This window comes from Schistocerca piceifrons, chromosome 3 (genome assembly GCF_021461385.2).
Source record: "Schistocerca piceifrons isolate TAMUIC-IGC-003096 chromosome 3, iqSchPice1.1, whole genome shotgun sequence".
Lineage (NCBI taxonomy): Eukaryota > Metazoa > Arthropoda > Insecta > Orthoptera > Acrididae > Schistocerca > Schistocerca piceifrons.
The window spans coordinates 860846064-860918152 of record NC_060140.1 but is presented as its reverse complement, the minus strand read 5'-3'; the positions used below and the strand labels follow the sequence as shown (position 1 = coordinate 860918152).

General features: G+C 41.2%; 1 protein-coding gene across 1 annotated transcript; it reads left to right on the top strand.

Moving 5' to 3' along the window:
• The first annotated feature begins 15445 nt into the window (after positions 1 to 15445).
• LOC124788564 (partner of Y14 and mago) lies at positions 15446 to 51014 on the top strand. Its single transcript, XM_047255834.1, has 4 exons — positions 15446 to 15563; positions 15825 to 15921; positions 16019 to 16167; positions 49570 to 51014. The coding sequence occupies exons 1-4, from the start codon at positions 15524 to 15526 to the stop codon at positions 50010 to 50012; spliced, it is 729 nt and encodes a 242-aa protein (XP_047111790.1). The 5' UTR covers positions 15446 to 15523; the 3' UTR covers positions 50013 to 51014.
• Positions 51015 to 72089: the final 21075 nt, after the last annotated feature.

Genomic DNA, 72089 nt, shown 5'->3' with positions numbered 1-72089 from the left:
AGAACTCAGAACTACTTAAACCTAACTAACCTAAGGACATCACACACATCCACGACCGAGGCAGGATTCGAACCTGCGACCGTAGCGGTCGCGCGGCACCAGACTGTAGCACCTAGAACCGCTCGGCCACTACGCTTATTAGAAATCCGGACAGAGAAGACAGGGCGATATCAGAACGCAGTAATGCGGAAACTACAATGCAGAAATGATGTATGAGTTCGGTCGATCACGATACTGAGGAAAACGAAGAAGACTTCAATCTAGTGGCATTTTTAATAGGAATGGAGAAGAAACTAGATATACTAAAAGGTATGGAGGAAAAGATTAGTAGACTAGAAGGAATGGCGGAGAAAAATAATGAGTTAGTACGAGATAACAACGAGACGAGTACGGACATCGGAAATATTGGTGCTCAGGAAAAACAGTTGCGAGAGGAACTCAGGTCATGGGCAAATAAACTCCATGAAAACATAAAGATAGTAAACACCAAAGCAATGAAAGGTTTACAGATTGCACATGATGCTAAGAAGACGCCAGACGAATAGCAGCTGAAGCATCGAAAATGAGTAAACGCATAGGATTGCAAGATCGAGAGACGGTAATCAATTTGAGCAAGAAGGTCGAATGCGTGGAAAAGCGGCAAAATGGCGACTCAGCGGCCATGGACAAATTAGAATGTGAGCTGCGCAAATTAGGGACTGGTTCGGAGGTAACAACTGCAACTCCAGTGAGTGAAACTGAATAGGTCCGGACTCTCCTTTCGACCAAAGCGCAACAGGAAGCGATCAACACGTGCATGGAGAAGAAATTGGAGGAGGCGCAAAGGAAACAAATTCAAATGCGGCCAAGCGCGAACCCAACAGACCCAGAAACAAATTCAGTCGGGACGGCAACTGTATACCGTTAGCGGCAAGCAGAGGATATGATGAGATGAATGTCACATTTTCTCGAAGCCGAGGATGGAGCACAAATGAGGGGACGTCGAACGAGGACCTCCAAAGGTCAGATATTTTCCAAAGGACTGAAGTTGTCGATGAAACAACATTTGATTTTCAACACTTCTTACAAGTCCGAAAATTCGAAATTTTCTGAGATGAGGGTAATTTTACTCATCCCACAATGATATCACAATTTGAACGTTCTTTACCTCTAAATTGACCTTCAAAATACAAGCTGGACTTTATTTGCGGACACTCGCAAGGATCAGTTGTGGAGAAAATGCGCGGAATATCAGCAACGTGTAGAAATTACCAGGAGTTCAAGGACAGCTTCCTAAATATCTACTGGTCCAAGGAGACGCAAGAGCGTAATAAATAAGAGATGATTGTTGGCAAAGATTTCGAGAGTTCAGGCTACAAAAGCCCAGTTAAGTTCCTTGATGCAATGATTGACAAGAACCAGTATCTTGACATACCATGCTCTACTGGTGAAATTATTTGTCATTGTTACACCAAACTTCCGTCAGCATATCGACAAGTATTAGCTGGCAGGTGTAAAGCGGAACTCAGTACTTTTCGTAACACACCTTACGAGAGTACGCATTCAGAGCAGAAAATATCAGAAAATAAAGAGGAAAATGTGACAGATACGTCGCAGGCACTATGTCGCGTCCACAATATAACCATTACAATAATAGGAACGGAAATGCGCGGAATGGAGCGCCTTACAGAAACCATTCACGGTCGGGTAATCTCTGGAGTAATAAGGTTGAACATCGAAGAGACTGGAATGGAAACCGCAATAATTATGTACTACGCAACAGAGGCTGGAATGGACGGAGGAATGAAGGCTATGGACCACAAAACAATGGATGGCGAAGCCATGGCTCCAGTTTCAATGACAACAGAAGATGGACGCAATTGAACAACAGAGGAAACGGAAATGGAGCTCAGATCGAGGAAATTGAGATTCGTGGGCTGACCCAGGTCGAGGGGTGCGAGGAAATGCTAACCAGCGCCATTGACCTTCTGAACAAGCCACAGATAGTTTAAGGGTCGGTGACAGCCGAACATAAGCATTGTAGCATAAGTCTGTTTAGTTATCATAATTTTAAAAATAACATTCATTTCTTTAGATCTTTTTGTGATTCACCATTGTAATTAGCATAGGAACTTCTCCCATTACTGCTAGTCGTAAGAGTTGGCATTGTCAGAATTTAACTCTGCAAGTATTTCCTCATAACATGTAGCAAGTTTTTAGATGCTGAATAAATTACAATTGTTGAGAGTTCAATTTCAAGACAGAAACTTCGTTGTTTATTTGAGTCCTATTTCACGCAAGTTAATATGTTCTCATAGCAGTTTTGTAGTTTGCACGGTACAACAGAATCAGGTGTCACAACAACGATAAAATTTTATAACTTCGAGTCCGAAACAAGTGCACGAGTGTTGGGGACGGAATTCTTCTCACAACATCTTAGAGATCAGCTGCAATCATATTTCTTCTGTTTAGTGTGTGTGCATCGCAGTACACGCACTTGTACTATCCGGTATATAATTCGGAGTATTGTGTTCGAGAGGGGCGCCGTTGAGATTAGTTTACGAGATTCTTGGAGTTATTTTGCAGGATGGTTGGGTATGGTCCACGTAAAATGCGTGCTGACTTTCTTGTATGTTTAGCTGTGGTTTGTGACCAGTGCCCAGGGCAATGTGTCTTCGCTGTGGGCTGATTATCGTTATCGCCTGTGGCGCGATGTGTTTGTGGTGTGTTTTTTATCTCTGGATGTCACCTTTGGTGCGATGTCTCTCGCGAATTGGATATTTTACTACAGAGGAATAACCCTTATGAGTCATACAACCAAGATTTTTGAAAGAATTTTACTAAATCGAATAAGTGAAAAGATAGAAAAGGAGCTGAGTGAAAGACAGCATGGGTTTAGGAAAAGAAGAAGCACGATCGACCTGATATTTTCTATCCGTCAACTGATGGAAAAAAGTTGGGAGTATAACAAAAGGGTGATAATGGTTTTTATAGACATAGAAAAGGCATATGACTCAGATGACAGGGAAAGACTCTGGGAAGAAATGAAGAAGATAGATATAGAAGATGGATACATTGATGTTATAAAGACAATGTACAGAGGACACAATTGTAGAATTAGAACACCATTGGGGAACTCTGAATACTTCGAAATAAGACAAGGACTTAAGCAAGGAAGTATTCTATCTCCTGCACTTTTTAATGTTGTGATGGAGGGAATGAATAGGGCAGTTAAAGATATAGTAAAAGAAAAAGACAAAAAGATGATTTTTGCAGATGAAATGGTAATATGGGGTGATAAAGAGGTAGATGTACATTTACAGCTTGATGTGTGGAAGGAAATAATGAAAAGGTATGGATTAAAAATAAATAAAGATAAGAGTGAAGTAATGATATTTGGAAGAGAGGGATCAACGGGAATATTACCTCGAATGGAGAACCCCTCAAAGTGGTAGAAATTTTCACTCATTTAGGGAGTGAAATATCTAGGGATGGAAGAATAACTAACGAAATTAATAGGAGGTTACAGAAGGGAGACAATTTCTACCAAACAATAAAACACCTGATTTTGAAGTTTCAGAAAGAGCAAAACTCCTCATGTATAAGAATTATTACATCCCTATTTTCACCTATGGTGGAGAAACATGGACAATGACAGAAAGGGACTGGAGCAGACTGCAAGCAGGGGAAATGAAACTTCTCACAGCAGTTAAGGGAAAAACAAGAATGGACAGGGTAAGGAATGTAGAGATTAGAAAAGACCTTAAACAAGAAAGTATGAGAGAAGAAATTGAAAGAAAGAGATTAAGATGGTATGGGCATGTTAAGAGGATGCATGGGCAGAGACTCCCCAAAATTATGGAAGAACTAAAGATAGATGGGAAAAGACCTAGAGGGCGCCCAAGAACACAGTGTAAAATGGGAGTGAGAATATCTGTAGAAAGAAGAGGTGTGACCTGGCAGCAAGTGGAGGAAGAAAAGTGGTGGGAGGATCGTGCCAAATGGAGAGGACTCATCAGGACCCAGACCCGGCAGTAGCTGGAGCGGGATTTGGATATAGATAGATTCGAGTGGGGTTACACACATGAGCTATCGTGTCTAACGCAGTTGTGGTTCACTGTGGTTACTTGCTTGTGGCTTTCACATGTGCTTTCCCGCACTATTGTGTGATGATATTCGTGTGGGCGTTCACAAGTAATTCGCGAGCACCTGAGTGGTTGATCTCGAGTGATAGTTTGTACTATGTGGCGTGAGCATGGAATGTGCAAGTCACTTTGGTATGTTTTTGCAGAATGAGCGAGGCACACCATCAATTAGTGAGAAAGAGAAGGACGGAAGATACATAGCTTGGTAGTCAATTGGTGTTAATACCTTGTGCTTTTTTGTTTGTTTCAGGGGCTGGAGTGAAGAAAATTTGTACAACAACCCGAGAAAATTTTGTGTCTCTTCCAGAAAAGGAGAGCATTTCACGTTTTTCTTTAATCCTATTTAGGACAGCGAGCAGATTGGTGATGTTGGTAATCATCGAGATTCACGCGATACACCAGCGTTAGTGCCATCTTAGTGACAACAAAATGGGACTATATTAATTGCATATCTTTCACAGTAATTGGGCTGCATGAATAAGTAATAGACTTAGATGGAATGAGAATGACTGAAGTGAATGTGTAGTCTAAGCCGGCTTAGTATTTTGATTGCATGTAAGGGTGTGAGAAATTAACACTACACTATCATACAGTATAACACCTCACCACTACTTAAGATTATAAAGAAAATTAATCATTTAAAATTATTGCTGAAATAATATCAAATTATTTATGTTATAGAATAGGATTATACACTCCTGGAAATTGAAATAAGAACACCGTGAATTCATTGTCCCAGGAAGGGGAAACTTTATTGACACATTCCTGGGGTCAGATACATCACATGATCACACTGACAGAACCACAGGCACATAGACACAGGCAACAGAGCATGCACAATGTCGGCACTAGTACAGTGTATATCCACCTTTCGCAGGAATACAGGCTGCTATTCTCCCATGGAGACGATCGTAGAGATGCTGGATGTAGTCCTGTGGAACGGCTTGCCATGCCATTTCCACCTGGCGCCTCAGTTGGACCAGCGTTCGTGCTGGACGTGCAGACCGCGTGAGACGACGCTTCATCCAGTCCCAAACATGCTCAATGGGGGACAGATCCGGAGATCTTGCTGGCCAGGGTAGTTGACTTACACCTTCTAGAGCACGTTGGGTGGCACGGGATACATGCGGACGTGCATTGTCCTGTTGGAACAGTAAGTTCCCTTGCCGGTCTAGGAATGGTAGAACGATGGGTTCGATGACGGTTTGGATGTACCGTGCACTATTCAGTGTCCCCTCGACGATCACCAGTGGTGTACGGCCAGTGTAGGAGATCACTCCCCACACCATGATGCCGGGTGTTGGCCCTGTGTGCCTCGGTCGTATGCAGTCCTGATTGTGGCGCTCACCTGCACGGCGCCAAACACGCATACGACCATCATTGGCACCAAGGCAGAAGCGACTCTCATCGCTGAAGACGACACGTCTCCATTCGTCCCTCCATTCACGCCTGTCGCGACACCACTGGAGGCGGGCTGCACGATGTTGGGGCGTGAGCGGAAGACGGCCTAACGGTGTGCGGGACCGTAGCCCAGCTTCATGGAGACGGTTGCGAATGGTCCTCGCCGATACCCCAGGAGCAACAGTGTCCCTAATTTGCTGGGAAGTGGCGGTGCAGTCCCCTACGGCACTGGGTAGGATCCTACGGTCTTGGCGTGCATCCGTGCGTCGCTGCGGTCCGGTCCCAGGTCGACGGGCACGTGGACCTTCCGCCGACCACTGGCGACAACATCGATGTACTGTGGAGACCTCACGCCCCACGTGTTGAGCAATTCGGCGGTACGTCCACCCGGCCTCCCGCATGCCCACTGTACGCCCTCGCTCAAAGTCCGTCAACTGCACATACGGTTCACTTCCACGCTGTCGTGGCATGCTACCAGTGTTAAAGACTGCGATGGAGCTCCGTATGCCACGGAAAACTGGCTGACACTGACGGCGGCGGTGCACAAATGCTGCGCAGCTAGCGCCATTCGACGGCCAACACCGCGGTTCCTGGTGTGTCCGCTGTGCCGTGCGTGTGATCATTGCTTGTACAGCCCTCTCGCAGTGTCCGGAGCAAGTATGGTGGGTGTGACACACCAGTGTCAATGTGTTCTTTTTTCCATTTCCAGGAGTGTATTTTAGGAATTGTAAATCGTTTTATTCTTGGCATAATCTTTCATCATAATTCATTGTATTTATATTGTAAACACATTTGTAAAAACATGGCACTAAGTCTCCTGATAAGGATTGTGCAGACTATTTGCTGCTGAGCTGATGGGGACGTCTCAGACGTTTTGGGAGATGTTGCTGACAATGCAGTGGACGTAGCGGATGGACAGACGGGACACCACTCAGTCCAGATGGTCAAGGCCACACGCCAGCCCTGTGAGGAGAGGACCGCTGCAGGCGACAGCCAATGTAGTGACCGCAGGGCAGCTGGTTGACATGACATCAATGGCTGCGTGAATGAGGGCAAGAGTGGGCGAGCCCCTTCGGGCTTCCAGCTGTGAACAGAGGGTTGGTGTGGCCGACAACAAAGCACTTTCACTGCCACTGCCACTACAGGATCCCAAGGGACCTGCCCTTTAATGGAAGTCCGAGGCCCGCACCTGTGGGGTGCACTTGGGGACTGCTGAATGGAAGTATTATGTGTCTGGAGACATGGTCGGCAGTGACGGCGGGAGGTGGATCACTTCAAACCTGTGTCCATATGCTACACGGGTCTTCCCATGAATGCCTTTGACAGCGGCAATGCATTGCCGACAGCCATGTCATCCAAGAGGGTCAGTAAACGAGAAGCCAATGATTGCTGCCAGAGACAAGGTCCTGCCACAGAGCGGGGCTGCCTGTACTGTACATGCCAAGAAAAAACTGTAACCTACCCAGGCAAACTCATCCCACATAGCTGCCACATCCAACCTATTACCTGACATATGTAGTGTGGTGTTTTCGTGTGACAATTGTAAATTTAAAAAGAAAATTGGGCTTCCCGAGTACCTTTGAGAAGGGAGCTGTAGGAAGCATTGTTCTGATTATTGCTTTATGTGTGTTTTTCTTTTTTTACATGTCTGATATGTGCCTTGCTGTGTTCACCTTACACAATTACATGTACTCTCTATGTTTTATTATCAAGTTTTATTTTTCTTAATGGTCTCATGTATTACACTACTGGCCATTAAAATTGCTACACCACCAAGATGACGTGCTACAGACGTGAAATTTAACCGACAGGAAGAAGATGCTGTGATATGCAAATGATTAGCTCTTCAGAGCATTCACACAAGGTAGGCGCCGGCGGCGATACCTACAACGTGCTGACATGAGGAAAGTTTCCAACTGATTTCTCATACACAAACAGCAGTTGACCGGCGTTGTTGTGATGCCTCCTGTAAGGAGGAGAAATGCATACCATCACGTTTCCGACTTCGATAAAGGTCGGATTGTAGCCTATCGCGATTGTGGTTTATCGTATCGCGACATTGCTGCTCGCGTTGGTCGAGATCCAATGACTGTTAGCAGAATATGGAATCGGTGGGTTCAGGAAGGTAATACGGAACACTGTGCTGGATCCCAATGGCCTCATTTCACTAGCAGTCGAGATGACAGGCATCTTATCCGCATGGCTGTAACGGATCGTGCAGCCACGTCTCGATCCCTGAGTCAACAGATGGGAACGTTTGCAAGGCAACAACCATCTGCACGAACAGTTCGACGACGTTTGCAGCAGCATGGACTATCAACTCGGAGACCATAGCTGCAGTTACCCTTGACGTTGCATCACAGACAGGAGTGCCTGCGATGGTGTACTCAACGACGGACCTGGCGCACGAATGGCGAAACGTCATTTTTTCGGATGAATCCAGGTTCTTTTTACAGCATCATGATGGTTGCATCCGTGTTTGGCGACATCGCTGTCAATGCACATTGAAAGCACGTATTCATCATCGCCATACCTGCGTATCACTCGGCGTGATGATATGGGGTGCCATTGGTTACCTGTCTCAGTCACCTATCGTTCGCACTGACAGCACTTTGAACAGTGGACATTACATTTCAGATGTGTTACAACCCATAGCTCTACCCTTCATTCGATCCCTGCGACACTCTACATTTCAGCAGGATAATGCACGACCGCATGTTGCAGGTCCTGTACGGGCCTTTCTGGATACAGAAAATGTTCGACTGCTGCCCTGGCCAGCACATTCTCCAGATCTCTCACCAACTGAAAACGTCTTGTCAATGGTGGCAGAGCAACTGGCTCGTCACAATGCGCCAGTCACTATTCTTGATGAACTGTGGTATCGTGTTGAAGCTGCATGGGCAGCTGTACCTGTACACCCCATCCAAGCTCTGTTTCACTCAATGCCCAGGCGTGTCAAGGCCGTTATTACGTCCAGAGGTGGTTGTTATGGGTACTGACTTCTCAGGATCTATGCACCCAAATTGCGTGAAAATGTAATCACATGTCAGTTCTAGTACAATATATTTGTCCAATGAATACCCGTTTATCATCTGCATTTCTTCTTGGTGCAGCATTTTTAATGACCAGTAGTGTATTTTGGCGTTTAGTGTAAAGATTCACTTGTTTTATGACAATCATATGTTGTTTTGTTGCGTTGTCACTTATATTTTTTCATTTAAGTGACAGTCTTACACATTTTTAGAGTAATAAGTTAGACAGAAGACTTGCAAAATTTAACCTAATAATAGTTTCTTTTTTGCATAAATGTGAGAGTGTATTTAATCAATGTTCTGTCAAGGAATGAAGGCAACCATGTGTATTATGTTCAGGTTAGGGAATAACCTCCTCTGGCCCCAATTTCAGGATGAATGTGTAGTAGATAAATGTCTGCATGGCCCTGTAACTGTTTAGTAACTGTTATTTAAATCTTGGTCTTCAAGGCTATGACGCCACGGTACGCCCACCACATTTTTTTCCTCGTTTAATTTTGTGGGCACGCAGCACAGAGGGTACGGATGACCCCTGGTTGAATGTGGTTAAGACGGGGTATAACACTATGCTGGGATTTATGGTGTACAAAGACTGATCTATGTTTATGACTTTGATAATGACCCAACTTAAGTGTCACAATTTAGTCTGATGTGTGTCACACTGACCTTTTAAAGTGTGACAATCCCCATGAATAAATTTGAGGGGAACAGGGAGGTTGTGAGAGACTGCAGGGCACTCTCACTTCTGATTCGGTGTTATGCCGCTTCATGTTCTTACAGAATATGATCTTTGCTGCGATCTGACTTCATACATTATGACGAAATGGTAGGCAGTAATTGATGGTCTTGTTTGCGTGCTCTAGAGAAGGAATGACGGTAAGCTTTACCTGCATTCAAAGGAATAGGGTGCTGATTTAAACGACTGCAGTAAAAGCTGCGGCGATGGTGGACCCAATAAAACGCGATTTAGTGCGGAACGTTTGGAAACATTTCCAGACGGACGAGTGTGATCGTCTCATTGTGAAGACACATTTAGTTGGCGCTGGACAGGAGGCAGCCGCGTCCAGGTATACAGACTAGCGCCGAGAATTCGCCGCTACACTGGCCAGCACATTGTATACCGCCAAAAAAGCAGATGATGGGCCCATGTTAGGGAGGAAGCTGACAAAAGAACTGTGAACTTTCTGTGAATTTCCGTGGGACAGGGGGACTGACGCCCAGACGTCCAGACTCTGTTTCAAAACATATTTGTGAAAGCACGAGGCTTTTAGCGAGTTTATGGCCATTCTTCGGAAACTTTGAAATGGACGATACAGGGGAGATAACAGGCTGTGTATGGAGGGCTGTGCTTCCATCCTGACCATGTTGATAGCAAAAGACACGGCAAAGACGTGGGAAATAGTCTGTGAAGCTGAATCTTCCTTCCTTTTTCTTGCAATTAACTTTAAAGTCTCTGATTGGTCAAATCGGTGTTTGCAGAGCAAAGGCCGCTCTCCCAGCTAAGAATGCCAGGCTTCAGCTCGTGATTGGCTTGTTCGAAAGTGGGGGGGAGTCTAAAGCGTAAATGTGCTTTTGGTACCGAGTTGAGCAGGAAGTGAGCTGAAAGGAAGAAGTCTCTCTTGCACTGGCGCTTCGCTAGTAAAGAACTCCAGGTCTCTACCTAAATGGTGAGACTTGCGCCCTTTGCTAGTGTGCCACTTAGAGCCGGTGCCTGTCACCTTCTGAGCCGTCAGAGGTACTGCTTATATCATCACGCTCACAACGAGTGAAGTGTGGGTGTACTTATTTGTCTTTAGTCGGCCGTCTAAACATTTGACACATTCCATCACGCACAGTCGTGGCACGGAGTCAAAGTGGTTTGTCAGACCAGCAAACGGGTCCACCTGCACACTGGAATCCATCGGGGTTTCAGAGGCTCATAGGAAAGTACCTGCATTCCGAATTAACAGAACGCGAGACCACGTACTTAAATTTTTCGGGAACGCATCATTAATAACAGATTGCCACTGTCCACAACTTCAGGCACTAACACCAGCAGGAGAGCAAAGTATTCGCTGCTGCTGTTTCTCAGCACCCTGTTCTTTCGAACCACATTTTTCTTTTTTGAATAGTAGAGTATAGATGCTTGGTGGTGGTGTAGTTTTGTACCATAACCCGGATTCATGTGTATGAAGTCAGACAGACCGATTAGTGTTCTGGTTAGTGTCGTGTGTCGATCCCCAGGTGATCACTTTGTACACCATAGACCCCATGTTAGTGAAAAAGTTTGTTAAATAAAAAATGTTTGTGTAATTTTTCTTCCATCATTTTTGTTACCTTGTAAAGCTAAGAAACAATAAATCTATAGTGATTTAGATCGCAACTTCTCCCTGAGTTTTGATTAACAGTTCCTTCCCATTTTATTATTACAGTCTAGATTAGAAACATGAGTAGAAGCTTTTCATTTGGTGTCCCCTCCCAGGATCTCTTACTTTATTAACGATAATCTTTCAACGTTTTTCCCAGAAAATTAAATGAAAACTTCTTTCAATGAAGACACAAAGGAGTACATGTCTGAAAGAACGTACACCACATACATATAATTTATTTGAAATTGGTAATTAGTTCTATATATACCTTATCAACAAACTAAGGTAGAACACATTATATTTAATTTGGTGCTACATAAGATTTGAACCTCTACCCAACACCAATGAATAGCCAAGCAGAACTAAATAAATAGTAAGTAGAGTAGCTGTTGAGCTCAACAACAGTTACAATTATAGTTATTTTAAAGTCATTTTGTATTAAAACTGGTGTGGTGTGTATCTGTAAAAGGAATCATGCTCTTCTGGGATACATTATTCTTAATGTCTTTAAATTTTAAAGTGATAATATTTATAAGTGTTGTTGTATTGAATTTTTCTTTTAAATTTTGAAACTGCAACCCCAACTTCACTTCCATCAAGGTATGAACAAAAGTGAAGCAAATTTATAAAAAATGGACTCTATAAAGTTTTTGGATCATTATAAAGATAAAATTATTTTATTTATTTATCCTTAGAACTTTGCCAATTTATTTATTACTATTTATTACAAGTTTTGTGTCTTTCAGACCCCATGCCTGGACAGACAGCACCAAGATAAAATAATACTACAACAATAAAATGAATTCTGTTTGATATTACTATGATATTAATATGGATACAGTACCATAAAACGTATTGTAGTTAAGAACTAGGTTACAATATGCTTTACAATAATAACATAACCATAAAATCAATACAGGAACATAGTGTAATTAATTCATTACAATAGTTTTGGACATCTCAGATACATTACACAAAAAATATATCTCTGTATAATATATATACAAAGTGGGATATGATATGGTGAGGATAGAGCTGGGTATGGCTGTATTAATGAAAGCATCTAAACATTTTCTTTAGCAAATTAGGGCAAAATGGATACTTAGATCAGGATGACTAAATAGACTAGAACCTTGTTCCTCCTGAATGTGAGTCCAATGCAACACTGACTTAGCCACTACACTCGTTACAGTACATGATTAAGACTTAGAGACATGGTCCATAAGGAGATCACAATATGCAAAAGAAGTATAAGCAATGACATAACCATAACAAGGGACTTCGTTATATTGCGCTTCAAACAAGATGTGAAAACGTTATTTAACACAGCTAAAGAAAAATATACCACCATGTACCAACACTACAGCCATCACAACTAACCTTGCAACTGACCCCTTCTCTGAGGATGTGTACTTCACTGCATCTGCATTGGAGAAATCAGGAAATGATCAGCACAACCATTATCATACAAACATGACATAGGTGGCCTTTTGTGATGCTGTCAATAAGTAGCTCTAGAGAGAAAACTGGATATTTTTAAATGGCTTTTCGCAGCGTGCTTGGCGTATTTTGAAGCATCTTGCAGACTTCTGAATTATTTCTGTCTTTTGTATCTGAGAGCACTTATTAAAATATATGACAGTTCAGTGGCCATAAAACTACAAACATCAAAAAAGTTTTGCATCACCCCATTTCCCAGAACTCCTGAAGATCCTTTGAACTGTTCAGAGATGTCACTAAACCCGCCCAGAGATGTAAACAACCATGCATGAGCAGCGCCTGTTAGATGGATGGCGTCCAACAGCCGATCAGTTCCAGTCATTCCAGCAGGAAGGAGGTACACGACTAGTGTTGTCGGTAGTTCAGTCATGCCTAGACAGTCAATGCCGCGGTTAGATCGTGTCTGAATTGTTACCTTGTGCCAAGAAGGGCTCTCAACAAGGGAAGTGTCCATGCGTCGCGGAGTGAACCAAAGTGATGTTGTTCAGACATGGAGGAGATACAGAGAGACAGGAACTGTCGATGACATGCCTCGCTCAGTCCGCCCAAGGGCTACTACTGCAATGGATGACTGCTACCTACGGATTATGGCTTGGAGGAACCCTGACAGCAACGCCACCATGTTGAATAATGATTTTCGTGCAGCCACTGGACGACGTGTTACGACTTAAACTGTGTGCAGTAGGCTGGCATGATGCACAACTTCACTCCCGACATCCATGGCGAGGTCCATCTTTGTAACCACGACACCATGCAGCGCGGTACAGATGGGCCCAACAACATGCCGAATGGACTGCTCATGAGGCAACCCACTCAGGCTGGTTACCTTAGGCTGCACCTACATTGTAACCGGAAGTCGTCTGATCCGAACCTGTCCAGTGAAGGGCGATAAACGTGCCCTGGCGTCGTCCGACGTGAATGCCTACACTGGGTCCGCTCCGATAATGGCCCGCAACTGACGCACGTGGGACGCTGGCGGCCAGCTGCCCTCACATAAACAATGGAAGAAATTACACTGAGCGTCAGCCCAGTGTACTGTCGTCATTCATGAGTTTCCGCACTGGACTCAGTTACACGCTGTATGTCAGCAGTTGCATTTGTTGAGACGCTATCATGAGTGATCTGGATGATGATTTTTTTTTGTTTGGGTGTTGCTAGACAAGAAGGTTCGTCTTAAAAGACGTAGGAAAAGTAGTTGGGTGCATCGTCTTAATGAAGACAGATCTGCAGGAGAATTCTTTAGAACTTGCCAGACACTGGCAGACTAACGTTGTCAATTTATTTTTATAGATATTGGAGGTTATGGAAAAGAGAATGATGGAGGAACATTTTCCGCTAATACTTTGTCTGCAATCTTGGAGAACTGTCATGCACCGCAACCTTTGCCTGTCAAAGGAATTACTACAGATATGTCGTTTGTCTTGCTTGGAGATGATACATATCCTTTAAAAACTTATCTCATGAAACCTTATTCCAAACGACATCTCTCACACGAAGAAAAACTTTTCAATTACAGGCTATCGAGGGCTAGAAGATGTGTGGAGTGTGCCTTCGGTGTCTTGACTGCCAAGTGGTGGTTACTGGGAAAATGTATTGAAACAGAACCTGGCAAAGCGAAGAGGATAGTGAAATATATCTGCTTATGGCACAACATAATTACTGACTGTGAAAGTGGTGACTTCTTCAACTCTGCAAATTTAGAAGAAGACATAAGTACATCACCCTGTCAACAAAGTGGTTCATCAAGAACGTTCAACACACCGTGACAACAGGCTCAAATTATCAGAGACAAATTCAAGTCATGCTTCAATGGAATTGGCGTCGTTCCGTGGCAAAACGAACGCATCGAGTAGCATTTTAGCTATTAAAAACTTATTTATTTCTGATAGTTTGATAAAAAATTATATGTTGCAAGTGTATCACTGAAATTACTACTGATTTGTAGTAACATTTAGTAATTTGAAAGCAAGCATCAAAACTTTTACAACAGAATTTAGATATTTACCTTTGACTGATAGTTGCCCCCCAGTAGATTCCCACAGTTCTCGCTTATATCCCAGTTATGACAGCCTTTAATCCGCTGATCTCACAAGCGAGGCTCATTCAACACGAAATGAATTAGGAATTCCTTGTCGATCATACCGTTCATGGTGCACCGCCGAACTGCACTGCCGGACTGGAAACAAACATGTTTGTTCGTCCAATCCGGCAGTCCGGTGCCGGACGACGTCGTACTGCGCTTCTCCGTCCAATGTAGGCACGTGCATTAGCCACCTGGTGTTTATTCCTTACTCCGGCGTTAGCCGGTGACTGACAGGATCGAAACGGACGACTTACGGATGTAATACAGGTGCAGCCTTAGACACACTGTCCAGCGAGTGCAACAAGGTTGAGGTTCACTGCTGTTTAGAGGTGGCATTATGTGGGGCCTACGTACGCCGCTGGTGGTCATCGAAGGCTGTACGATACGTGAATGCCATTCTCCGACCGATAGTGCAACCACTTCGGCTGCATATTGGTGAGGCATTCGTCTTCCTGGACGCCCATCCTGTGAATGACTTCCTTCAGGATAACGACATCGCTCTACTAGAAAGGCCAGCATGTTCTCCACACATGAACCTCATCGAACATGCCTGGGGTAGATTGAAAAGGGGTGTTTATGGACGACGAGGGATCTACGCCGAATTGTCGTTGAGGAGTGGGACAATCTGGACCAACAGTGCCTTGATGAAGTTGTGGCCATAGTATGCCACGACGAATACAGGCATGCATCAATGCAAGGGGACGTGCTACTGGGTATTAGAGGTACCTGTGTATACAGCGATCTGGTCCACCTCCTCTGAGGGTCTCGCTGTATGGTGGCACAACATGCAATGTTAGGTTTTCATAAGCAATAAAAAGGTCGAAAATGATGTTTATGTTGATATCAATTCCAATTTGCTGTACAAATTCCGGAACTCTCGGAACCGATGTGATGCAAAACTGTTTTTGACGTGTGTATGTCTTCGTTAACGACTTTCGCGCAATCAGTTTGCGGTCGATACTTGTCATGTAGTATACAACAAATTAGTTGAAGCGTCGGTTGCTAGATGGCTCTGCAGATGCGGTAGCATTTTAAATGGCGCTGAGTCCACCAACATACGTGAAAGATGAGCAAGGTAGAGAGAAATATTTTTGGTTGTGGATTTATATATTCGACGATAAAGATGTGTGTACTTCGTTGAAATAGTAAATGATTGAGTGAAAGAATAAGCGAATAATTACTTGTGGGCTTGTGTGTGAGGTTACCCGGATAAGTGCTGTGTTGTGTGTGTTTACATTTTCGTACTTAATAAGTCATAGAGAAAATAACACATAAGTAAATCTCATTCCCGTTCATGATGTTATCGTTTATTGTTTTATATTATTTAAATGTTCAGGGGCGACGTTTATTGCCGCTAGCCAAAGGCCAGATGGCACATGGAGAAAGCAGAGAAGAGTGAGGGATGGCTATGTACCACAGGAAGAAGTTCCAATGTATGTATAACAACGTATGAGCATACTAATGGAAAAAACGTACGATCGTTGTACAACGCTGTTTTTTTACATGTATACAAAAAAACAATGTTTGTAGATATGAGAGCAAGGGCCGGTTGTTCGCAAAATCAAAACCCAAATATCCCGTTGGCATGTCAGAAGAATTTGTCAATGCGCACAAAGGCAAAAAGGAAAATTTTGAGAAGTCACCCTTTTCTGGTATAATGGTGGAGGAACCTAGTGAAGGTATGTTCATTTCAAATATGGACATTTTTATTTGCAGGTACATTGTATGTAGTTAAGCCTTCAGCAATACCCTTGTATATATAATTTAGTTTAAAAGTATTTAATCTTGTCGACATATACAGAATTGCCCAGATTCCTTTAATATGTTGGCTGTGTTGCTCCTCGCCATGCAGGTCACTGAATAAGCCGCATCTCTATTGTTTTCACTTTTCGTGTATTCACTTATCTTCTTCATGCTGTTTTTATGTTTAATGTTTTAGTTCACCATCCTTTTTGTGTTACCATGTTTCGTACTTCGTTGTTTGATATTTCTTTTGCAGCTTTTGGAGACTGTCTTATCAGAAATTATATGCTAAACACCTCACCTGTCGTGGATTATCATTAGTCCTGTAAACATGTGGACAATTTGTCCATCAAAGATGTTATTGAATTTGAATATTACATTTACATCTGTGCTATGAGAGATACATTTCCTGCCCCCCCCCCCCCTCCCTCCCCACCCCCTCGTCATACTACATATGAAGGTTCATTCTAGTTTCTTTCATGGATGGAGTATAGGTAGAATATCTGCATTTACACTTCTGTACAATTTGCTATTTGCCTAATTCTTGATATGTGGAAGGCTGTAAAATATTCTAATTTTGGGTGAGCTGAACCTGCTGGTACCAGATGTTGGCTTTGTCCTGTGGCATAATGGTGTTCTGGCATGTGACACAGGCAGACAGAAAGAGAACAGACACTGACCTTTTCTTTTAAGTGCACATTGTAGTGACTAATCTCTAGTGTAGATCGAAGTACAGAGTATTATTTGTGCTAGCATACTGATCTGTAGCAATGTCTGAGATCTAGGTTAGGTTGAAAGATGAGTTTTGGTGAGTTTTTGAAGTGCTATTGAAAGTTTCTGTTAATCTGTTATTTCTGTCCTTAAAGGCGGTTGAAGTTAAGTAGGCCCTCTTATGTAGGTTTTCAGAATTTACTTTGCAGATTTAGTCTCTATGACAAAAAGTACATTAAATATGGAAAAGTGAGTTAAATATGTCATGAACATAAAATCATGCTATGCTAAAGAACATTCTGTTACAGCCACCTTATTTAGCATTTGTATTTGTTGATTTCACCAACTCACTACCAAATTGTCACCTTCCAATTACACCGTGGCCTATCGTCTAGCTCCATAAGAGAGAGGTAGTGTCTTTCTTCTAGTGCTTGTCAGTTAAAAATTTTTGACATTTCTTCTAGTCTAGCATGTGACCGATCACATGACCTTTTGGATTTTCTGATGTCCCCCGTTAGTCTGATCTGATGTGGGTCTCAAACACATGTGTAGATTAGGGTATGGACTGTACAAGTATTTTGTATGCAGTTGCTATTGTAAAAAGACACACTTATACAGTATTCTGCAAATCGTTATTAGTCTCCGTTTACTTTACGTAAAACTAAATGTATGTTCTCATACCATTTGACAACTCTGTGTATTTTTACTCCTAGATACTTGTATGACATTATTGACTCTGCTTATGGCTCACTAATCTTATAGCCAAAGAATACCATATATACATGTGTCATGAAGTGCACAGTCTAGCATAACTTTTCACTGAGGGTTAATTGTCAGTCTCTGCAACATGTTGATATCTTTTCCAGATCTACATGTGGCTATATGTAGTTTCAAGTTTTACAGAATTGAGTTCACAATAAAGTGCATCACTTGTGGTAAAAATCTGAGGTTGCCGCTGAGTCATTAAAATGTAACATGAACAACAACAGCTGTACTACTAACCATCAGGGCCTCAAAGCTGAAACCCCACCTTCCCTGATCGTGCCTACTGAGCTATCCAGGCGTGCCTAGCAACATGCCTTCACAGCTTTACTACATCTGGTACCTCTCTCCTACTTTCCAAACTTTTCATTTGCCAGGAAGTTCAGAAGTGGCACACACTTCACTATAGAATGAAAGATTTGTTCTCAGAACATGCCCCTTGGCGTTGGTTGAGTCACTGCAGTCCTCTGTGGGGTGGAAGATTGTTTCTGGAGTGCTGTTAGTCCCCTGGGACACACCAGGTTTTGCTCTAATGTCTACAGATCACTTTCCATCCAAAATTTGACTTGCCTGTTGGGGAATTTTTGATGGATTGCAAACATGCTGACATATCCCATACGAATGTATTTTCTTTAGACCTGCCCAATGTGGTACTAATAAGAAGCTTGTTGAATGACTGGAAACAGCAAGAAAAGCATATTTCTTTTATCTGTTCCTTAATTTACTGCCCCCCCCCCCCCCCCTGGGAAACTTCTGGCGTCTCTACTGAGATAGAATTTGAGTATGACAGTGAAGTTACTTGGTCACTTATAATAGGTCTAGGTGAAATCAATTTAATTGTTGGATGTTTTTACCAGCCAACCAGTTCCACTGTCATGGCTTTAGTCATTGACAGGAAGTCAGGTTAACGGAAACGTCCGATTCCACCCGTCTGCGTTGTCGCCAATGACAGAAACGACCATTCACGACAACTCCCATATCGCGACTATGGCGTCATTATGTAAACATGACAACACAAAAATAGATCGAAAACCCTCACACACGTATTCCTCCAAAAATATAATGAAACTAATGGGACAAGCGGGGGTTTTTGGGTGGGGGCAAACTAAAAATAAACACAGCAACTAGTTGGATAACCCACAGGCAGTGAAATATTTTGTACTTCTTAACTACAAACAGGTCTGTCCTAATCAATGGCATTGTTATAGACGCGGAGATTGGTGACAAAGATGCCATCACAGTGATTTTGGGTTCTAAAGTTAATAAAACAACCAAAAAGGCCAAGAGTATTTCTGCTAGAAAGAGCAGTTAGACAGTTTGAATAATGAATTGACATCATTTTTGTTTCAGTACAGTGAATGCAGAAAAATTATAAACAAAGTTTAAACAGACTACGTTGGAGAAGTATGTGCTGAGGAAGTGAATTAAGGACAGGAAAAATGCTCTGTGGTTTAATGACAACATTTGAAAAATGCTGATGAAGCAAAGGCTGTTTGTATTCTCAATTCAAATGTGAATGCACAAATGATGACAGGCAAAAGTTAACAGAAATTCCTGAGTCTGTAAAAAGATTGATGCACGAAGCTGACGACGACTACCACTGTCATACCTTACCAATAGATCTTGGCAAGAACCTGAGAATATTCCAGTCCTTCGTAAAATCATTAAGTGGGTCTAAGGTTTCTATCCAGTCACTTGTTGACCAGTGTGGTGTAGATAACAAAAGTAAAGCCAAAATTTTAAATTTTGAATTGAAGAAATGGTTCACGCAGGAGAATCATACAAACATACAATCATTTGACCATCACACACACTCTTGTATGGAGGATATAGAAATAAGCATTCCTGTTGTAGAGAAACAGCTGAAGTGGTTGAAAGCAAATTAGTCAGCAAGTCCTGATGTAATCCTATTTTAGTTGTACAAAGAGTACTCTAAAGTATTGGGCCCATACCTAGCTTGCATTCATTGCAAATCTCTCAACTGGCGCAAAGTCTCAAGCAATTGGAAAACAGCGCAGGTAATTCCTGTGTATAAAAAGAGTGATAGAATGTAAGTACATAATTAGAGACCAGTATATTTAATATTCGTTTGCTGCAGAATCCTTGAACATATTTCCGGTTAAAATATAATGACTTTCCTTGGGAGGGAAAGGCTTCTGCCCACAAATCAACACTGTTTCAAAAAGAACACTCGTACGAAACTCAGTGTGTCCTTTTCTCCCGTCAGGCCCTGCGAACCATGGATGCAGAGCAACAGGTGGCTCCTATGTACAGCATTTGACGCAATGCCACACTGTGGACTGTTAATGAAGGTACAAGCATACAAAATAGGTTCCCAGGTACATGAGTAACTTGAAGTCTTCTTACGTAATGGAACCTAGTATGTTGTCCTCAATGACAAGAGTATCGTCAGGAGTTCCCTTGGAAGTGTGACAGGACTGCTGTTATATTTTATATACGTAAGTGATCTGACGGACAGAGTAAGAAGCAGTCTGTGGCTGTTTGCTGATGATGCTGTGAAGTATGGACAGGTGTCATCACTGAGTGACAGTAGGAGGATGACTCTGGCATTATTTCTAATTGGTGTAATGAATGGCAGTTAGCTCTAAATGTAAAAAAAAAAAATTCTAAGTTAATGCAGATGAGTACTAAAAATGAATCCATAGTGTTTGAATATGGTATTTGTAGTGTGCCACTTGACTCAGTCACATCTATTAAATATCTAGGTATAACATTATAAAGCAGTATGAAATGGAATGTGCATGTAAGGATTGTAGTAGAGAAAACAAATGGACAACTTCGATTTATTGGGAGAATTTTAGGAAAGGGTGATTCATCTGTATAGGACACTAGTGTAACTCATTGTTGAGTACTGTTCCAGTGTTCGAGATCTGCACAAAGTTGGATTAAAGGACGACATTGAAGCAATTCAGACTTACTTTACTTTTTCGTGTCCGGAGATTTGTTTCAAAGCCTTTCAGCCCAATGTCGGGCCAAGTCCAATGTTTATCTCTTCTCAGGCCGTAGTTTGTCAAGGGTACACCTTGTGGGGCAGATGGAACACTGTAGAAGGTGTTCCATATCCTGAACTTCAACACAATCGCATTTGTTGTCTCCTTCATCCTTGAAGCCCCATTTGACTAGGTTTGCTTTAACTGGTGCTAGCCTGTTCTGATGCGGTTCAGTGTTCTCCAAATCTTCCAGCTTGATGTATTGCCGCTGGGTGTTTCTCGTGAGGTAGGGTAGTCCTTTGGAGGCTCGTTCAATTCACTAGTGAGAAATCTCTTACGGGATTGAAGTCTGCTACGTCCACATGAAGAACCATGCAGCGGGTGGCACTCGTCGAAAATCTGTTAAAATTTTACTGTATGTTCGGGCGCAATTCTTCGGGGTTCAGGAGATGAGAATCCAGCTGCTTTGTATATTTTCCCAAGTGGAGTGGGTTTCATGCATCCTGTTGTTAGCCTGCATGTTTCATTAAGGACTGTAGTGACTTTTTTGGCATGTGTGGATCGGGACCACACAGGGCATGCATATTCTGATGTGGATAAGCAAAGTGCTTGAGCAGTTGTTCGTAATACAGTCGGACTAGCTCCCCATTTACTATTCGTCAGTTTTCTTGAAATATTGTTCCTGGCAGCAACTTTTTGGCAGGTTTTTCCACAGTGATATCTGTACGTCAGTGATCTATCCAGCACGACACCAAGGTATGTTGGATTGTCCGTATGGTCCAGTTTGTTGCCATTCCAGGTGATGTTCAGCTTCCTGTTTGCCTGTTTTGTGTGTAGGTGGAAAGCGCTAACCTGTGTCTTAGATGGATTTGGTTTGAGGAAGTTCTCTTTATAGTATTCAGACATTACCTGCAGCGAGCTTTCTAATTTCCCTTCTACTTCCTCGAAGCTATTTCCTTGCGCTGTAATGGCCAGATCATCAGCATACAAGAAATGGGTAGTACGTTCCGGTGTTGGTTGATCATAGGTGTATAGGTTAAATAGTAGGGGGGACAGCACACTGCCCTGGGCGAGACCGTTCTTTTGTCGACGCCATCGGTCTTTTTTTTTTTTTTTTTTTTTTTTCCCCCCAGCATTACATAGAACTGTCTGTTTTGCAGCAGAGATTCAGTGATTTTTGTGAACTGATGATCCTTAAATTTACAGTACAGTTTTTCCATGAGCTTTCTGTGGTTGACGGTGTCGTAAACAGAGCTTAAGTCCACCAATGCTACACCTGTTATTTGTTTGTTTTCAAACCCTTCCTCTATGTGTTATGTGAGTGCTAGGATTTGACTGGTACATGATTTCCCGGGTCTGAATCCAGCCTGTTGGGGAATAAGCTTTTGGTCTGCGATATTTGCTATGCGGTTTAGGATTATTCGTTCGTACAGTTTGTACAGATGGCACAGGAGTGTTATTGGGCAATAGTTCTTCGGTTTACCTGCGTCTTTCCCAGGTTTAGTAGCGCCACAACCTTTGATTTACTCCACATCTTTGGGATCTTACACGTTTTTTAAGCAATGATTAAAGAGCTGCAGGATCCATTGCTTGGGACTAGGTCCGAGCTGTTTGATCTGTTCCACGCATATATCGTCGACTCCCGCTGCTTTCCCATTTTTCATTGAGTTCATTCCATGATTAAGATCTTTCATGGTAAATGGTATTTCGAACATGCTTGACTCTTGACTCTGAATTCTGCTGATTTTTATTTTCTGACATTTCTTGTTGGGTTTTCCATTTAGTAGGAGCTGATGGGCAATTTCATTGGGTGTTACTGAAGAGCATTGTTTAGCTGTCCTGAAGTCACAATTAAGTTTTTTTATTAAGTTCCAAGCGACTTTGCTACTGTGGGTCATATCCATTCTTTCCAGTTTCAACCCATTTCCTTTGTCTTGATTCACTAATCATTTCCATTAGTGTTTCTCCACATTGGACTACTTCTTCACTAAAGGGGTCCTGTTCATAAAGCCTTTCGTACTCCCTCGGGATGTTCTTTGATTCGTCAGAGAGACCTGGGATGAAATGCTCTCTGCAGCCTCGGGATAAGTGTCTTCGAGAAATCTTTTGGAGGGTCTCTACAAAAGTTTGATAATTTTCTGGAATTAGGTATAGATTTTTTATTTCTGCATCCAGTTCCACAGCATATTCTGTCCATTTAGCTTTTTTAAAGTTGAAGCGTCTGCGGAATGGTATTTTCGTTGTTCTCAAAGCAGCGTATATTTGGATTCCGATAGGTCGTTGTTGTGTTTTAGGAAGATGTGCGTATGCAGTTTTTAAGTATCGGTCTTCCACGTTTGCGCTTACAAAACAAATATCAGGGTTGTATTTGCGCTTCCAGATTTTGCTGCTGAACGAGCATGGTAGCTTGGGATCAGGAATAAGTTACTTACTTCCGCCCACTGCTCTAATTTATGTTCGTTGTCGTCTGTATGTTTGTAGCCCCATGATGTGCTGTGGCAGTCAAAGTCTCCTAAGATGAACTGTGTTTTCTGGTTGTTGAAGTTTGGCGGCAAGTTCTCTCCGGGCGGCTTGTATACTGACGTTACAGTGAAGGTGCTACACTCAACAGTCAGTAATTCTATGTTATTGTATGTAGTTCTGTTAGTTGATATTATGGCCATCTCAGGTTTTGTGAAGACAGCGCTGCCATATTTAGGATGTGGATTTTCTATGGCTAATTTCATTCCTTCTGTTTCTGGTCTTATTGCCCCTTCTTTCTTGTTTGTTTCTTGTATACAAAGTATGTCCCATTTGTGTGTGCAGCAAAGTTGTGATATGATTTGTTGTTTGTTTTTGGTGATACCCTCTATGTTTAGGCTTGCCATCGTCAGAGTTGGCTCTGAGAAGAGCCCATTCTTTTTGCTTTTCCGATGTTGGAAGGATTGGTCGTTGTCTTTTATTGCAACGTTTCCGGGGGACGCCAGCATTATCTGACAGATGCTTCTCGGTCTCTTATCTCAGATAGTGCATGCGTGGAGGCTCCTTCCTTGTCCCCCAGCAACGGGCTGTTAGAGTAGTTACCATTAGTTCTGAACAACATGCAAGTATTATGGAAATGCTTCAGGAACTCAAATGGGACTCACTGGAGGAAAGGCGACATTCTTTTCAAAGAGCACTCACTACTTAAGAAAATTTAGGGAACCAGCATTTGAGGCTGACTGCAAAGTGATTCTACTGTTATCAACGTACATTTTGTGTAAGGACTACGAGGATGCGATGAGAGAGATTGGGCTCGTACAGAGGCATATAGATAGTCATTTTTGTCTCACTCTGTTTGCGAGTGAAACAGAAAAGGAAATTACTGGTAGTGACACAGGGTACCCTCCACCATGCACTTAGATGCAACACAGACATGATTTCAAGGTGGTGTCAAGTAACCTCAAATGTTTCCGTGGTGCAAAAATGTGATCATCAATACAGATTGTACAGATTCGTAATAACTATTTAAGCTAACATGACGCTTGCAGGAAAGTGGGGTTTCAGTCAAACTAAAATCTAACATAACAACCGCTAAATCACATGAACAGTAAAATATACAATTTGCAACAGCACAGTAAGCAAGAAAACAGTTTCCAAAAAGCAAAAGGTGGACAATGAAAGCTAACAAACTGTAAGTGGTAATGAAAACATCAATTGAGTTATATATGTCAATCTGAAAGACATATCATACAAAACAGTCACAAAGCAAGACAATACATATAGGAAAAAATTGCAAAAACAAACAAAAGGAATTATCCACAACTGCCACTTGCCCACAGTACCACAAAACCAAAACTGCATCATATAATTAACATTGACAACCTAACCTCACCAATGTAGGTAAAATAAAGTTCATAATATCTGCCACTCACAATGAAAGCTAATTGCCAGCAGTTAACAACACAACCAAAGACCTGTACGCACCAGTTTCAGTATGCAAGAAGTGCACAGTTACGCACGTAAACACACATACCATACATTGCAAAACAATATGTCATCAAAACAAACTCTCAAACAGCAAGCCTAGAGTTCTTAAACTAGGAACTCCTCAGATAGAACACCATATGTTGTCCTGCCAAGAGTGCCACATGTATTGGTTCCTAGCCCTTTGGTCAGTCTCATACTTCCTCCACAGATTTAATATTTCACATACATGGCAACTAAACCAAATAACTATAGGAATTTAAATATACTCAACACGTCACTCCCTTCGTGACATGCAGGGACTGACTCGTACTTTGTTGTCACATCAGTAGCTAATACGCCATCATATTGAATCTGCAACCATTACCCAACTCACTGCACTAATAATTCCAAACCCAAAACTGAATCTGTTGTTCATAACTACCAGCATCAAAATAACTCACTAACAAACCACCACAAACTCTTCCAATATTATTTTTATTTTACGTGTCTAGTTCCGTAGGACCAAATTGAGGAGCAAATCTCCAAGGTCATGGAATGTGTCAGTACATGAAATTATAACGTAAAAGTAATAACAGATAAAGTAAACTGTTTATGAACCCTAAAAAAAGAAAGCCATAAGTTTATGTAAACCCAATCAACACTATAACACAGGACTAGGCGAAATTTTTCAAGGAACTCCTCGACAGAATAGGAGTGACACATGAGAAAAATTCAATTTTGATTTGAAAGTGTGTGGATCACTGCTAAGATTTTTGAATACTTGTAGTAGCTTTTTGAAAATGGATGCAGCAGTATACTGCACACCTTATTGCCCGAACTGCCTGTCTGTGGGCGAAAAATATCCTTTGAGAATGGGAAGAGTTACACCAAAATATCATATAACATAAGCGAATGATAACAAGCAAAGTAGACTACTTTTTGTGATGAACTATCACTTACTTCAGATAATGTTGGAATAGTAAAAATGGCAGCATTAAGTCTTTGAATGAGATCCTGAATGTGGGGGTTCCATGTCGGTTTACTATCTATCTGAACCCTTAGAAATGTGAACTGTTCCGTTTCACTAATCATATGCCCATTTTGTGAAATTAAAACGTTGGATTCTGTCGAATTGTGTGTTAGAAACTGTAAAAACTGAGTCTTACTGTGATGTAGCGTTACTTTATTTTCTACAGGCCACGAACTTACATTTTGAACTGCAGTATTTGAAACAGTGCCAGTGTTGCAGACAACATCCTTCACTACCAACTAGTGTCATCGCAAACAAAAATATTTTAGAATCGCCTGTAATACTACAGGGCATATCATTTATGTAAATAAGGAACAGAAGTTACCCAGTCACTAATCCCTGGGGACCCACCCATTTGATTGTGCCCCACTCAGGCCACACATCATAGCCATTCTCAACACTGTGGATAATGACCTTTTGCTGTCTGTTGTTAAAGTAAGATGTGAACCAGTTGTGAGCTACTCCCCGTATTCCATAATGGTCCAACTTCTGGAGCAATATTTTGTAATCAACACAATCAAATGCCGTAGTTTAATCAAAAAATGTGCCTAGTGTTCGGAACATTTTGTTTAGTCCACCCAGTACCTCACAGAGAGGGTCTCAGGGAACCACAGAAGGGACGTCCGTCTAAAAGTTGGCAGGTAAAAAACAGTAAGGTAGTTGTAGAAATCATTGGTATTGTACATGTAAATTGTTGTAGCTGTGTTGGAAAAGAAGCAGAGCTCCAAACCCTTATAGAAAGCACAGCTGTAGGTACACAGAGCTGGCTAAAGCCAGAAATAAATTCAGCCGAATTTTTTTCAAACGATCTAACATTGTTCAGAAATGGGACATTAAATACAGTTGGTGGTGGAGTATTTATTGCTGTCAGAGTTAGTTGGCCTTGTAGCGAAATTGAAGTAGATTGTTCGTGTGAAATAGTATGGGTAGAGGTTGTACCTGACAATGAGACTAAAGTGTTAATTGGATCGTTTTACTGACCCCTGACTCAGAAGATATAGTTGCTGAACAGTTCAAAGAAAACTTGAGTCTCATTTTAAATAAGTACCCTGCTCATACAATTATAGTCGGTGGTGACTTCATTCTACCCTCGATGTGCTGGAAAAATAATACGTTTAAAGTCAGCGGCAGGCATAAAATGTCATCTGAAATTGTACTGAATGCTTTCTCAGAAAATTATTTTGAACAATTGGTTCATGAGCCCACTCGAAGCAAAATGGTTGCGAAAGCATACTTGACCTTTTAGCAACAAATAATCCTGAACAAGTAGTGAGTATTGTGACAAAAGGCAGTTGCTGCTAAGCTGAATACCGTAACACCTACAACCATCAGAAAGAAACGCAAAGTACAGGGTGATTCAAAAAGAATACCACAACTTTAGGAATTTAAAACTCTGCAACGACAAAAGGCAGAGCTAAGCACTACCTGTCGGCGAATTAAGGGAGCTATAAAGTTTCATTTAGTTGTACATTTGTTCGCTTGAGGCGCTGTTGACTAGGCGTCAGCGTCAGTTGATGCTAAGATGGCGACCGCTCAACAGAAAGCTTTTTGTGTTATTGAGTACGGCAGAAGTGAATTGACGACAGTTGTTCAGCGTGCGTTTCAAACGAAGTATGGTGTTAAACCTCCTGATAGGTGGTGTATTAAACGTTGGTATGAACAGTTCACAGAGAATGGGTGTTTGTGCAAAGGGAAAAGTTCTGGATGGCCGAGAACGAGTGATGAAAATGTAGCACGCATCCAGCAAGCATTTGTTCGCAGCCCAGGAAAATTGACTCGCAGAGCTAGCAGAGAGCTGCAAATTCCACAATTTCAGCAGGATGGAGCGCCACCACATTGGTACGTATCTGTCCGTAACTACCTGAACGTCAACTACCCGAGGCGATGGCCCGGCCGCCAGGCAGCCCGTGACAGAGCGCTTCATCACTGGCCTCCGAGAAGCCCTGATCTTACCCCCTGCGATTTTTTCTTATGAGGATATGTTAAGGATATGGTGTTTCGACCACCTCACCCAGCCACCATTGATGATTTGAAACAAGAAATAACAGCAGCTATCCAAACTGTTACGCCTGATATGCTACAGAGAGTGTGGAACGAGTTGGAGTATCGGGTTGATATTGCTCGTGTGTCTGGAGGGGGCCATATTGAACATCTCTGAACTTGTTTTTGAGTGAAAAAAAACCTTTTTAAATACTCTTTGTAATGATGTATAACAGAAGGTTATATTATGTTTCTTTCATTAAATACACATTTTTAAAGTTGTGGTATTCTTTTTGAATCACCCTGTATATCTTTTTAAAAAAGCTGATAAAAATGCTCTTAACGCCTTCTTAAGAGACAGTCTTCACTCCTTCCTATCTGATCATGTAAGTTTAGAAAAGCTGTGGAATGTTCTCAGAGAGATAATATCGACAGCAATTGAGAAATATATACCACATAAATTAATAAGTGATGGTACTGATCCCCCATGGTACACACAGGTCAGATTTTTGTTGCAGAAGCAACAAAAAAAGCATGCCAAATTTAAAAGAACACAAAATCCCCAAGATTGGCAAAGTTTTGCAGAAGTTTGAAATATAGCACATACTTGAATGTGAGATGCTTTTAATAATTTCCACAACAAAATTCTGTCTCAAAATCTGGCAGAAAACCCAAAGACATTCTGGGTCATACATAAAGCACACCGGTGGCAAGACGCAATCAATACCTTCACTGCGCGATAACAACGGTGAAGTCACTGATGACAGTGCCACTAAGGCAGAGTTATTAAACATGGTTTTCCAAAACTCCTCCACCAAAGAAGATAAAGTAAATATTCCTGAATTCCAATCAAGAACAACTGCCAAGATGAGAAACATAGAACTAGATATCCTCAGTGTAACGAAGCAGCTGAAATCACTTAATAAAGGCAAGGCCTCCGGTCCAGATTGTATACCAGTCAGGTGGGAGTGGATTGGTAGAGAGATAGCTTGAAGGTGGCTCATTGAACCTTCTGCCAGGCACTTTATTATGAATACCAGAGTACTCATGTAGATATAGAATATAGCATATACTTCTAAAACCAAACTGTACATTTGATAGCAAATTATGTGAAATAAAATGATCAATTATCCTTCCATATACAGCCTTTTCAGTAACTTCTGCAAACACTGATGGCATAGAAATAGGTCTAAAATTGTCTACTTTATTCCTTTTTATAAAGCGACTTTACTACTGAGTACTTTTAATGTTCAGGAAACTGACCATTCTTAAATTAAAACTTACAGATATGGCTCCGTACAAGGCTAACATGTGCAGCACAGTACTTTAATGTTGTGCTAGGCAGTCCATCATATCCATGAGAGTCCTTAGTCTTCACTGATTTAATTGTGCACTCAATCCCCCCTCGCACCTGTTAGTATCACGGAGTAGTATTTCAGACATCAGTCTATCTCGGAACGACATTTTGCAAGAGAGTTATATGATTCCCTGTAGAAACTAAGTTTTTATTTAATGCATCATCAGTGGTCACAAAGTGATTGTTAAATACTGTACATATATTTGTTACAGAAATATCATTCACTGGAAATATTTTTACTACGAACTTACTTTCCTGCCACTCTTGTTCATTAACGAGGTTTAAACAAACTCTCTATTGCCGTTGTATTAGCTTTTCCACATAGTTTACAATTATATATAACATTTGTTTGAGTACTAAAACCAGTCAGTTTTAAAATTTGTGCATCATGGTCTGAACAGCCATTCACCCTTTTACTATCAGAATGCTCCTCTACTAATAAAGAATGAATAAAAATATTGTCTATAGCTGTGCAACTATTCCCCCTGCACACTGGTTGGAAAAAAAAAAAACAGTCTTACATCAGATCATATGAATTTAGGAGATTTCCGACATCCTTTTTCTTGCACAATCACATACAAAATTAATATTGAAGTCACCACATATAACTGTTTTTTGGTACTTCCTACAAAGTGATCCAAGAACTCTCTTTAGCTTGAGCAGAAATGCCCTAAAGTCAGTCAGGTGACCTACAAACAACAACAATTAGAAGTTTAGTTTCACTAAATTCAACTACTCCTGCACAACATTCAAATACTTGTTAAGTGCAGTGCCACGTTATGTCTATGGACTCGAATGAAATACTGCTTTTTACATACATGGCCGCTCCCCCAATCTGCAAAGAACTCCTTGACAAACAGCCAACTAATCTGTATCCTGGTAAAGGAAGCCTCTGAATTGTCAAATTATTTAAGTGGTGCTCTGATATACCGGTAATGTCAGACTCAACATCTATAAGCAGTTCACTAACTTGATCTTTAATATGTCTTATATTTTGATGAAATATGCTAATTCTTTCAGTACTTCGATACCTGACCACCTCTGAACGTGATTCGTCTGTTCCTTTAAGCGGGGATACCTATAAGCTTTGCCAGCTTCACCTTCCCATACCTATTGAGGTGCTGGCCACACCTAGTGAAATATGATCTATTGATAGACTCATTCAGCTGCCACCACTGCCATGTGAGCCCAGGCTCTCCACCATCATTGCCTTCTCCAGCCCCTTGTTAACACACCTAATAGCAGCATTTAGATTAAGCCGATCATGACGCTGAAACAGTTGTGTGAAGTGCACATTAGTGCCACCAGTTTGAGTTGCTATCTTTACCAGGTCACCACCTACATCACACAACTACATTACTCCCATTTGTTAAGTCACCTGAGTCAACCCCGCACTAGGCATCACAATGCTGGTGACCTGATACTCAACACTTCCTGCAACCACTGGCCCACACCTCTACCATGCGACCTACCTAGCAGCAGAACCTTCTTCTGACTGTTAGAATTTGCAGCTGACTTAGGCCCCCTAACTGCTGAGGTCTGCTGCATGTTTCCTGCACCTACAGCTACAAGAGGTTCCTCTCCACTAAACTCTGACAGTTGGTCAAATCTATTGGTCATACGCAAAGTACAACTGCCTGAATATCTCCTCCTCCTTAGCTGTCGTCTTACCAACCACAAGTTTCCATTCATCAGTGCCCTTCATCCTCCTAGTTCCTCTTTTGCGTCTGGTGACGGCACCTGAAGGGCACACATCTTACACTCCTACTCCTCTATCAACTTATTTCTGCTACAAATTCTGCATTTCCAGGAAAGGATCTCACTAGAATGCACACTGGCTTCCCCACTACATTCCCCCCAATGAAAATATTCTGAACAAATTCCAGATCCATAGCCCATTACTTGCAAACCTACGACAAACCCCACACTTCTCACTTGTGGTAGAATTTTAACAGTGACTGAAAAAATACTGAACGTCCACATTACCTAAGTTAAATTACAACAGTAGAACTATTTAAAGAACTAACAATAATGATACTGAATTTCGCTCTCTACTAAGAAAGCGACTACTTTTATTAATACTACTAAACCACAACTAATACCAATCCCACAAAAACTTCACACAATTTCTTATCTAAAATCAAAAAGTCAAGTAACCACTGGAACACTCAACAAAATTAAACACAGTGAATGAAAGTTCTACCAAAATATTTCACTACAAACAATAAGAAATGTCAGCTGGAAGCCATTCTATGACTTCAACGCACAAACAACTGTAAAAAAAAAACGTGCTGGGTGAATGTTTCCAAAAGAGTAGTAAACCTTTATTTCGTCAGAAACAGCATGAGAGACCACTGAAAATTACTAAATTTAATAACTGTATAACAGTGCACAAACAACTTTGTCAGAAATTAACTTCAGAATTGCTACAGCTGCAACTGCACAAACAGCAAAATATTATGAACTTGTTCCTCTCTACAAGTCCTAAAAGGAACAGGAATTTCCGAATATCCTGCATAGCATTTATAATCTAACGAATGGGTGTGTAGGTGTCGTACATGTGTTCCTTGACTGTGCCTACAAAATTAATCCAGTTTGCCTTGTGTAATTTTTCTCATGAACAAACATTTTGTATAAATGTCTGAGCTGGTGAATGGGCTCGTGACACTGACAATGCTGGATTATTGGATTTGAAGTAGGTTTACTATTCCAAAACCTGGTATGTGCCGAGTAAATGGATTAAGGATGGAAAAGACACACCATGGTGTAACAATCAGGTTTAGAAAATGATGAGGAAACTGAGATTTTTGGACTCTGTTTAAAAAAGTACACACAATTGTCAATAGGCAAAAGTTAGTTAGAAATCCGTGCATCCATAAGAAGAACAATGAACAAAGCATACAACTACTTCCACCATAATACCTTAGTGAAAGATCTTGCCAAACATGAGAAAATTGTGGTCATACATAAAATCACTAAGGAAGTCGAAGGCTTGTATCCAGTCACTTGTCGACCGGTCTGGGGTGACAATAGAAGACAGCAGAAGGAAGCCCTTGTAAATTTCATGTTTAAGAAATCATTTATGCAGGAGGATCATACAAACCAGAGCCACTTCCTCATCCCCTCAAATCCAGAACCTCCCACAGAAGAACCACAAAAGTGCCCCACTTGTGACAGGATACTTTCCGGGACTGGACCAGACTCTGAATGTGGCTCTCCAGCAGGGATACGACTTCCTCAAATCCTGCCCTGAAATGAGATCCATCCTTCATGAAATCCTCCCCACTCCACCAAGAGTGTCTTTCCGCCGTCCACCTAACCTTCGTAACCTGTTAGTTCATCCCTATGAAATCCCCAAACCACCTTCCCTACGCTCTGGCTCCTATCCTTGTAACCGCCCCCGGTGTAAAACCTGTCCCATGCACCGTCCCACCACCACCTACTCCAGTCCTGTAACCCGGAAGGTGTACACAATCAAAGGCAGAGCCACGTGTGAAAGCACCCACGTGATTTACCAACTGACCTGCCTACACTGTGATGCATTCTATGTGGGAATGACCAGCAACAAACTGTCCATTCGCATGAATGGACACAGGCAGACAGTGTTTGTTGGTAATGAGGGTCACCCTGTGGCTAAACATGCCTTGGTGCACGACCAGCACATCTTGGCACAGTGTTACACCGTCCGGGTTATCTGGATACTTCCCACCAACACCAACCTATCCGAACTCCGGAGTTGGGAACTTGCTCTTCAATATATCCTCTCTTCCCGTTACCCACCAGGCCTCAATCTCCGCTAATTTCAAGTTGCCGCCACTCATACCTCACCTGTCATTCAACAACATCTTTGCCTCTGCACTTCCGCCTCGACTGACATCTCTGCCCAAACTCTTTGTCTTTAAATATGGCTGCTTGTGTCTGTATATGTGTGGATGGATATGTGTGTGTGTGCGCGAGTGTATACCCGTCCTTTTTTCCCCCTAAGGTAAGTCTTTCCGCTCCCGGGATTGGAATGACTCCTTACCCTCTCCCTTAAAACCCACATCCTTTCGTCTTTCCCTCTCCTTCCCTCTTTCCTGATGAGGCAACAGTTTGTTGCGAAAGCTTGAATTTTGTGTGTATGTTTGTGTTCGTTTATGCGTCTCTCGACCTGCCAGCACTTTCGTTTGGTAAGTCACATCATCTTTGTTTTTAGATAAATAATACATAAGCTATAGGTCAAACTCTCAAGCATTAATATGTCAACAAGTTAGGTGATTTCCAATCTGACGAAAGTTTTACTTAAACAGGCAATACTTCCACAAGTGCCGCCAGTGATTTCATGTTAAGACACAAAACACCTCTCCTCTACCCTCGGCAGTCGTAATGCACGGGCATGGCCATTCCGAACAGCCACTGCAACAGTAGTCCATTTATCGTGGATAAGCAGCTCTAACTCAATTTGAAGTGTTGGCAGAAGAGCCAACACCGTGTTGCTAGAGGAGGCCAAAATGCACGCTTTTAGCTCACGCAGGCTGTCGTGAGGTCTGGAACATTACAAGGAAATGAGAACTTAGAAAAACGGACGTAACTGGTAGAATACTTAACTTTAATCCACAATTGGTGAACATCTCTCTTGACTGTACATGCTTCACAAGATAAATATCAATGCTATGGCGCCTTGCTAGGTCGTAGCAAATGACGTAGCTGAAGGCTATGCTAACTATCGTCTCGGCAAATGACAGCGTATTTGTCAGTGAACCTTTCCTAGCAAAGTCGGCTGTACAACTGGGGCGAGTGCTAGGAAGTCTCTTTAGACCTGCCGTGTGGTGGCGCTCGGTCTGCAATCACTGACAGTGGCGACACGCGGGTCCGACATATACTAATGGACCGCGGCCGATTTAAAGGCTACCACCTAGCAAGTGTGGTGTCTGGCGGTGACACCACACAATTAGCCATGATGTTATCCATTACGTTACAGCTTATTCATCTGAATTTTGTATTGTGGATGAGATATCATAAAATCTCTTGAAGTCTTACATTGTAGATGCTTTATTAATTGACATTTAATGATAAGTGTGACGTACTTGCAATGTACACTTAAGTGCCAAAGAAACAGATACAGGTATGCATTTTCAAATGCGGAGATATGTAAACAGGCACAATACAGCACTGCAGTCGGCAATGCCTCTATAAGACAACAAGTGTCTGGCTCACTTGTTAAATAGGTTACTGCTGCTACAATGGTAGGCTATCAAGATTTAACTGAGTTTGAATGTGGTTCATGGTGTGGGTTCCTGTTGTCATGTCCTAGTTCATGAACCACGGGCAACGTATGAGTGGCCAAGTAAGTGGTCCCGACAGTCAGGATACCAGTTACTTTGGAATAAGGCTGGGCATCTCGGACATATTCTGAGTCGTGGTCACCTTTGTGCTCATACGGCAAACACTATCAAATCCACCGGTTAGTCCCTCAGCCGTTAGGGGTAAAACCCAATGGGACTCGGGGCAAGTAAGGCTAGCAACCTGCTTCCCTGGTACTTTAAATATGATGCTGGCAACAATCAGAGCAAAATGCCTCGGACCTTTGGAGGTGACGGAGTCCCACCTCTAACTGACAAACCAGGGACTCCTAAGATACGACTTGGCAAACAAATGGTAATGAGGTGGGGAGCTATTAATATCAATGGGGGCTACTCTGGGAAGAAGGTAGAGCTGGCAGAGGCTGCAAGTAAGATGGGGCTGGACGTTTTAGCTGTTAGTGACATCCGGATAAGGGGTGAGAAAGAAGAGGAAGTGGGAGAATACAAGATCTACCTGTCAGGAGTCAAAGCAGGAATAGCACAATGGGGCGTAGGGCTTTACATCAGGAAAGAAATGGAACCCAGCGTAGTTGCAATAAGGTGTGTAAACGAACGACTGATGTGGATAGATTTGACAGTGTCTAGCAAGAAAATTAGGATTGTCAGTATATTCACATTGTGAAGGGACAGATCAAGATAAGATGGATAGTTTTTATGAGGCACTCAGTGATGTAGTTGTTAGAGTAAAGGACAAGGACAAGGACAGTGTTCTGCTCATGGGTGATTTTAACGCCAGGATTGGAAATCGAACAGAAGGGTATGAAAAGGTTATGGGTAAATTTGGAGAGGATATGGAGGCCAACAGGAACGGGAAACAACTCTTGGATTTCTGTGCCAGTATGGGCTTAGTAATCACAAACTCCCTTTTTAAACATAAGAACATTCACCGGTATACTTGGGAAGGCAGGGGAACCAGATCTGTCATTGACTATATAATAACAGACCAGGAATTCAGGAAGGCTGTGAGGGACACACATGTATTCAGGGGATTCTTTGATGACACTGATCATTATTTAATCTGCAGTGAAATTGGGATTGTGAGGCCAAAAGTGCAAGAGGTCAGGTCCATATGTAGGAGGATAAGAGTGGAGAAACTTCCTGATAAGGAAATCAGGCACAAGTACATAACAGCGATCTCAGAAAGGTACCAGTTAGTTGAATGTAGTCAATTACAGTCATTGGAAAAGGAATGGACAAGGTACAGGGACACAGTACTAGAAGTGGCTAAAGAATGTCTTGGAACAGTAATGTGTAAAAGTAGGATGAAGAAAACAGCTTGGTGGAATGATACAGTCAAGGCAGCCTGTAAAAGGAAAAAGAAGGCATATCAAAAATGGCTACATACCAGAACCCAGGTAGACAGAGAAAGTTATGTTGAAGAAAGAAACAAAGCCAAACAGATAATTGCAGCATCGAAGAAGAAATCGTGGGAAGACTTTGGAAACAGGTTGGAGACTATGGGTCAAGCTGCTGGAAAACCATTCTGGAGTGTAATTAGCAGTCTTCGAAAGGGAGGTAAGAAGGAAATGACAAGCATTTTGGACAGGTCAGGAAAACTGATGGTGAATCCTGTGGATGCCTTGGGCAGATGGAGGGAATATTTTGAAGAGTTGCTCAATGTAGGTGAAAATACGATCAGTAATGTTTCAGATTTCGAGTTAGAATGGGATAGGGATGATGATGGAAATAGGATCACATTTGAGGAAGTGGAAAAAATGGTCAATAGATTGCAGTGCAATAAAGCGGCTGGGGTGGATGAAATTAAGTCGGAACTCATCAAATACAGTGGAATGTCAGGTCTTAAATGGCTACACAGGATAATTGAAATGGCCTGGGAGTCGGGACAGGTTCCATCAGACTGGACAAAAGCAGTAATTACACCAATCTTTAAACATGGAAACAGAAAAGATTGTAACAACTACAGAGGTATCCCTTTAATCAGCGTTGTGGGTAAAATCTTCTCAGGTATTGTTGAAAGGAAAGTGCGAGTATTAGTTGAAGACCAATTGGATGAAAATCAGTGTGGGTTTAGGCTTCTTAGAGGTTGTCAGGACCAGATCTTTAGCTTACGGCAAATAATGGAGAAGTCTTATGAGTGGAACAGGGAATTGTATCTATGCTTTATAGATCTAGAAAAGGCATACGACCGGGTTCCTAGGAGGAAGTTATTGTCTGTTCTACAAGATTATGGAATAGGAGGCAAACTTTTGCAAGCAATTAAAGGTCTTTACATGGATAGTCAGGCAGCAGTTAGAGTTGACGGTAAATTGAGTTCATGGTTCAGAGTAGTTTCAGGGGTAAGACAAGGCTGCAACCTGTCTCCACTGTTGTTCATATTATTTATGGATCATATGTTGAAGACAATAGACTGGCTGGGTGAGATTAAGATATGTGAACACAAAATAAGCAGTCTTGCATATGCGGATGACTTAGTTGTGATGGCAGATTCGATTGAAAGTTTGCAAAGTAATATTTCAGAGCTAGATCGGAAATGTAAGGACTATGGTATGAAGATTAGCATCTCCAAAACGAAAGTAATGTCAGTGGGAAAGAGATATAAACGGATTGAGTGCCAAATAGGAGGAACAAAGTTAGAACAGGTGGACGGTTTCAAGTACTTAGGATGCATATTCTCACAGGATGGCAACATAGTGAAAGAACTGGAAGCGAGGTGTAGCAAAGCTAATGCAGTGAGCGCTCAGCTACGATCTACTCTCTTCTGCAAGAAGGAAGTCAGTACCAAGACTAAGTTATCTGTGCACCGTTCGATCTTTCGACCAACTTTGTTGTATGGGAGCGAAAGCTGGGTGGATTCAGGTTATCTTATCAACAAGGTTGAGGTTACGGATATGAAAGTAGCTAGGATGATTGCAGGTACTAGTAGATGGGAACAATGGCAGGAGGGTGTCCACAATGAGGAAATCAAAGAAAAACTGGGAATGAACTCTATAGATGTAGCAGTCAGGGCGAACAGGCTTAGATGGTGGGGTCATGTTACACGCATGGGAGAAGCAAGGTTACCCAAGAGACTCATGGATTCAGCAGTAGAAGGTAGGAGGAGTCGGGGCAGACCGAGGAGAAGGTACCTGGATTCGGTTAAGAATGATTTTGAAGTAATAGGTTTAACATCAGAAGAGGCACCAATGTTAGCACTTAATAGGGGTTCATGGAGGAACTGTATAAGGGGGGCTATGCTCCAGACTGAACGCTGAAAGGCATAATCAGTCTTAAATGATGATGATGATGATGATGATGATGATGAATGTGGTAGTCTTCGCACAAGCGATGATGGACAGCACCTCCAAGGTAGCGAAGAAGTAGAGATTTTCCCATATGACCATTGCACAAGTATACTGTGAATATCAGGAATCCAGTAAAACACCAAATCTCCGATATCACTGCAGCCAGAAAAAGATCTTGCAAGAATGGGACCAATTACAACTGGAGAGTAGTGTTCAACATGACAGAAGTGCAACCCTTCTGCAAATTGCTGCAGATTTCAAAGCTGGGTCATCATCAAGTGTCAATGTACGAACCATTTAATGAAACATCATCAATATGTGCTTTCAGAGCCAAAGGCCCACTCATGCACACTTCATGACTGCACTACACAAAGCTTTACACCTCATCGGGGCCCATCAACACCGACATTGGACTGTTGACTGGAAACATGTTGCTTGGTCAGACGAGTCTTGTTTCAAATTGTATTGAGCGGATGGACATGTACATGTATGGAGACGACCACATGTCATTCTCAATGGAGAGAAGTCTTCCGAAGTAAGAGTGATTTCAGGTGTGCCGCAGGGGAGTGTCGTAGGATTGTTGCTATTAACAATATACATAAATGACCTTGTGGATGATATCGGAAGTTCACTGAGGCTTTTTGCGGATGATGCTGTGGTATATCGAGAGGTTGTAACAATGGAAAATTCTACTGAAATGCAGGAGGATGTGCAGCGAATTGACGCGTGGTGCAGGGAATGGCAATTGAATCTCCATGTAGACAAGTGTAATGTGCTGCGAATACACAGAAAGAAAGATCCCATATCATTTAGCTACAGTATAGCAGGTCAGCAACTGGAAGCAGTTAATTCCATAAATTGTCTGGGAGTGCACATTAGGAGTGATTTAAAATGGAATGATCATATAAAGTTGATTGTCGGTAAAGCAGATGCCAGACTGAGATTCATTGGAAGAATCCTAAGGAAATGCAATCCGAAAACAAAGGAAGTAGGTTACAGTACGCTTGTTCGCCCACTGCTTGACTATTGCTCAGCAGTGTGGGATCCGTACCAGATAGGGTTGATAGAAGAGATAGAGAAGATCCAACAGAGAGCAGCATGCTTCATTACAGGATCATTTAGTAATCACAAAAGCGTTACGGAGATGATAGATAAACTCCAGTGGAAGACTCTGCAGGAGAGACGCTCAGTAGCTCGGTACGGGCTTTTGTTGAAGTTTCGAGAACATACCTTCACCGAGGAGTCAAGCAGTATATTGCTCCCTCCTACGTATATCTCGCAAAGAGACCATGAGGATAAAATCAGAAAGATTAGAGCCCACACAGAGGCATTCCGACAATCCTTTCCACAAACAATACGAGACTGGAATAGAAGGGAGAACCGATAGAGGTACTCAAGGTACCCTCCGCCACACACTGTCAGGTGGCTTGTGGAGTATGGATGTAGATGAAGATGTAGATGTAGGTGAATCCATGGACCCAGCATGTCAGCAGGGTGATATGGGACCCCTGATGCCTCTGTGTGACTCTTGACAGGTGACACATATATAAGAATCCTATCTGGTCACCTTCACCCATTCATGTCCATTGTGCATTCCAACAGACTTGGGCGATTCTGGCCGGACAATGCAATGCCCCACACGTCCAGAATTGCTACAGAGTGATTCCAGGAATGCACTACTGAGTTTAAATGCTTCCACAGGCCACCAAACTGCCCAGACATTAACATTATTGCACATATCTGGGATGCCTTGCAACGTGCATTTCAGAAGAAATCTCCACTCTCTCATACTCTTTTGGATTTATGGACAGCCCTGCAGGATTCGTGATGTCAGTTCCCTCCAGCACTACTTGAGACATTAGTCGAGTCCATGCCACGTCATGTTGCAACATTTGTGCATGGTTGTGGGAGTCCTACACGATATTAGGCAGGTGTACCAGTTTCTTTGGCTGTCCAGTGTACTTTCAGTACATTGTTGCTTTGAAATGGCACACTGTGCACATGTCACACCATAAGAAGGAAATGAATAATCAAAATGCACACAGTTCACACATTGGTAATTGACTATCACTCGCAAAAGTTGATGGTCAAAAGCCGACTAGTGATATCACCATTGCAAAAAGTGGTGTGAAATCTACTCGATCCAGTTGAACTGCCATTGGCTAAAAGAAGGAACCAATCTCACCACATATTAGATTCTGACACCTTTCACCATACTTCATGGTTTTCAGTTTAATTCACCATGTTCACCAGTTTGTGCTTTTTTCTTTATGAACACAAAGGAAAGATGTGTCAAAAATGTGTGATCATAGCAAGTTGGAAAATACCTCGATTACCTTGTACGCTGATATCAATTTCAACTTTTTGCCAAGTTTTTACTTGTTGTTACACATCTGTGATTTTTTAAGGAATGATGAAATTCATTAGGGCACAAATTATTGTATAGACATTGTATTGTACATTTAATTTCCTTCAATTATGCAGATTTTATACAATCTATTAATGAGGATTAAGATTTTTAACCATGTATGCCAATTAAATAGGGTTTTGCTCTTATTTTTGGGGGGGGGGGGGGTTAACATTTTTCTTGATTCAGAATTTTCCTCAATTTTGCGGTTCTGAACTTTGGACCACATGAAAACATAAAATAGGCATTTCCCTGTAGTATCATGATGCCTCCTTTTCTATTTCATTCACAGCTGGTATACTATCTGTGGAGGGTAGTGTGAGGGTAAAAATCGTAGAGGGAGACCAAGAGACGAATACACTAAGCAGATTCAGAAGGATGTAGGTTGCAGTAGGTACTGGGAGATGAAGAAGCTTGCACAGGATAGAGTAACATGGAGAGCTGCATCAAACCAGTCTCAGGACTTTCATGTTTGTGACTATCTTTTAATATTGTGAATATCACGTAAGATGCATGTTCCCCCCAGGGGATCCACAACTCTTTTGTGGATACGTGCGTAGCGAGCACGGGGCCCCGAGCTAATGTGGCCTTCCTTCCTTTCCGGGCTGCATACCTTCCCTTTCCGCATCCTTCCCCTTCCCCTGTCTTCACCCCCCCCCCCCCCCCACACCTCTGGCTCTTTCATTCACTTTCTCCCCCTCTGGGAGTATGGTTTGCGCCTACGTCCGGAGACGGACGCTTGTAAATGTACCGCATTCTTCTTCTTCCTTGCTTGTATGTCTTCTTCCTTCCTGTGTCCTTCTCCTTTCCTTACCTCTTCTCTTTACCCTTTTCTCCGCTGCGGCGTTTGAGACCCCCTCTTCTTTCCTTTCCCTTTCTCTTTCTTCCTCCCTGTGCGTGTCTGAAGGCCGACCCACGCACTTCCATGCGTAGCCGGTGACGAGGTAACGCGTAATTCCCCGCCCCGGGTAGACAGGTAGGACACGTACGTACCCCCTGGTGAAGGCCAGGCCCAGGGAGGGGTGATTACCCGAGCTGATACCTTCCGAAAGTGCCGATTGGTCCCTCCGTCCGTTTGTCGGGAGGTGTGACCTGAGGTGTGAACAATCACCTAAGGCGGGTGTGCCCTCGGTGAGGGCCCCCACAAGGGAGGAGCGCGCCATCGGAGACGCCGGTAATCATGGGGGATTCTTCCGCAATGGTTTCCTCACCTTCCACTATGTCTGCTCACAAACGTAAGTTCACTGAGTCTCAGCCACAGACGGTTCTTCCATCGTTGCCACAGTTCCTTGTTGTTTCTCGGTCTGACGAAGGTCACGACTTTTCCACGGTCAACCCTTTCATTATTCAGAAAGGTGTCGACGCAATTGCGGGTCCTGTAAAGTCTTGTTCCAGATTACGGAATGGTACCCTGTTGTTAGAAACACACAGTGCCCTCCAGGCTCAAAAATTGCTGCGTACTTCTCTGCTCCACACCTTCCCTGTCCGGGTGGAACCGCACCGTACCTTAAATTCCTCGCGTGGAGTCGTTTATACACGCTCCCTCGATGGATTGTCTGATGAAGAAATTCAGCACTACCTGTCTGACCAGGGCGTCACCGCTGTTCGTCGGGTTATGAAAAGGGTTGACTCGAACATCATTCCAACCCGCACTGTCTTCTTGACATTTGACAAAGTTCAACTCCCATCAAAAATCAAAGCAGGCTATGAGATAATTTCCGTTCGCCCTTATGTCCCAAACCCTACGCGTTGCTATCGATGTCAGCGGTTCAATCACACCAGCCAGTCCTGTTCCAATCCGGCCAAATGTGTTACGTGTGGCAAGGATGCCCATGAGGGTGCTTGTCCACCTCCATCCCCACACTGCATCAACTGTATGGGTGACCACGCTGCTTCCTCTCGAGATTGCCCCGTTTTTAAGGATGAAAAGCTCAACCAGGAAATAAGAGTGAAGGAAAAGGTGTCGACCTTTGCTGCTCGAAAGTTACTCGCCAGTCGACAGCCCACTGTGCCTCAGAAAGGAAAATACAGCACTGTCCTTGCTTCTCCTCGGCCAACAAAGGAGGCGGCCACGCAGACTTGCGACCTCACATTTAGTACCACGGTCGTCAGATCGGCCAGCGCAAAGATCGCCCGTTCAACCTCACCACTTTCGCCTGCCCACTCTATGGCTCACCCTTCGTCGGGTTCTGCTAAATCTCGAGCCCAAAAGTCAGACGCCAAGTCTTCGAAAAAAGAGCATTCTCGTGAAGAGTTTTTACGTGCTGCAACTTCACAACCATCGGTTCCTCCTTCATCTAAACATCATACCTCCAAGAAGGCTACGAAGAAACACAGTTCCTCTCCTTCTCCGCCAAGGTGTGTCCCAACTACAGCACCACCTGGCGGAAATCGCCCTCGGCCATCTTCCGTGTCGCCGAGGCGCACTGCTGGTGGCCGGTCAACTGGCCGATCGTTGGTGGCAGGAGCTGCTCCTGACCAACCTATGGATCAGGATCTTCTGCCTTCGACTGAATGCCATTCCATGCTGTCGGTCGCAAGCTCTGAGCAGTCGTTGAGTTGACAGCACCCTTGGTCACGTTTCTCCATTTTCTGTTCACCCTATGTCCATTATCCACTGGAATATCCGCGGCATTCGCGCCAATCGGGATGAATTGTCGATCCTTTTACGATCCTACTCGCCGGTCATCTTCTGTCTTCAGGAAACAAAGCTGCGTCCCCATGACCGCTTTGTTCTCCCTCATTTTCAGTCCGTCCGATATGACCTCCCCTCTGTTGAAGGCACTCCAGCCCATGGAGGACTCATGATTCTGCTCCATGATACTCTCCATTATCACCCAATCCATTTAAACACTTCCTTCCAAGCTGTCGCCGTCCGTCTTTCCCTTTCTGGATACACGTTCTCTCTATGTACGGTATATATTCCATCGTCTACACCACTGGCACGAGCTGATCTCCTTCATCTTCTTGATCAGCTTCCACCCCCCTATTTGCTGGTTGGGGACTTCAATGCCCACCACCCGCTTTGGGGATCTCCACATCCTTGTCCACGTGGTTCACTATTGCTAGACGTCTTCCACCAAGCGGATCTAGTCTGCCTCAACACTGGGGTCCCCACGTTTTTGTCTGCCTCCACGGCAAATTTATCTCATTTGGACCTTGCGGTCGGTACTGTTCCGCTAGCCCGGCGCTTCGAATGGTTCGCCCTTGATGATACGCACTCGAGTGACCACTTTCCATGTGTCCTTCGACTGCAGCCTCAACTGCCATATCTGCGCTCGCGACGCTGGAAGTTTGCCCAAGCCGATTGGACACTTTTTTCGTCTCTAGCGACATTCGATGACCGTTGCTTTCCCAGCGTCGACGATGAGGTCACACATTTTACCGACGTTATTCTCACAGCTGCGGAACGTTCAATACCACGCACCTCCGAATTGCCCCGGCGCCCCCCAGTTCCTTGGTGGAACGAGGCATGCCGTGACGCAATACGTGAGCGGCGACGTGCTCTTCGCATTTTCCGTCACCATCCAACTTTGGCCAACTGTATCCGATATAAGCAGCTCCGTGCGCGATGCCGTCGCGTCATCCGCGATAGCAAGAAGGCAAGCTGGCAATTCTTTATTGGCTCATTTAACACCTTCACTCCCTCCTCGGAAGTTTGGAGTCGGCTTCGACGGTTCTCAGGCGCGCCTAGTTTCTCCCCGGTCTCTGGGCTCACTGTCGCGCATGATACCTTAGTGGACCCCGTCGCAATTTCTAACTCATTGGGTCAGCACTTTGCTGAGATTTCGAGCTCTTCAAATTACCCGCCAGCGTTTCTCCCGAAGAAACGTGCAGCGGAAGTGCGACATCTTGCTTTCTCCTCTCAAAATCGCGAAAGCTACAATACTGTTTTCTCCATGCGCGAACTCCAACATGCAGTCTCTTCTTCTCGCTCCTCCGCCCCAGGACCGGATGGTATCCATGTCCAAATGTTGCTGCATTTATCAACCCATAGCCTGCGCTACCTCCTTTGCCTTTATAATCGAATTTGGACCGACAGTACCTTCCCCAGACGATGGCGGGAAGCTATTGTCGTTCCCGTTCCGAAACCTGGAAAGGACAAACATCTCCCCTCTAGCTATCGCCCCATTTCTCTCACGAGTAGTGTCTGTAAGGTTTTGGAGCGTATGGTGAATTACCGTTTAGCTTGGTGGCTGGAATCCCGCAGTCTTTTAACACCAGCCCAATGCGGATTCCGACAACATCGTTCTGCCGTTGACCATCTTGTTGCTCTCTCCACTTATATCATGAACAATTTCCTCCGGAAACGCCAAACGGTAGCAATATTTTTTGATCTGGAGAGAGCATACGATACCTGTTGGAGGACAGGCATCCTCCGCACACTGTTCTCTTGGGGCTTTCGAGGCCGGCTGCCCCTTTTTCTTCGCGAATTTATGGCAGAGCGCACATTTAGGGTGCGGGTGAACACTACTCTATCCCGTATTTTCTCCCAAGAAAACGGGGTACCCCAGGGCTCCGTGCTGAGTGTTGTACTGTTTGCCATTGCCATTAATCCAATTATGGATTGTCTCCTTCCTGATGTCTCGGGCTCCCTCTTTGTGGACGATTTTGCGATCTACTACAGCTCTCAACGGACCAGCCTTCTTGAAAGACGTCTTCAAGGATGTCTCGATCGCCTCCACTCGTGGAGCATCGAAACCGGCTTCCGTTTCTCACCCAGTAAGACCGTTTGTGTTAATTTTTGGCGACGTAAGGAGTTTCTTCCGCCCTCCTTACATCTAGGTCCTATCAACCTTCTGTTCTCCGACGTCGCTAAATTCTTGGGTCTTATGTTTGACAGAAAACTGTGCTGGTCCTCCCACGTTTCCTATCTTTCGGCTCGCTGTCTGCGTTCCCTTAACACCCTCCGTGTCCTGAATGGCACCTCTTGGGGAGCGGACCGAGTGGTCCTTCTCCGCCTCTATCGCGCCTTAGTGCGCTCGAAATTGGATTATGGAAGCATAGTCTACTCCTCTGCTCGGCCGTCTATTCTTCGGCGTCTCGACTCTATCCACCACCGTGGATTACGTTTAGTGTCTGGAGCTTTTTACACCAGCCCTGTGGAAAGCCTTTATGCTGAGACTGCTGAACCTCCGCTATCCAATCGGCGGACAGTCCTTCTGAGTCGTTATGCTAGCCATTTGTCTTCCATGCCTGCTAATCCAGCCCATGACCTTTTTTTCGACGCCTCCCTTGATGTCGGGTATGCAGGCCGCTCCTCCTCCCTACTACCCCCGGGAGTCCGCTTCCGTCAACTGCTCCATTCTCTTTCCTTCCGCTTTCCTAAAACCTTCTTGACAACTTGGGGTACAGCACCGCCTTGGCTCCGTCCCCGGATCGCCTTGCTCAGAGACCTATGTCAATTTCCCAAGGATGGTACCCCTACACTTGTTTACCGTCGGGCATTTGCTGCTCTATGTGCACAAATGACGGAAGCCACATTTATTTACACCGATGGCTCGAAAACATCGTTAGGTGTAGGGAGTGCCTATATTGTTGGCGACACCCCAAATCACTTTCGGCTTCCCGACCAGTGTTCGGTTTATACTGCGGAGCTTTACGCTATTCTCCAGGCTGTCCACTACATCCGCCGCCATCAGCGGATACAGTACGTAATCTGCTCAGATTCTCTCAGCTCTCTCCTAAGTCTCCAAGCTCTTTACCCTGTGCACCCTCTGGTCCACCGGATTCAGGACTGTCTGCGCTTGCTCCACCTGGGGGGCGTCTCAGTGGCGTTCCTCTGGCTCCCAGGACACGCTGGTATCTGTGGAAATGAGGCGGCCGATATAGCGGCCAAGGCTGCAGTCTCTCTTCCTCGGCCAGCTATTCAGTCTCTTCCGTTTACCGATCTACGGAGCGGTTTATGTCACCAAGTTGCTCATTTATGGCATGCGCATTGGTCAACACTTCCCCATAATAAATTGCGGGAAGTGAAAGCCCTTCCTTGCGCATGGACCTCTTCCTCCCGATCGCGTCGTCGGGAGGAGGTAATTTTAGCTAGACTCCGGATAGGGCACTGTCTTTTTAGTCATCGACATCTTTTAAGCGGTGATCCTCCCCCACTCTGTCCCCACTGCTCTCAGCCGTGGACGGTCAGACACCTTTTAATTGAATGCCCCTATTTTAATCCGTTACGCTCCCGTCTACAGCTATCGCCTGATTTATCGTCGATTTTAGCAGATGACACGCGCTCAGCTGACCGCGTTCTACAGTTTATTAGTGACAGTGAAATGACGTCAGTCATTTGAAGCCTTTTTTTTTGGGGGACAACCAACCCCTTTCTATAGTGGATTTTTAAGCATTCCTTCTGCCTTTAGTTTCTCAAATTTTATGACTTTGTTCCCATTGCTGCTGATTTTAAATTTCGTTTTTTTCCTGTTTTCTACGTCACGGGCTGGGCGCTAATGACCATAGAAGTTTTGCGCCCTAAAACCACAAACAAAAAACAAAAAAAAAAAAAAAAGTGCATGTTGGAGGAAGTAACATGTCTCTTAACTCATTTTGGAATGCCGACTATAAGACTTCTGTGAGTAAATACTCTCGGCAACACACAATATCTTTAGTTTGATTTCTCTTACAGACTGTACATACCTGTAATGAATCATCCAACTCTTCTTTGTAACTGTTTTGTCTGATCCATTAATGTAAGTTTGATATGGGCCGGAAACAGATGTGCAATGCTCACACACTGCTTGAACAATGTTTGTGGATGCCATTTGTATAGTGTGCAAATTACTCTCCCTTATGACTGTTCAGAAGTTTGAAAAAGAAATAAAATTCAAGGTGAAGAAATAAAAACTTCGCTTGTGGCATTGAAATTCTGTCATATATATGGCAAAGCATTTGGAAGATCAGTTGAACAGACTGGATACTATCTTCAGAAAGAGGTTATAAGATGAGCTTCCACAGAAGCAAAGCAAGGGTAGTGGGCAGTAGTGAAATTAAATCAGAGGATGCTAGGACAATTAGATTCAGAAATGAATCACTGATAGTAGCATGAGAGTTCTGCTATTTTGGCAGCAAAATAACTGACAGTGGCTGAAATAGAGGGCATATAAAATGCATGTTGGTAGCAGGAAGAAAAGAATTTCTGAATATGATAAATTTGTTGATATCAAATAAAAATGTGTTAAGATACCTTTTCTTGAAGGTATTTGTATGGAGTGTAGCCTTGAATGGAAGTAAAACATGAATGATTAGCAGGTAAGACAGAAAATGGTAGAAACTTTGGAAATGTGGTGCTACAGGAGAATGCTGAAGATTGGAATGGCAGATCAAATAATTAATGAGATGGTACTGAATCAGATTGAGAAGAAAAGAAATTTATGGCACAAATTCACCTACATAGATGATCGGTTGATTGGACACATACTGAGGAATGAAGGAATTGTCACTTTGTTAATGGAGGGTAATATGAGAAGGGGAGAATAAAAATTGCGAACGAGACATAGGCTTAACTGCAATAAGCAGTCTCAAGTGAATGTAGGTTGCAGTAGTTACTCAAAGACAAAGAGGCTTGCACAGGATAGACTAGTGCGGAGGGCTGCCTCAGACCTTTCTTTGAATCGAAGACCACAACAAGAACATGTTTCCAAAAAACTCAGTCTGGCATCTGTCTTCCCTGGATGCTAGTTTTATACAGTCATTCCACCATATATTACTCAACACAGAAACTATTCGTAGTTACTCGAAGGTTGTAACTGATTCCAGTTGCCAAATGCCAATTGTTTAGCTGTATGGTGCCAGATTCTTTCACCTGTTTTCATACATTACTTCACATTTATTTATATTGAGGGTCAGCTGCAGGTGTTTTGCATCAAACACTGATGATCTGAGAGTCTTCCAACATTTTGTTGAGAGTTACTAACAAAGTCAGCTCCCTGAACAACTGCATCATCTGCACAGAACTTAATAGGCTACACTCTGTTCTTCCACCTCATCAACAATTCCTACATTGCTTATTTCCTAAAGAGCATTTCAGGAGTAATGACATTTGCTGTAAATTGCATGATGGTTTGTGCAACAGCACCCTGACAGGTAGGCTGTGACCTGCAAGAAACTCCACATGTTTTCATATTATAGCTCTGGTGTTGGGCAGTCAGGTCTCCCATCAGGATCTGGCATTACAGCCTACCAGCCTGGGCCACACTGAAAGCTCAGCCGTGCTATGGAGGCACTTGCTAGGAACTTAATCACAGAGTGCCTTTTCTCTATAGCAGACATCGCCAAAGTGGAGGACAGATAACATAACATCTTTGTTACATAATGGAAGGAGTTGTGGCTTCACGCTGAAAAGCTCCCATTAATTACAACTAACATCTGCACTCCAAACAGGCATACTTTCGTCAAACAACATTCCACAGATTGTGCTTTTGTGTGCCAGCTGCGACAGTCAGGCCAGCTGTCGCGACTGTCTACTGGCCAAATGTCACATGAGCCAGCAAGTAAGCTTTCAGTAAATCTTACTTGAGCCTCTGTCCAGGTACAAATTGGCCACTTTGTTGTCACAGACTGTCTCCCAATCGGGAGACCTGTCACAAATCTGAGTACTTTTCGTTGTCCACCTACCAATTGTTCTCAGCCCATTCCCCTACTTTCCATCCTGCTACATTCCTTCCCCTAACTCCATTTTCATCCCATCATACCCCCTTCTTTCCTCATATCAGCATACACTCTGCTTCAAGTGAAAATTTCGTTCTGGACAAAATACTTTATTTAATTAACGTTCACAGTTTTGTGAAATCAGTTTATTTGGATTTAAAACACAGGCGACAATATAAATTTTACTCTACGAGTTAGAAATGCAGTGTGCTCAGCGTACAAATATCTGTTTCATGGACAAATATTGAAAAGTAGTTGCAAAGATACAAGAGAATTCACATTAATGCCATTGTTTAGATTAGATTAGATTTACTTTCATTCCAATTCATCCTTAACGAGGAGGTTCTCCAGGATGTAGAACATGTCAGAAAAACAATAATACATGACAAATATTTACAACTGAAACTAATGCCACAGTGTGGAGCAGGTTGTTGAGGTCTGTATTAAGTAAAGTAGTGAACTAATTATAAATGCTTCAATGATATGCTGTTAGATACTCGTGCAGTGACTGTAGGTGGGTAAGTGGTCCCATTGGCATGACAGTTGAACTAGGCAGGGAACCATTGCAGCACAGGAGGGAAAATTTCTGGCCACATGTTCTTTACAAATACTACACAGGCGAACCATATTGGATTGCACTATAAGAGAGTTAAATTTCTGGTTTATACTGACATATTAGGACTAATTGTGAAAGAAACAGTATAGGTAAGTATTCATTTGTATAAAACAATTAGAGAGTGGAACAGATTGCATTCACGAATCCTGCTCACACTCCTAACAACAATGTGCAGTTTCAAAATTTATCTTGTTAATACTGTTCTGTTTAACAGTTTTCTTTGCATCTACTTTTTTCCTTACACCTGTATCATGGTGTAATTTGGGTATTATTACATTCTCTGTCCTATTTGTATTCCGTTTGCAGTTTTTTTTTACTCTTACAAGTTTTCTTTGTGCAATATAACTGTAGCACTTCCTTTTGTTTCTAGTTGCAGCCAAATCTACCAGGAAGAAAAAGAAAAAAAAGAAATCTGATAATACAGATGAAGTCAGTGAAGGCATGGAGAAAATGCACTTATCTCCAGGAAAAGAAGTGACACAGAACAACAGTCCGGTTAAAAATACGACGCAGACTAATTCTTGTAGTAAGAATCCATCTCAGAGTGCTAAAACTGCCAAGAATTCATCACAGAATAGTCCTACAGCCAAAAGCGAGGGGGAACCATCGCAGCAGAATGACACGTCAATGAAAGATCCTGGCAAGAGGTTGAAAAACCTCAGGAAGAGGCTACGTGAGATCGAAGCTATCGAGGAGAAGATCTCCCAGGGGCAGGACAAACAACTCGAAAAGGACCAGTTGGACAAAGTGGCGAGGAAGCAGGAAGTCCTGAGTGAAATAGAGTTGTTGTCGAAAGTCGTTCGTTCCTCTTAATCGTGTAATATGCTGGAACTGCATTTACGGGCTGCTGTACAGAATTAAGGATGTTTTATTCATCAGGAATAGTCTTCTACACCATTCTGTTACCATTGGTTTTTTTGACGTGTGTAGAAAATTTTTATTGTTACTTTAACAACAGTGAGTCACCACCAGTAATGTAACATACATGTTTTAAGGAAAACTAGTTTTAAGGTTACTTTTAACTTTTAATATGAAGAGTTTCATCAGTTGTTTTTTTGTACAGTTAAATTTTGAATTGTTTTTGTGTTTCCACCTCTCATGTCATACACTATATGCTGAGTGAGGTTGTTCATCATTGTAGTTTTTGCTTTCTTTGTAGGAAGAGAAAGTAATTTTATTTTAAGTGGAGAATTTTTTGTTTTCTCTGTCTTGTGCAATTACATTGTGTGCATGAGAAATTCAGAGATAGTGTTCTCAGGCAGTCCGAACAATATGGTTTTTGTTTATTGAATTACCAGTTGCAAAAATTAAATAATAGATCCTTCTGTTCCCTTAATTATGTCCTTAGCCTACAGAATAAAAATCTGCCTTGCATTTCTGGAGTGCATGTCCCTACCCCCCCTCCCAAAAAAGAAAACATTCCCCACAAAATTTAGTGCAAATTTAAGCATTTCATTAAACAGTGTGTGTTCTCTCTATTATTATGATTATTTACTGTTATTATTATATTCTCTGTACAAAACTTTGTCCTCCAGAAGTTTCTTCTTTAATATGTACAAAGCAGCTGGTAATCAGATCGTGTTTTTGAGGCTTTTTACTGTCAACTCATTGAAATCATTTTGAAAAAATTCTGTGGACACCATTTGTGCCATACCTGCATTCTTCCTGCTGCTAGTGATTTATGGTACATGCCATGTGCGAAATATTTCTAGTCTTTTGAAACAAAAGTCATTGAATTTTTTTATCGTGTTTGACAGGCTACTTTTAGGTTTTGTACTACACTGTAAAAATAAATAAAACTTGTTTAAAATTTAATTCTGTCAATCCAACAGAAATAATGAAATTTGTATGTCATTTCCAGTGGTACAGGATTAAGTCTTATAAAGGATTTGTGACTTATTCACATCACATACTGTGAATGATACTGCCATTAGTAAATTAATACCTAAAACATATTTTGTGTTTATTTTGTTACACCTGTTGGCAGACCATGAAAGTGTCAGTTCTAATGATTCAGTATACCTGACGTGTTAAATGTTGGTTTGAAAATGCTCCTATGTCATTCGAAGCAGATAAGCGTACTTTTCATCATCAGGTTGTAAATGTTTTGCTTTTCTTCGTGAAGGTGGGAGTAATGATGACTTACAGAACTAGCTTGTTACAATTCTCACCGTATTGAGGATAGTAATTGTTTGAAAACATGTAATGTCCAGTGTCACTACATGACCATTCACACAATATAGCCTGACTGTTAACGTAACAATGTAATTTGTCGCCACAGTGAAGGGCAATGTACTGAAAGAGGTAAATTTGAGGCAAGCAAAGACATGTAGAGTTCCTGTGTATGTACATATTTAAGTGATTAGAGGAGATCCATGCAGTAAATTTAGACCACTGAGATAATGTAAATTCAGCAGTTTTGAGGCTAGGACTCAGGAACTGCATTGCATAAAAACTAAACTGAAATTTTGTGGCACTATACTTTCAGTTGTACCAGATACTATGCCAGTGTAAAGGTTATTACAAGTAACTAAGTTACAATATTGCACTCCCCCAAAAGACCGATATTACAGTTTTGAAAACTTGTTATAGTTGTTTGGTGACCTACAGAGCAAACAGTTTCTCAAGCTACGTAGAAATGTGGCAGGTATTGTGTGTATGTTGAATAAACATTTTGTTTCACAAGGAAAAAAAATAGCAGAAAGATTCCAGTAGCACAATGCAATATTTGAGGGCACACTTCCTCAAACTTGTTATTTCGACTAGCTGGCAGCTGCTCGGTACACGGGTGGCAAGTGAGCAGAGTCGTGGAATGTTATCAGTCTTGGCTGTGGAAACAAACCTGCTGCCTTGCTACAGTGACAGCTGTTGCTATATATGGATTTCGCTGAGAAGAGGTCACATCCTAGTGCAAACAGCATGCAGTAAGAATCCCAATAGGAATATCCATTGACACGTTCCACATCGTAACGCCTACCGTACCGTGCGATTGGTCAATGGAACACGCAACCAACTAACTAACTAGCAGTGATAATTTTTTTTTTTTATATGTATAACAGTGTTCAGGGAGATGGGCATTCACAGAAAATTGCAAAGTTAAAAGAATTTTTCTCCAATGAGGCAAGATCTGTTATGTCCATTAACTTTTAATATTATTGTAGTTATAATATTATTTACATGACAATTTTATTGCTAGGAATTTGAAGCTACAAATGGCAGTCGAGTGAAAGTTTTGCTTTAAAATAGCTCTGTTAATTGCTCAGGAACATTGACCATTCTCCACTGGGCCATTTGTAAAAGAATGCCTTGACATTGGCAGTGAATCTGTATTTCGTTTAAGTAAACTACAATTTAATGCAGTTTGTCTGTCTCGTCATACAATTGCACGCCATATAGAAGACCTTAGTGCAGATGTCTGATGACTACTAATGTTGGGATGGCAACAATTCATTGTGTATTCTCTGTGCCTTGGTGAAAGTATCGACATTACTGATACAGCACAAATTGGTAAAAATCACCTGGATTTAATAATATTGAGAGATACATACACATGTGAACACATATTTAGTCCTGTTAAATATGATCTTGAGAATATGAATCTGCCCTGGAATATGCTGGTTTCTGTCGCCACTCATGGCGCCTCAAATATAGCCACTTAAATTTTGGGATTTGTGGGACTTATAAAGACTCGGTTGAACTGAGCATATAAATGGCGCTCAGTGCATTTTGAGATTCATCAAGAGGCACTTTGTGCCAAGGCTATGCAATTTGACATGGTTATGATTTTTGTTCTTGAGACTGTAAATTTCGTATAATCTGCAGGATAGAACTGCAGACAGCTTAGAGTGTTAATGGATTCACTGAAATCTGATTTCAATGATATGCCCTATTTAGGAGGACAAGGTTGCAACAATTCTTGCCGAGTTTGTAGCAGTATGTGGCAACAGTGCACCATCGCATGGCACTGGTTAGGTGGTGCAGACACTTCCAGTGTGGTCAAACAAGTCTGAATGACCAATAACAAAGTGGCAGCTCACCTCTCTCTGAACAGCTGGCATCACAAGAGTAGTACAGGCCGTGATGCTCATAGATTGTATCATAACTGAGGTGACAGTTGAAAATTGGAAATCGGTCATGGATCAGTTTTCACCAGCTCAAGTAATATTTTAAATGTAATAGAAGTTGCTACCCGCTGGGTTCTGTTTTTTCTCACATCCATTCAAAAGGCTCACCAAACTGAGGCAATAGCAAAAATGTTGCAGCTGTGTCAAGCCCATCAAGTTCTTCAGCCATCTAACCACAAAATGAAGTGAGCATGTGGCGTTGTTGGCTGGGAGGCCCCATCCAGAGAAGTTCGGCTGACAGGTGCAAGTCTTATTTAATTTGATGTAACAATGGGTGACTAGTGCCGAATATAGCTATTATCCCAAGGTAACTGACTTATGCAAACATTGGAAACCTGGAGTCATGACTGCCATAAAAAGGCAAAGACCAAACCATCACTGGGCACATGTCATAATAGATTTTTGGGATTGCCATAATATGGTTCTAGCAGAAACTTTCACAATAGTGTACAACAAAAATCTGACAATGTTACAGGAGGCTGTCTAGATGAAACATCTTGGGAAGCAATCCAAGAAGGTACTTTTGTTCCACTACAATGACCCAGTCATTTTGCACAGGACACAGTCACAAATGCTGCTTCTCTGGGGTATCAAGTTTTGCTCCAGCCCCATATTTTCCTGAGATGGTGCCCTGTCACTTCTTCCTCTTCCCTTGGATCAAGAAATCACTGAGTGGCACACATTCCCAGAAAATTTGTAACTGTAACAAACAGAAATTGGAAGAAAAGGTTATACTACTGTATGGACACACATACCAGTCAATGAGTTCACTTCAAGACATATTACCTGTTCTGTTTAGAGATTTCATTGTTAGAGGCATACCAAACAGCTGTTTGAAGAATGATAATTGTTACAGGATCTTGTTGTATTAAAATCTGTCTGCTGTCATTTTAAAAGTGACAAGAGACTGGCCCTGTCCTAATCTGTTCTCCAGTGCACATCTCAATATGCCTCGTTTCGGGTTAAGTGCAGGCATGTAAGGCATGAGCAGGAAGGCTTGGGCAAATTATTCATGGAGCACATAGCTGAAGCTGCGAACATTAACAGTGCTTGCTAGCGACAGGACTATGATAAGCATGCACGACGTTGAGCTGTCATAATATGCAGAATGCTGTAAAGCAGTGTTCAGCTGGGTGCACATTTACACTAGATCAGTGCAACCAGGCAGCTATGATGAAAATGTACGCAGGTTACCAGCAAGCATATGTCACAACGTATTGAGACGGAGCGAGAGAGCATGCCCAGCTTAACAGGGCAGGCATTGCGAGTAGTGTCTCATATCTGGACATGATAGGCATTCACTGGCAGCAGGTTAAATCTAATACTGTTTTATTATTTACAATAGGGAATACAAACATTTAAAAAAGTGGATTGACAGGAAGTGCTTCAGGGCAAATGTAAGGATTTAGAAGCATATTTCACTGAGGAAAGGTAGATACCACCAACAGGAAAATTAAAGAGGCCTTTGGGGAGAAGAGAAGCAGCTGTACGAATATCAAGAGCTCAAATGGAAAATCAGTCTTGAGCAAAGAAGGGAAAGCTTAAAGGTGGAAGTAGTATGTAGAGGGTATATACAAGAGAGAAACTTGAAGGCAATTTTATAGAAAGGGGAGTGGACGTGGATGAAGAAGAGATGGGAGATATGATACTGCAAGAAGAATTTAACAGGGCTCTGAAAGATCTACTGATAGCCTTGGGAGAGCCATCCATGATGAAACTTTTCCATCTGGTGTGCAATATCTGTGAGACAGGCAAAATACCCTCAGACTTCAAGAAGAATGTAATAGTTACAGTTGCTAAGAAAGCAGTTGCTACAGGTAGGAAATTACCAAACTATTAGTTTAATAAGTCATAGTTGCAAAATACTAACATGGGTTCTTTACAGAAGAACAGGAAAACTGATCGAAGCTCACATCAAGGAAGATCAGTTTGGGTTATGGGGAAATATAGGAATATGCAAGGCAATACTTACCTTATGCCTTATCTTAGAAGATAGGTTAAGGACAGGCAAATCTATGTTTGTAGCATTTGAAGGCTTACATAAAGCTCTTGACAATGTTGACTGGAATTCTCTCTTTGAAATTCTGAGGGTAGTAGGAATAAAATACGGTGAGCGAAGGGCTATTTACAACTTGTACAGAAACCAGATGGCAGTTAGAAGAGTCAAAAGAGAAGCAGTGATTGAGAAAGGCGTGAGAGGGAGTTGTAGCCTATCCTCGATGTTATTCAATCTGTGCACTGAGCAGTATGGGAACCAAAGAAAAATTTGGAGTAGCAATTAAAATTCAGGAGGGAGAAATGAAAACCTTGAGGTTTGCTGATGACAGTTATTTTATCAAAGATGGCAAAGAACTTGGAAGAGTAGTTTAACGCAATGGGCATTGTCTTGAAAGGAGGATATAAGATGAAAATCAACGTAAACAAAATGAGGATAATGGAAAGTAGTTGAATTAAATCACATGATGCCAAGAGAATTAGATTAGGAAACAAGAGACTTCAAGTACCAAATGAGTTTTGCCATTTGGGCAGCAAGACAACTGATGAGAGTCAAAGTAGAGATAACATAAAATGTAGACACAATGGAATGAAAAACCTTTATGAAGAAAAGAAATTTGTTGGTAACACTGAATACAGATTTAAGTGTCAAGAAGTCTTTTCAGAAAGTATTTGTCTGGAGTATAGCCACATATGGAAGTTAAACATGGATGATAAACAGTTCAGACAAAAAGACAACATAAGCTGACAAAATTTGGTGATACAGAAGAATGTTGAAGATTAGATGAGCAGATCACATTACTAATGAGGAAGTAGTGAACAGAATTGGGGAGAAAAGAAATTTGTGGCACATCTTGACCAAAAGGTATTGGTTGGTAGGACACATTCTGAGAAATCAAGGTATCACCAACTTAGTATTGGAGGGAAGTGCTATGGGTAAAAATTGTAGAGGGAGACCAAGAGGTGAATATAGTAAGCAGATTCAGAAGGATGTAGGTTGCAGTAATTCGGAGACGAAGAGGCTCCCACAGGACAGAGTAATGTGGAGAGCTGCATGAAACCAGTCTTAAGACTGATGACCACAACATGTATTTACATTACATACAAAAATGCAGTAGTTGTGTTGTTTTTCATTTATGCATATTATGATGTATCTTCCCTTGTTTTGGTGTGAGGGAATGTCTGGAGAAGTACTACTGGTGGTTTGCAGTCTGGGGGCAGCCTCTGGTGGCTGTCATTCGAGATCGATGTTTCGATTTGCAAAGATTTAATGCTGAGAAAAGTTGTTCACATAAGTATGTAAAACCAAACGTGTGTTTGGCTGCCATTTTGAATTTGGTTGAGGAACTCCATCATGGGGAAAGTAACAACAGAACTGAACAATGTCATTCACCATTCTAAATTTCTCCTTAGCTCAGCTGTGAATTTTGTCACATTTGGAAAATGTGTGCAATTGCAGACCTGGAATTTATTTCTTTATATCTGCAATTTGATTTTGCATTGTGCGAATTTTAGATGAATTACCACACAATTCTCCACTTCATCAGTGGACTGCATCATTTCACTTTGGATCCTATGGTGGCTTGCTACATTACTGCAGTGTGGTGTGGAGGACGGATGTGTAGAGTGAGACTGCAGGTATGTACCTGCAGACAAACAAAAAAAATACACGTCTTTTATTTCTTTATAGTTGATAATTAAAACATTACATCCAGCTCTAATACATGTTATGAAGGAGCAGTTAAAATGCCTACTCTTTGAAAAGTTGTATACTAGATGATTGATGGAAGACCCCACATATTATTCTTACCTTTGTGCAGGTGTTACTATCATTCCAAGTGATGTGCACTAAAAGCTAATGACATAAGATAAGTGGAGAAGTATGAAAAAAAAAGATGTGATTTTGTTTTTGCTAAGATAGTAATCATCCGAAGATCAAACGTAGTGTACCTGAGATGTTTGAGGAGCTTAGTTATATGTTTATAATAGTTAGAGTTCTCATCAATAGATTGCCCCAAAAATTTGGAACATTGCGTCCTACTTACTTCTGTTCATTTCCCTACTACCGTCAGGGAGTCCTTCCAGCAACCTGTGTAGGATGTTTCGGAATGATCTGCCTCCATCGGATTCTGTTTTGTTAGATTTCCCCTCTCATCACAGCAGATTGTATATCTCCTCTCGTTTCAAGGTCATCTTTAATGTTATCTAGCCATTTCTTTCTCAGGTATCCAAGTAGTCCTTGTCCTGGCACACAACTTTCATAGTATTGACAGGAAATTCAGTTAAGCTGCATCCATTTAACACAACAAGAGCAGACCTCAGTAAGTAGTGGTACAAGTTTGTAGTCGACTCAAGTGTCTTTTGGTTACAATGCATGTCTCTAGACTTTCGTACAAGATGAGCACGAGTTAAATTTTGGACATAGTCTGTTTAGCTCTTTGAGGAACAGCTTTATCCCACAAAAGTCTTCTGTATTAGAGTGAAGAAGTTAGATCCTGAAGTTATACTGTTCAGAACCTCAAGATTGGCACTCGGGTCACTTGCCATGACATGACCAAGAAGTGTCAAATTATTCATTTTCTCAATCTCCTTCCACTCCGCAAACAGGCCACACACAGTGGGTGCTCTACTCAGTAGCATTACCACTGTTCTGTTTTCACTTACAGTTAAATCAAACCCTTTGAAGTTGATATTTCACACATACAATTTCTTTTGTAACTCCATTTTGGGTTTCATCCCAGATGGCAGTATCAAATATAAGCGCCTTTTGGTATTGTTTTTTTCCACTTCCCTGATATCCTTCATTATGGTAGTCATCGATGAATCTCATGAAGAGTAATGGGGAAACGGAATTGCCCTGTTGCACACCTCCGTTGCTCTAAACCAGTTTGTCCCTCTATCTATCCCCTGCTCTGACAACTGTCATACCACGTCTGAATTTTTGTAAATAGAGCTTTATGGGCAATCACTTTTTCCCAAGCAGTCTCTCTGACACCTTGGCACACTGTCATTTGCCGTCACCAAATCTAGGAACACTTTAATTGAGTCTCTTCTTTTCTCCCAAAATTTTTCCATTGTTTGTCTGAGTGTAAAAATAAAGTCAGTTGCTCCTCTGTTAAATCAAAATCCATGTTGTTATTCTTCCTGTTGATGCCATAGGATAACTGTCAACTTATTTCTCAAAATCTTTTGCAAGATATTTGGACAGTTGAGTAATAAAGTGATCTTCCTAGAGTTGGTACACTTTTTGTATTTTGTTTTCTAAATATCAGTATTGTAGTTCTTTTGGATTACAGGAGACCACTCACCAAAATGTAGAATTGTTGAGTCATTGATAGGCACACACAAAAAGACAGATAACTTGTTAGCTTTCGAAGTAATCCTTTCTTGAGCTAGAGTAAAGCTTGAGGAAGGTTAGCAAGTTTTCAGGCTTTTTTTCATGTGCCTATTGGTGACTCAATAATTCTGCTTTCTGGTAAGCTGTATACTGTAATCCAAAAGTATTTAAATTCTACCGGAACTTTCGTACACAGATATTACAGTTCTGTTTTCCAATCACTGGGTACCTTGTTTTCATATCACTCTGTTTGGTGCAGGGTTTGTTTTGTACATTCTATTGATTTTTGGCACTGCCATCATAGATACAGTTACTGACCATCTGTGGGTGTCTTCCCTCCTTTCATATGTTCGAGTGTTTCCCCCTCCTTTTGAGGTAATGGGAGCTTGTTGTTCCTCAAGTAGATCTGTGATTTTGGTTTCATTGTTTCTGTCTTAACAGGATTAATTGAATGTTTGTTTAAGTCTTCAAAAATTCTGTTTAAATTTTGGCATATTGGGAGGTCAAACACACATACATGGAATAGGAGTGGGTTAAAATTAAATCTTGTGAGACTCCCTTTGTGATTTTTTTTCTCTCACACAGAAAATTGCCAGCAAAGCAGACAGGAGGTGGCTTACAAGTAATGTACAATTTGTGAGTGTCCTCGTGAGTGGCTTGTGAGCCAGTTGGCTTGGGATTTTACACGCACCTTTAAGTGCAACACTACTGTAGAGTAAATTACTGTAGCAGTAGTTCTGAAAGAAGATGGCAGTAGTAAGGACACTGGACAATAATTATGTAAATCTTTCCAATTATCTTCTTTATAAAGCGATTTAAGAATTTTAATCTTACTGGAAACGTTTCCTGTACTGCTGATGCATTACATATATCACTAAGGAAGCGACTTAAATGAAAATAGCTCAGTAGAATTTTGTTTGGAATTCCATCAACAAAAGTAATACTCATTTGTTCATTCATTCACTGCTACACAGACAAGGAGAATCTTCCAAGACATGGCCCAAGTAATGGCAAATATTGACCAAGAAATGTAGCTAATGGCAAATGCACTGTTGAATTCACATTCCATGCACTGATGATTGCATCCAAGATGTAGATTACACGTATTTTAGATTAAATATGAATACCTGAACACAGAACGGATTTATTACAAAATGCAAAGTGTCTTCTAATTTAAAAGGTGCCATGTTCACAAACAGTCTGACAATCAGTTGTCAGGAAACTTAGCAGACAGCTCAAAAATTCATAAATTAATGAAAGTCCCAAAAAACATATTCCTATTCTGTGTATAAATAGCCCAATGAACTACTTGAATAATATTGATTTTCATGAAACTGCTTAAAGTAATAGCTTATCTGGGAAGCTCTCATCCAGAAATTCTGCAATAGCATCAACGATGTTTTGTTTTTGTTCGTACTGTGCTATACATTGGAACTTTCTCCATACAGAAAGATTCATTCAAACATTGTGTTCCAAAATCCAATTAAAAGCCATTGCAAGCTATTTGAGGAAAGTATACTTGCAATAAATTATGACTAGTGTCAATCAACACACACTGATAATTATTTAAACTACTTTTCCATCACTTTATTTATGTACGTTTTAAAGCTCAAGTGGTTTAACTCTACTTTTTTACCATGTTCAGCAAGTGGAATACCATTAACAACATTAATGGCACAGTTACTAACATGCATAGCAAATCTGTGCTGTTAGTTTAGCCATCTACCTGCTGACACCTAACACGGCGGAGCTGGGAGTTACACCACTGTGCTTGCAATTGTTTTGAGTTTTCTCAATTCATTGTGATCAATCAATCTTCTGGTGGTTCCAGTAATAAGCCTTAACTTGTTTAAATTGTGTTTAATATGGTTCACTGGAGTTCTAGTGATAAAGACAGCATTGGGGAACCAATTGCTTGGGTTGGTAGTGGAGCCATTCATGAGTGTGTTTCATTACATTCAGTTATCCAGTGCTGGTAAATACTTATTATTATTTTCTTACTTTCTTATTGCTTCTGTCTGAAGGCTTTTACTAATATAAAGTACATCATCTTAGGTGTTACATCAGTAGATAAACTCGCGATAGAGTAATTGTGTGGTCATTTCATGTGCATGCGTGTACGACGGTTTTCGTTCTTATCCACATTCTTTTATTTTAATCATTGTTAGGGTGCTAATAACCTCGTCGCTGGGCACCCATAAGATCCCGAAACACCCCCTCCCCCTTACACACACACACACACACACACACACACACACACACACACACCACACACACACACACACACACACAAAAATAACTCTACATTACAATGTAACAGAATAGGTGTGGACTTTCAAACGCTGATGATGCAACTTAGCAGAAACCACCACTTCAATGTGTCAGCGACCTGACACATAAGGATGCTTTTGACACATTGCTTCAGTTAGTTAGTTACGTGTTACATTGATCAATAGTGTTTTTTATTTCTATTATCTATCCCATTCCCTTAAATGGCACAAAATGCATATATTATACAGAAGGAGTTGTCAAGGAGGTATGATTTCAATTTGTTTTTGAAACTTACTGCTGTCTCTCAGACATTTTATTTCATCTGAAATTTATCAAAAAGTTTTATAGCAGCATATTTTACCCTTTTCTGTGCCAAAGATAGGTTAAGTAAAGGATAGTGTAGGGCCTTTTTTTCTGGTATTGTAATCATGAATGTCGCTGTTGATCTTAAACTGGTCCATGTTGTTGAGAAAAAATTTAATTACTGAGTAAATGTACTGTGAAGCAGTTGTAAGAATTCCTAACCTTTTAAACAGATGCCTACAAGATGTGCAACTATGAACCCCACGCATTATTCTAACTACTTTCTTTTGAGCAGTGAATATCTTTTGCCTAAGTGTTGAGTTGCCCCAGAATATTATTCCGTATAACATCAGAGAGTGGAAGTATGCAAAGTATGTTAGCTTACTAATTTCTACATCCTCAAAATTGGCAATTATTCTGATTGCAAAAGTTGCTGAACCTAGTGCTTTAGGAAATCCAAAATATGAATTTTTCAATTAAGATTCTCATCTATATGTACACCCAAAAACTTAGTATGCTCTACCCTGGCTACTGACTTCTTTTGATGTGTTATGTTTATTGAAGGAATTATACTTTTTGCAGCATAAAATTGGACGTACTGTGTTTTTTCGAAGTACAGAGCAAGCCCATTCACAGAAAACCAATTAATAACTTTTCCAGAGACCTTATTTGTATCATTTTCTATTGGACTTTTTTTTACTGGATTAATAATTATGCTTGTATCATCAGCAAACAGTGTCAGTTCAGCATCTTGTTTCACATGAGAACGGAGGTCATTCACCTATATCAAGAACAGTAGAGGACCCATGATCGAACCTTGTGGAACACCTAATGTAATTTCACCCCAGTTTGATGAAGTGGCAAACTCCTTTGAGTCACTTGAAGCATATAAAGAGACTTTTTGCTTCCTGTTCTGTAGATGTGCTTAAACCACTCTTATACTGTTCCATTTATACCACAGAATTGTAATTTCTCTAACATAATGTCATGGTTCACACAATCAAATGCTTTGGATAAGTCACAGAATATTCCTACTGGTGACATTTTACTATTTAAAGACTCTATTATGTGGACAGTGAAATTGTATATTGTTGTCTCAGTGGAACAGCATTTCTGAAATCTGAACTGTGATTTACTAAGTATCCCATTACTGTTGAGATGGCTAACCACTCTTGAGTACATTACTTTCTCAAGATTTTTGAAAATGCTGTAAGCAGGGATACTGGTTGGTAATTATTGACATCTGTGGTTTCCCCCTTTTTGTAGAGAGGCCTGACAATGGCATATTTAAACCTGTCTGGAAAAATACCCTGAGTCAGTGATGCATTACATATGTGACTCAAAACATCAGCTGTAATTGCTCCACATTGTTTTAATAACTTGTTAGAGATGTCATCTACCACAACAGAACATTTATTTTTCACAGATTTAATAATTTTCCTGATTTCACAAGAGGTTGTTAGATTAAACCTAATCTGACTAAAATTTTTCAAAACTGTCTCTCCCACGTACTGCCTGGCTTTTTCTTTTGAACTATTCTCACCAATTTTTTCTCCTACACTTAAGAAGTGATTGTTAAATACATTGGTGCTACTTGTGTACTGTTGGTTAAGATGTTCTCATTCTCTTTAACAGTAATACTGCCTACCCCAGTGGTTACTTTTCCTGTCTCCCTTCTAACAACATTCCATATTGATTTGATTTTATTGCTGGAGTTGTTAATTTCTTCTCTAACATACATATTTCTTGATTTCCTTACAACTTTTCTCAGTATGTTACAGTAATTTTTATAGTTTAAAACTACTTCTGGATCTTTACTAGTTCTTGCTGTCTCATACAGTTTTCTTTTTCTTTCTGAAGACACTTTAATACCTGTTGTAATCTGAGGTTTCTTTGAAAAGTTTTTGGTGTTACATTTAGTAATTTTCTTTGGAAAACAATGTTCTAAAAGACATATAAATTTATCAAGAAATATGCTGCATTTATCATTAGCATTTGACTCATTATATACATCTTCCTAGTTTACATTTCCTAAACTTTCTCTGGATACCAGGTTGAGCACCCTCACACTTTTACTTAATGGTTTCTGAAGTGTACACCCTGTTAGGTTTTGTAAGTTAATCAGTTGATCATCATGGTCAGATAATCCATTTACCACAGGGAAAGCATGTGTTTTGTTCTACATCCTCTTGCTGTACAAATACATTGTCTACTGGAGTACTACTGTCCTGAGCTACATGTGTAGGGAAATTGATCACTGTTTGTAAATTATATGTTGTTAACAACACTTCTAGTTCACTTTTCTACCAGAATTGCTTAGAAAGTTAACATTGCAATCACCACAGATTAATAACTTCTTCTTTTTGTCTGACAGACAGCATAATAGGGAGTCAAACTTCTTTATGAATAGCTCCCAATCTCCTAGTGGAGACCTGTACACTGTTGCTAATATCAACACAACATTATCTAGCTGAAGTTCACATGCACAAACCTCAAAGTGCTGATCAACACAAAATGTGCTTACTTCAACAGTTCTATATTTATACCTTTGTTTTATGAAAATGGCAAATCCTCCTTTATCCGTACTTGATCTACATGTGTAAGATGCTAAATTAAACTGGTATCATGACAACAGATTGACCCCATTCTGCAGATGCACACAAATACAGTCCAATTCACAAAATTTCGGGTGTGCAGCCACATAAATTCGACTTCTTCTTCTTCAAATATTTCGGCTGAATACACTCCACCCATCTTCAGAGTGAGCCGAGGAGACTGACGCTGCAGCAGTTCCCCTGTCCTTTTAAACCCATGGACCGCACCACTGTGTATGCGGCACAGATACAGAAGGCGCCAGAGACGTTAATCGGCAGCAGAGAGGTATGTATGACTTGCGTCTAGGGGACGCCAAGGAATTGGCTTTGTTGATTGGCCATGTCGTGCCATGACGTTGTCTCCCACACCAGCCAATCCAGATCATTGCTACTTTCTGAAATGCGCTGTTCTTTAAACGAGGCCATTCGTCTGTCGATACATTGTGTGGCTCACTCGTTATAGTACTTCACTGTTGTGTGTTCTAGGCCTGTGTTTATACTGGCAGACTCCAACACGTGTTTTGTGTGCGATAAAGCATTTCAGCTTCGAAAAACTTTATACCCGCATATCAGGAAAATGCACGATGTAGAGCCAAATACAGAAGGTAAGATTAAGTGCCCACAAGACGACTGCAGCTATTCCTTCAATACATTGGCTACTTTGAGAGCACATGTGGAGAAAAAGCACATGGTTCGAACTGCGGATGAAAAGATTGTATTCCAGTCAGTGGACGGTAAGAAACACCGCATAATAGTAGGATCGTTTCTGGTAAAACTATAGAATTTCATTCTTTGTGCATTCAGTAACCTGGTGCAATGTTGTACTGCAAAGTTTCTTTCAGTTCACATGAAAGCATCATTTGTATTAACGGCCTAGTCTTAGAAGACATTAAAGTCACAATCATTGTAATCCACAATGGGTAATTAACAAACCTTATTTTTACTGTCCATAAATTGTGAAGAAACTTCCCCCCCCCCCCCCCCCTTATCACTCAACGCATGCAACCCAGATTGGAATCCAGTTTCATGTGTAACAGATTTCTCTTAGCAAAAGGAACAATTTGGACATACCGGGAGATAGTGAGCAAATTCTGAAGCTGTGGTAAGAAATTGCTGTCACTTGTTAACTCTCGCTCCAAGAAAGAAGGTCAACACTGTGCCAGCAATGAGAAGATGCCAGTTCAACAAACATCTAACAAACAGAACTTCAGTCCAAAAAGTGTCTTTGATAAACCAACCCTGGCTGAAAAGTCAAATGTTGCTAGTGCTTTGGTGCAACTTGACGGTGAAGTGTTGAGTGTACATGTTGGCTTTGATCACATATACTCTGAGAATTAAATTTATCTGTCCTACAGTTGTGTGTGCATGTTTGTGTATCATGGTTTATAGGCCTACTGGGGAAACTCGCCATGTAAAAAAATGAGTAACGCATCATACTCGGTACCTCAGGGTGATGTGGAAATCCGAGTGTACTTAGTAAAGAAAATGTCACTGTTTGTGTGTTTCTTTTGACTCATTTATTCTATTGCATATAGTTAATAAAATGTAACTGAAATATCTACTAAACTATAACATTAATTGGACTATGTACATAGTCATTTCAAATGGTTTTGCTATTTTTCACGGATAAAGTATGAGTATTCACTAGAATCCTACAGAACGAATGGTTTCCAATTGACAACTGAATGAAGTCAAAAAGCAAAATTTGCTTGGACAAGCTGAAAATTGTTTATTCAGTTCCAGTTATTATTTTTTATATTAAAACAGTCCCCAAGAATCTATTTTGCTGACTTTCTTGGTCTAATTTTCTATATTTAACATGTCGGTTACAACATGCATGGTGATGGATGTTTTGTCACCAGACATATGACATCAGGTGTGTGGCTTTTAGCGACAATACTGCAGTCGATGTGTTAACAGCTTTTCGGGACCTTGAGCATGAAGAATTAAATTTATCTGCATCTAGAAGTCTTGTTTAAAAAGTGCAGCCAAAATTCTAATGACTGTCTGAAGAATTTTCCTTTAATGGAATGTTTTTCCCCAATAATTCAGTTAATGTCTGGTAATTACTTAACATGGTAAGTTCTGTGAGGCCAACACCAGCCACAGCTGGGCCGTCTGCCATGGCTGCTGGCAACTTTGTGACTTTTAAGGGATAATATACAAAAGTGGGCTGTGCAAGAGGTTGAAACTAGTTTTCTTTGGTTAAAGCAATTAAAATCAAACTTGTGAAGCATGTTGAAAATCACATACTCCTCACCATAATTTAAATGTTTACATTGAAATGGTTCTGACATGTGCATAATATATGGAAATGTTATATTTTCTTGAAACCTTAAGAACCAAACCTATCGATTGAATTAACATATGAGTAAACCCATCACAATAGCACTACGTTATGCATCAATTGGCTGTAGTTACAGGATAAGTAAACATGTACAGAAAACTTTTCGTATAAATTTTATTATAAAGCTTGCAAAGGTTATAGAAAAGATGGACAACAAGATAAATTTGTGTAGGCATCATTGTAAATACATTTTTACTTCAAGAAAGCTGAATAGGATAATAATCACAAGATGCCTTATAGTGCATGACACATATCACCAATCAGGTACTTCCTGTTGGAGAAATAGTCTGTTTTTCAGAATTTTTTCATTTGTTCTTGTGAAAAACCTTGTATCAAACAGCTGTTTTTCTACGATCAATCCATTATTACATGCATGTAGTTTTGGTGACCCAATGGCAGCCATCTTAAGGCTGTATGCAAACAACCAGATAAACATGTCTACATAGTTGGTCTGCATTATGCAGGTCCCAACAGTTTATTAGATTCTGTGAATGTCTCCTTCAGTTCCATGTGGATGCCTCTGACATAAAAGTATTATGATAATTTTATTAAATGCTTTCTTGCTGTGTTGACCTATATCAATGGTGACACAAGAAAATTTTTACTGGATCGGGATTTGACCCGTCTCTCCTGCTCTCAAGGCAGTTGCACTGACTACTTCACTACCCCCAGACACAGTGCCCATCATGACTATGTGGATTACCTCAGCAAGTCTCCCATCTGACCCAAAATTCCATATGTCACTACTACTTCAGTAGTACCCTCACTACAGCAGTCCATCTCACTCGCTGTATCCATGATATATTCCTGCAAATGGCTCTGAGTGTATGAGTGCATCTGAACTGAAGAAAGTTCACCTATGCCAAGCTAGGCTATGTATACAATTGTATGCATGGTGACTGTTCTTTCTACTGTCTGAAAGAATGGATACCATGCATATAATTGTAGAAATATAACTAGTTGTCTTATGACTGAGGTGTCCATGTCAGCATGAAGAAGTCCGTGGAATCTAGTAAAAAGAAAACTGGTGGCACCTGCGTAATGCAGACCAACTACGTGATATATTTATCTGGTGGTTTGTGTATAGCCTTAAGATTAATGGGATGCTGAAACTAGTTGCATATAGTAAAGGATTTATAAAAAGTAAAACAGCTGTTTGGTACAAGGTTTTTCACAAGAATTTGAAGCCAGCTGCAGTCCTATATCCCACCTCTGATGGATTCACAAAAAGAAGAAAAAATCATTCATTGCCCTAAGAATTTCTCCAAAAATATTACCCATTACATGGAATGACCAGATGCTGCATTCAGAACAAGAATTTTGGAGACCTATGCAAGACCAATGCCTGGTAAGTGCTAGATCAAAATAAGACCTCTTCCAACACCTCTTCATTTTCTACCTCGTTTTCATTTTCTTCTTCTTCACCTAACTCTGAATTGATGTCATGGCTGCTATATAATCTGGATAAAGGCCCGACTCAGCATTGTAGCTGGTTACTTTCTGTAGAAGAGGGCAAAAGGAAGGCAGAAGTCCTAAATTTTGGAACAGGAAACAGTTCGCTAGAGAAATCCCACAAGTAGTATGGTGGGATCAGTCTGGCCCCAAACTGCTTTGAACACAACCACTTGGTTTTACAGTTCAGAGTGCAAAGTATGCAGACCTACAGCACTACAACTTTACAAGCATTCAATCTAAACATAAACAAAATTCCACCACACTGGTTATGGGCTAGATAGGCTATGCCTGATGACTTGGCAGACATTTGTAAAAGAAAGAAATGAAGGTAGTTAACTGAGGTGATGGAAAAAAAAGAGGCAAGTGAAAGTAAAGAGTAAGTATCATTGAAGTAAAGATGCACTTGAAAATTGCATAAAGGAATTAAATTTTGTGAATTAATTGGAAAATATTTCAAAATGTTGCAGCGTACAGAAACAACTAACTTTCGGTTTATTTAAATAATATTACCATTTGCCAAAATAAACACTTGCATAATATTGTACATACATTTTCAATAAAAAAGTTTTGGTTGCCAGCAGCTTTTCAAGAAGTGATGTATCTTGTAAAAATTCATCCCACCAAATACAGTAATAAATTGTACAGTGAAAGAGTTAAAATGATTGTTTCGATAGTTTTCTGTAAAGTGATCAGAATAATGGTGTTAACCCATTCTACAGAAATTCTGGAAGTGCTTCTTAGTATTTCAGCACGTTATATGATTCATGTTTTATGTACTTATAAATTATTCATAATTTAAGTGAACAAACTGAAAACAGCAAATAATTCTAATAATTCATTTAAAAATAAATAAAGTAAATACAAGCTGAAACAGTAGCAGGAGCATGAAACAAAAAATAAAGATTGAATTTCCATGTACAATGTACCATTATATCTGTTTAGGAAGTTACTTTTATTTTTAAAATAAATGCAAAAGGAAATAGTGTGCAAGGATTAAATAATTATGGGTAAATCACCAGAAAAAGTTAAGCAAACAACAGTATATGTTTTAGCCACTTTTGATGACTAATTAGTAATGCATTTCAGACATTGCCCATCACCAGAATATCTGTCCAGAAACATCACAAAATATGTATGACACATTAAGCGTACTTAGATTCATAGGCAAATAAGCTAACATACCAGAGAAAAAAACTTTACTTCAGAGTATCATGCCAAGTGTTATCTATCAAAACTTTGGAGCTCTCAACTCACAGCATTCTGCCATCACATAATTAGCTGTTATAACATACCACTAATTGACTTGGTTGTAGAAGTGCTGAGTTCATTTGTCATATTTTGACAGATAATTAACAAAAATCAACTGTAAAACCATGAAAACAGTACATCATGCTAAATGATTTTTTATTCCTTTAGGAAAATTAATACTCACAATTGAGGGTGCAAAGTTCACATTGGAACAAAAGTACAGTATTAATACAGGTGGTATGGGCAAGAGACAGAGGGAAGGGAAGGGACAAGGGGGATGTGGTGAGAGGCTTACAAATTTATCTCAGCTTATGTAAATGAGAACCAGCAATCTCTGGTATTAATAAACTTAAAATAGGGAAAGGAGGCGTACTGTAAGTCTATTAGGTATTGCACATACACATAGTAAGTTGAAGATGAAATTTCTTTAAAGTGCATAAACAGTTTATTAAATTATTCCAGCACTTAGATAAGAACACACAATATATTCAATGTAATGTTATTTGAGTGGGGAGAAGCCATCAGCCTCTGTCAAACAGTAATAAGTCACATATTTAGCTTTTTTTTGTTTGTTTTCATAGTTTAATTCTTAAGTTAGAAATGGTAGGATGTGTGTTGGACACAGTAGGAGCTGGCTGCAGTTCATGATTGGCTGAAGGTGCTTTTAACTATGGTCAGCTGTCTTCAGGCTGCTGCATTCAGGTGTAATGGTGGCGGAGTAACTGGTGCATTGCTTGAAACAGCTCAGGTATCATTTGTTTCACCATAGGCTCTGCTGTTGAGGCACCTTCTAGTGTATCTGATGTGGTGGGTCTGCCCTGACCATAGGGTGAGTGACAGTCGGTAATACATTTGCATCACTTGAGGCAAAGGGTCAGCATTGAGACAGGTCATTTGGACTGGGGGGGAGGGGGGGGGGGAAATTGCACATGCTAAAGTGAGCATTCATGATCAAGGAAAGATGTAAGCAGAACATGGATTAAAGGGTCGGTGGAAGGAGGGTTGGGGCATGGAGGTGTACAAAATAAGAACAGAAGAAAGGAATATCTTTGTCTGATTGTAGAACTATACTCCAGAAACTACCCTCTATATGTTTTGATGGCTATCAATGTCAACACTAATAGGTAAATTTGGATATCATCTTATAATGATTGATATTGGCAGTCATTAGGTGTAGTATGATGGTCTTTGTGGTACTAGTCTGCTCTTTGATTTTGGAATCAGCAGAAGGCATTTTTCCTTCTACACTTGTTTTGATGTATATATATAGTACAAACAATGTTTTTATCCTCATGATTATTATTGAATTGTTGGGTGTGTGTGCATATTCAGCAAAGAATGATATTGTTTATAATGTTTGAATTCTTTACAGTATTAGGCATGTTATATATGTATTGGCTATCTATGCAAATTCCCAGTTGGAAGTAAGTTTGCTATTAATTCAGATGGAACACTACTGTATAAATTGGGATCATGCTTATGACATGAAGTCCGTAGTCTTGTCATAATGCTGTGACATAATCTCGTCTGGATTTGTATTTATTACGAATCAAAACCACCCCCCTGCCACCACCATTTCGTCACTATTTATTTTACTTATACCCTTGACCAAACCTCCTCATCTTCCCATTGCTCTTTCACAATCCACCCCCCCCCCCTCCCTCCAAACAAACATTCTGTATATGAAATTAGGTCAAATCTGTTGAAGAAATCATCAGCCAAGTCATGAGGACAAAGACACAGCATGGCCTCCATTCTGTGGTGCAATGGGTAAGTTAGAGTGTAAACAGGCAAGGAATCAGATGAGTCTTTCTGTCACCAAACAAAATTAAAGAAAGTTTGTGACCTGACAAACATACTCTCAGGCTCAGTATACCAGGGATTTATAATATTCCTTGTGAGTATGGTATCAGTTATGTGGTACAGCCTATACAAACTGCTGCTAATTGCTGTGTTGATCATCATCTCAAGCGTGAAAAAATGAAAATCAGCTGTTTCCGAGAACTGTTTACAGAGTAAATGCGAGATAGCCTTTAAGCAGATGAGGATCTGGCCCATATTTCTAGCTGTTGGGTCGCTGTAATTACGGAAGCAGCTGAAATTAGACTGTATGATCACAATATACACACTGGCTATGTAATTATCAGTTTATTTATTTGCTATTTTCTAATACAAGAACAGACCACATGTTGCACATGAGGCAGTATATATGAATATTACACAATATTTTTACACAATTTCAAATTAATTAGAATAATTAAACAATGCATGGAAGCATGCACGTCGGAAAGAAAATTAATCTAATTCCTCATTCAGCATTGTTTATCACAATGCTATATGAACATAACCTGGATTCAGAAAAACTAGACAAGGTGTAGGAAGACACAGTTCGTGCATGACACTGACATATAGTTCCTTGTTTACATAACAACGACCAAAATTGAAGCATAACACATACTTTGCCCGGAGCACAATATTGGGACACCCCTCCCCCCCCCCCCCCCCCTGGATATCCATTCTATGAACTTCTGTATAATGTTGTCTGAGGTCTCGGTTAGTTGAAGGGTGATAATTTCGTTAGTTGTGGAACTCGTAAAGTTTGAGCGCGGGATAATTGTTGTGGTGACAAATGGCCATATGGCATTGCCTAATATTTACGTTTGCTCTATATTTGAAGGTACCATATTTATCGCACTTCTCGCAATAAAACGTAAAAGAACAAGGTAAAATCGGAAAATATAGTTTATGAATAAGCATTCAAAGAATATTTTGATACATATTATGAACGATATCATACATAAACTACAGAAAATGCAAGGAATATGTATGTGACTTTTATATATATTTGGTCCGCTTTTCCGCATTTGCCACAGCTGCAACAGGGTTAGTCTGTCACCGCATTATCGATTATTCGCATTCGAAACAGGTTTTTACATTTAATTCCCATAAGTTAAGCTCCATTGAATAATCTGGACTTATTTGACGCTCCAAAATGACAGCTGTGGGCAATCTACATGTAATAGCTTTTTAAACAACAGGTGAGCGACGTCGCTAAGGTCAATATTGCTCATCACACTTCTTGTCACCAGGCGGCACTGCTACATAGTACACACCACAGTCTAACATAAAAGTCGCGACTAGAGGTGGCAAAAAATAACGTAACTGATAGAAATAACCGGTTACTGAGAAGTAACGGTTACTGCGATAACCGTTCCT

Coding starts and splice junctions, on each gene's coding strand:
- LOC124788564 (XM_047255834.1), top strand. CDS start 15,524: ATGGCGCTGAGTCCACCAACATACGTGAAAGATGAGCAAG. Junction 15,564..15,824: donor ATACGTGAAAGATGAGCAAG/GTAGAGAGAAAT, acceptor TTAAATGTTCAG/GGGCGACGTTTATTGCCGCT. Junction 15,922..16,018: donor CCACAGGAAGAAGTTCCAAT/GTATGTATAACA, acceptor CAATGTTTGTAG/ATATGAGAGCAAGGGCCGGT.